The sequence below is a fragment of the Brassica napus genome, chromosome A3, assembly GCF_020379485.1.
Source record: "Brassica napus cultivar Da-Ae chromosome A3, Da-Ae, whole genome shotgun sequence".
Classification (NCBI taxonomy): Eukaryota; Viridiplantae; Streptophyta; class Magnoliopsida; order Brassicales; family Brassicaceae; genus Brassica; species Brassica napus.
In genome coordinates this window covers 37,688,822-37,760,910 of record NC_063436.1, presented here as the reverse complement: position 1 = coordinate 37,760,910, position 72,089 = coordinate 37,688,822, and the positions used below count along the sequence as shown (strand labels likewise).

Here is a 72,089-nt window from a genome sequence, read left to right as displayed (position 1 = left end):
GATAGGGATGGATGGTATTTCACTAATAATGGGAAATATACGGTCAAATCAGGGTATCAAGTGGAGCGGGTCTATCCTGATAAGGAAAAACCACCAGACTCTTATGGACCCACAGTGGATACGTTAAAAGTTTTCTGTTGGGAAGTACGGTGTCCGCCAAAGATAAGGCATTTTTTATGGCAACTTCTTTCAGGTTGTATAGCGGTTATGAAGAATCTTCGGGCGAGAGGTATACAAGGAAATATTTGTTGTGCTCGATGCAGAGATCCGGAGGAATCAATAAACCATGTGTTTTTTTGAATGCTCTCCAGCACGTCAAGTTTGGGCATTATCTAAAATACCACCGAACCCGACTATTTTCCCTACTTGCTCGTTTTTTGGTAACATGGATCATCTCTTTTGGAGAGTCAATCCAAAAATGGAGGACCACCAATTTGCATGGATATTATGCTATATATGGAAATATCAGAATAATAAAGTGTTTAGTAATCTGGATATTGATCCAAGGGAAACTCTTAAACTAGCAAAACTAGAATCAGCACTTTGGGCTGAAGCACAGGTACTCACTGAACAAAGGAGGGAGCGTCAAGTTCTGACTACACCTTCATTAGGAACTTCAGGACGATGGTGTTTTACAGATGGTTCGTGGAAAGAGAATGAACTATTTTTGGGAAAAATATGGTATAGTACCTTACCCCGCTTTGATGGTTTATTAGGCGAACGAAGAACCTATGGGCGGATAGCTTGGCACGTAGTGCCAAGAAACAACCGTCTCTCGTCGTTCACATGGATGCGGAGTTACCGTGTTGGTTTGCAGAGTCAATATGAGTCTGTGAATGTCTTGTTGTCAAAAAAAAAGTCTCATTCAGTATTTATGTCAAATTTAGATTAGCTTGATTTCGTTTTATCATGTGAGATTCAGTTCAGATTTGTGGATCAGTTTATTTGCCCATATTTAAATTTTCTCAGGTTAATTGATTAATGACAAACATCATTCCGCAATAATTAGTTAACTAGACCCTGATCCGCGCGGGTATGAATTTTCGGTTTTTGGTTATTTATTTAACTAAATGATGTATTTGTAATATTTGATGTATTATATTCACCAAGTAAATAATTTTTTGGCATCTTAAACCATCTATTTATGACGAATATTCGACATCATATAAAAAATAGAACAAACAGACGTAATTATAGAATTGTAGACGATATAAAAACAATGGTTATTAATGTAAAATATGAAGAAATATTATATTATGACTTAGTATGACATAAAAGATTATAAATTAGTTATACATGTTAAAAGAAAATAAAATGATTTTTAAACTTCTATGAAAAATTTAACATATAAAAAATGGCGATGAATTAGTCATCAAATTGTAAATAATTTCATAATTATATTAATAATAAATTATTTATAGTCTCTGTTTTTGTCAAAATAATTATTAAATTAATATGTTAAAACACCATATTATGAAAGCTCATGTTGTGACCGTTTTTTCCGGGAAGAATACCAAAAACAATTAAATTTAACTCTTCATTTTGTTTAAGTTCTGTGTCGGTAAAAGATTAAAAAAATCTCTCTATCTTTTTCAATGTTCAATTTGAAGCTTATTATGCAAAAATCATATGCAAATATAGGCAATTGGTTGGAATTTCTATATCTTTATATTCTTACAAATTTTAAATTTATTGTTTCGTCTTCTGCAAGCAGATCAATTACCGAAGTAATATATCAATTGGTTGTAATCAAATATATTCTTATAATTAGTGTAATTATGGTTACAATTTTTATATTTAATAGGTACATTAAAGATACGACATTGAAGATATTATGTTTTGATTTATAGAAGATATTGGATTTTGAGTTTGTATTTATTGATTTGTTTTTTTATAAAGCTTAGAAAATCAATAGGATGATTGATTGGTTGATACATCCTATAAGGAAAACGAAAACTATAGGTGGTTTGAATATTGTACATCGATCGATGCATGATGTAAGTTGACTATATAAAACTTGAGCATGATCATTTCAAACTAAAGTATATGGAGGTTATATGCATTTGTTATATTGTAGTTAATATAGTTTAAATATTACATATGTCAAGTGATTCACGTTTTCGTAAGAATAAAATTCAAGTTCATTATTGGATCATACTCGTCCGTAATAAGCTACGTTAAATATGATGCATTTTTAGGTTAATTTAATCACATTAAGTTTACATTTGATTAAGAAAAACTCATTAATATAACTGAAAAAGACAAGAATTAAAATATTTAGGTTCATTTAATGACATTAAGTTTAAATTTGATTATGGAAAACTCATTAATTTAACTAGAAAAGACAAACATTAAAATAGGTAATTCTGTTTAATTCTCAGTGGCATGGAAGTATAAATAAGTTAGAAAACTTAGGGATATTTTTTAATGGGTACTTCTCTTTTAATAATATAATGGAAAAAGACAAATTTTAAATTTATTGTTTCCTCTTCTGCAAGCAGATCAATTACCGAAGTAATATATCAATTGGTTGTAATCAAATCTATTCTTATAATTAGTGTAATTATGGTTACAGTTTCTATATTTAATAGGTACATTAAAGATACGACATTGAAGATATTATGTTTTGATTTGTAGAAGATATTAGATTTTGAGTTTGTATTTATTGATTTGTTTTTTACAAAGCTTAGAAAATCAATAGGATGATTGGTTGGTTGATACATCCTATAAAGAAAACGAAACCTATAGGTGGTTTGAATATTGTACATCGATCGATGCATGATGCAAGTTGACTATATTAAACTTGAGCATGATTATTTCAAACTAAAATATATGAAGGTTATATGCATTTGTTATATTGTAGTTAATATAGTTTAAATATTACATACGTCAAGTGATTCACGTTTTCATAAGAATAAAATTCAAGTTCATTATTGGGTCGTACTCGTCCGTAATAAGCTACATTAAATATGATGCATTTTTAGGTTCATTTAATCACATTAAGTTTAAATTTGATTAAGGAAAACTAATTAATTTAACTGAAAAAGACAAGCATTAAAATATGTAGGTTCATTTAGTGACATTAAGTTTAAATTTGATTATGGAAAACTTATTAATTTAAATAGAAAAGACAAACATTAAAATAGGTAATTCAGTTTAATTCTCAGTGGCATGGAAGTATAAATAAGTTAGAAAACTTAGGGATATTTTTTAATCGGTACTTCTCTTTTAATAATATAGATTCATGTTTAAACATAACAAAAATAAACACTTGTCAGAATCAAATTTTTTTTAATGTTATTAGTTAGTTATTATTATATTAGTTAGTTTGAAAATCGATTTAGTTATGTTTTATGGTTATTTTAATGCATAAACTTCGGAATATAAAAGCTGTTGAATTATTGAAGTAGTGATGATAAGTGAAAAAAGAAAGTAAATATTATAATAAAACACTTAAAAATAAGAAAATTTTGTTGTATACTTCTGTTTTAATAGAATACTAGATCTTGAAGGTTTAATTCTTTCTATCTTCAAATATTCTATTTTACATAATATTTTGTATTTTGTAGAAAAAATACTATTTTACATAATTTTATGTTTCATTTCTAAAATTTGCAATTTTTATGGAAATTAAATTGAACTGAATATAATAGAGGAGAAATTTTTTGGGATATTATTAAAAACAACAAAATTTATTTTAAAATAAAAAATAATATTTTGTACTTGCAGATAACCGTCTTATTTGAGAAATTGCTTGAAATACACTAACTTGGATAGCATTTAAAAAACTCAATAAAAGATATCCTAACATTTGAGCTTGGAGTTTAACGATTATTGTTTAGGATTTATTATTTAGGTGGTGAAATTGAGTTTATAAACTTCTATAAATATTCCTATATATTTATAAATATTTTGGGAGGGTTAATTTTGTCTTTTATTAAAAAAATTAAGATATTTATGAAAAATGATAATAATTTAAAGGTAAATTTGAAAAATAGTATCAAATATGAGGTAAAATAAAAATTTATTGGAATTATGTTATATACTGTACCATTAAACCAGTTTGATAAATGTGTGTTCTCTTCATATAGAGTAGTGTTGGAATATCAATTTTTTTTGACATATATAGGTCATTCATGCTATGACATTAGTATGCATATAAATGATAAAAGTGTGTTCATGTTTAATGTATCCGTTCATCTATATATTCTTTTCATATATATATTGTTTGTCCATTTATGGTTTGAGTAGGAGATGTACAACTTTATATATACTGATTAATAAACAAATTTGGTATAGTTTATAAATATTAAAATGAAATAGTTTTAACTCAATGGAGAATGTAATCCCTAATAATAGTTGACAAATGCTTTATATATACGATATATAGGTAAAGAGTTTAAATGTTTCATCTATGAAGGAGGGGTATATTAAAATTTAAAATTTAATAAGAATATTAGATTTTTGTTAAATATTATTGACAAAAATTGTAATGTTACATGATAGAAGTATTTGAAGTTGTGACCTCTAAGATATATTTTATATTAAAAAATCACACATGTAATAAGTCATGGTTTATGTGTTTAATAAATTAGATTTTTATTCTAAAGTTTAAATAAAAATGTAGATTTCTTTCTAACAAAATATTTTTAAATTTTTTTGTAAAATATGTTTTTGAAAAGTAATAATTTTATGTTGTTATTATCATTAAAATATTTTATATAATTTTTAACTTTCCTTTATAAATCAAAACTTATTTAAATTTAAATTTCGGATTACATTTTATGATAACTAAAATTTAAGTTAATCAATTTTGGAAATAAAATTTAAAGTGATTCTGAAAAGATTTTAAGATATTTTGTTAGAATTTTTTTAAATGAATATTTATCTTATTTTAAATAAAAAACAAAGATACTAAAAGATATTATAATTAAGACATGCACATTTGATAAACTTTTTAAATAATGCTCAAACTTAAAATATCACCAATGAAATTAAGTCGTGACTTCTATTTTAATAGAATAGATATAGATATATGCCTTTTTTTGTGACAAAGAATAATATTAATACAAAAAATATTAGCTACGCACCCATTATTTTCTCTTTATTAAACCATATAGTATAACTTAATCATAGGTCTTAATAAAATATAAAAATTATATGTTTTTGGGATACAAATGGGTAATCTCGAAATCAACATCCAAGAAAGATATATTTTGAGAAAAACGCTCGAGATAACTTAAAAATTTTCGTTCAGAAACATTCAAAACAGAAGTTTCGGTACTAGGAAAGTACACGAGACAATCTTTCTCTCCCGTCTCGCCGCCAACAAGGTGGCCACGCCTCGCCTCGCCGCCAAAAATGCGGCATGCCCTTCTCGCTGCTAACACGGTGGCCACACCTCGTCTCGCCGCCGAAAGGGCGGTCACGCCTCATCCTCGCCGCCAACGGGCGGTCATACAACTCAACTTCGCAATCTCTATCAAACTATCTCTTGTTTTGTCTCGATCAGAATTACCCTTAAAATTATATGATAAAAACGGGAGAGACTTGTTTTCTCGTGAAACTTCGAGTCAATTGTATAAAACGGTAACAATTAACTCGACACCAATGTTATCTCAACTATACAATTGGTTTTTATTGTCTCATGGAGCCAATGTTATGGGGCCAACGTCGCGAGGAAGATGATTTCTCTGAAAGAAATCGTAATAATGTTCAAAGTCGAAAAACGGTCCGAAAAGGTCCAAAAACGTGGCAAAAACTAATTTTGGTTCCACATATGTCATCGCATGTTTATATAATATAAACTGTTATTAGACTAATTACTAGTTTGCGGTAAGGTAATAATATCGTTCACAATTTTGTTGAATAGCAAAAAATGTCTTACTCTGTCCCTATCTTCTTGAAAACATTTTTTTTTTAAATATAATTCTTGAAAACGTTGATGAAAGTGAGAAGAGAGATTCCGGTAGCGGCTGCTATCTACTTTTCTCTTGGGCGATTCAAGACTCCATTCATGTGCGTGTTATATACATAAATACTATATCATAACTCGCGCACATGCACGGAATGAGTTTTTATAATAGTGTTTATTTATTAAATAGTTTTAACATTTTGCAACACTACAATTTTTATCGATTATAAAATGACGAATACAAATGTTGGTCTTTTAAATATATCATCGTTGTTGAATAATTAACATATTATATCTCAATTTAATTATTTTAAGACTTCATATGCACAAAAAGAAATTAAGTTTTGCGGCTAACACAAATCACCAAAACCAAATAGGCAACATCGATTATATTAATATATTAATAATAATCTAACGCGAATATATTAATATTTTTCTACAATAAATATATTGTAGTTTTAAAAAAGTTAAAACAAATACCCGCACATCTCTAGTTTTACTTACAAGGATTAATTCTAGTTGTTTAGTTGGTTTAGAAATTAGTGAATTAAAATAAAAAGGTGGAAATATGTAAAGCTTATTTTCTTCCTAGGAATGACTTGATCTTTTATTTGGTCTTGATCTGATTTTTTTTCAGGTAACAAATCCTCTCAGCTTTTAAAATTATAGCATTAAATATCAAATATTAAAAGTATATACGTAATAAGCAATCAATACCATTAAAAAGAGAACATTCCCATTTTATGTCCTTAATAAAATACTTCAGTTTCCAAAATTGTCCTTATATTTATGAACAAACTAAAATTTTTATTAATGGCGTTATTGTCTTTCGGTTTTTCGTTCTAACATTACATTTAAATGGACTTGATGTTGTACAACAAGAAATTTTTAACATCGTTAGCAACATGTTACTATTATATGCAGAGAATATGACTGACTACATGTAACAAAAAAACCAAGTCTGTAGCAATACTTTTACATAAATATGAGTGCACATAGATTTAAGGTTAGAAAACTTCGTATTTACATATACATTGGATTGCAGATTTTCTTATTTTAGCCTATGGTTGTGAAATAAATTAGATATGACCCAAATTTGTTAATTAATTAAATTTGTTATGTTTATATATAATCCATTTCATAGCCCATACACGTTTTTGATAATAACAAATAAATTAAAATCTGCAATAATTTTAAAAAGTAATATTTGATATTGAAACTTTCTAACTAAATGATTTTAAGACATTATCTCAAAATTTAAAAAAATTGGGCCACTTTATATGTTTAGAAATACAACCATTGTTTAACTTATTTACAAACATAAAACGGTTGTGTGAGACATTGTAAAATAAATATTTCTTTATACTGTACACTCTATAAAATTTCTTATCCTATATAATCAAATCATATGACTTATGTTTAATTTATAGAAATAATCAACAATTCATATACCCGCACTTTTTATATAATTAAGTAACAAAAAACAGACTCGCATAATTGAAACTTGATAATGTGACATTTTATATAATCAAAACAAAAGACTTATCAATCCATTCGTAGATAAAACAACAAAAATAGTATCCGTCAAAAATCTAGTTGCACATTTATATTTCAACTCCGATGAGAAGCGAATCATATATATAAATAGTTTATGTATCTAGAATTCAATAGTCTTGCATTATTTACATCAAGTTGGTCGGTGAAGGATAATAGCATATTTATATAATATCATATGATTAATTCTTTGAGCATGAAAGATAAAAGAAATTTATATCATAATCTCTGTGGAAGGAAAGAAATGAAAAGAGACATGGGGCAATACCTACTACAGCAGCAGGGCTTGCATAAATGGTGAATCGATTAATTCGGGATCGATGCTTAGCTTTTCGTCAACAATTAGGAGACTTCAAATTTGCAGCAGGGCTTTTTTGAGGCTTGCCAAAAGATAACACACTCTTTTTAACTAATAGTTTTTTCATAGTGTTGGATTTTCTTAAACTGATGCACTAGAAGTAAAAATGATATTTTTTGAATAAATTTAACATATATTCAAAAACATTTATATCAATAACTCAAAAATGCACTTTCTATATCATATCTGAATCTGGGGTAGTGATATGCAGAATATATTAAATTGTACTCGATCCTGAAAAAAAGTAAAATCGTTTTTACGACATAGGATGCAAGTTACATCAGGCGGCCATATTCGTTTATATTGGGTTAACAAAAATTCCATTTTTAATTGTTATCGAATCTTGTCACTCTAAAAATACTCCACAAGTTACGTTATTAAAGCAAACATGCACCTACCTATATTTTTTTGATAAGATTCGAAGATTTGGTTTTAGGAACCATCCAACTTCAAATCTGAGAGTATACGTGAAAAAAATCATAATTTTGGGCACAAGCTCTTTCTGCAAGGCGATCGATTAGGATATTCATAGAACGAGGAATAAAGGATATGAATCAATAAGTTAAAACCCAGTGAATGAGAGAAAATCATCAATTTCAGCCTTAGAAATGATCATTTTCTTTTTCTTTGAGTAGGTTGACTAGTTGGAGAGAGTAAAATTCAAAGGTCATTCAGAACTGGTAACCATATCACCTATTTTAAAATTTACCACCATCACCATGTTTTGTTAGGTTTTAAGCGAACTTATGTACCTGAATTTTCAACATTTTTTTTTATCAAAAAAACTCGAAAAGAAGACAAACATATATGTGTAAGTATGCAACGTCCTCTTGGATTTAAACAAACATTATAGTTTTATAATCTTTGAAAGTCTGCTAAATTTACGCTGAAGATTTATTTAATGCAACATGATCTTGACTGGTGAAAACCCACAAATTAAATAATGATCTACATGTGTAATACTCTCAAAAAAATTTACGCATGACTGCTGATAAATAATCTACACTATTGTCTTTATTCCAGTGGAGATCGAAGTTTTTGGTCAATTGGTTATGTCCTATGAGTGGTTGAAAACATGGCTTACGACAAATCAAATCATATAATTTAAATTATATCACAAGGGGCATATCTCAGGTTCATGAACTTCATGTATTACGTCACGAATAAGCATATTTATAAAAGTTAATATGTAATTCTATATGTATAAAGCACGACGGCTATATTGAATACTGGGAATTTCCTTTTCCGAAATATTCGGTTCGCTTGAAATAGATATGATGCAAAGGTGTAAATACGTCATTCTGAATTGGGTGAATAAAACAAAGTTTGGTTATATTGTATAGATGTTAAGAAACTTATTGGTGCCTTAGGATGCCATTACAATTATTAACTTTTTTTAATATATGAAAAACTCCGTACCAGTAATGTATATTCAGAAGAATATTCATTCGATCAACCATTTCAAATCTACCTCAAACACAGATTTACACATCTTATGGCTCAGCCCATTTGAAGGGGTCACTAGGAAATCCTACACCTCTTCTTTCAATAAATAAGGAATCAACCTCCTTTGAGAGAGGATTCTCTGACTTTCGGGAACTCTTTTTTGGTCTCTCATCCATCTCTCTCTACTTCTAAAGAGAGAAACACCTATCCACATGCTTTCACCTAAACACTTTTGATCTTTTGTTGTAGAACTACGATTGGCTTGATCCCCTTTCGGGATAAGTAGGCAACCCTTCACCGGGTCCAGCTATAATCATTAAACATCTTTTTTTATTCTCTTCGAGTCGTCTCCATCCGGTTCAAGCTCAGCATGAAGACTTCTCATAACCCCACCGACAAGTCCTCGTCTCGTTCATTCACTAGTTTGTTGACAGTTCTCGGTTCAAACAGTTGGCGCCCACCTGTTGGAGATAAACTTGAAGTTTGAAGATAACTTAGAGAATAAGTTATCATAATCCTATTCGAGTTATGTTTAGGATAAAATAGGTTTTTACTAATATATCTCTATATAAGAAGGTGGTGAGTTGTGCCATGAACTTGTGAGATTAGAGATTATTTGTGAGAGCTTAGGTTTTGAGTTATTTTCCTAAGTTAATAAAGAAGAGAGTTCTTATATAATCTCGAGTGTTCATAAGCTAAGCTAATATTTGGTATCAGAGCCATTACGACAATGGGAGATATCACGACAGTTTCTGGTTCGACGGTGAAAGCACGAGAGGGAGGAACTTCTTCGATCAACTGTCCAATGCTAAGCGCTACTAACTACACGGTGTGGGCTATCCAGATGAAAACCCTGTTGAAAGTACACAAAGCATGGGACGTGATTGATCAAGGAACAGAGGAAATCGAGAAGAATGATATGGCAATTGCATTGATTTTTCAGTCGATACCTGAAGCTCTGGTGTTACAAGTTGGAGACATAGACAATGCTAAGAAAGTGTGGGAGGCGATCAAAGCGAGACATATGGGAGCAGATAGGGTCAAAGAAGCTAGACTTCAAATCCTAATGGCCGAATTTGATCGCTTGAAGATGAAAGACAATGACACTATTGATAACTTTGCTGAGAAGCTATCAGAGATTGCATCAAAATCCAGTGCATTAGGAGAAATTATCGAAGAAACAAAACTGGTAAAGAAATTTCTTTCTTATCTCCCATGAAAGAAGTATATCCACATAGTTGCTTCACTTGAGCAAGTCTTGGACCTTAAAACAACAAGTTTCGAGGATATTATTGGTCGTCTGAAAGCATACGAGGAGCGGGTGTGTGCAGAAGAGGAAGAAGATACTCCCGATAGTCAAAACAAATTGATGTACACATCGAATGAGGCATCGCAATCACAATCTACGAGAGAATATCAAGATTACCAAGGAGATTATAGAAACAGAGGTCGAGGAGGAGGTTATTATAATAGAGGAGGACGAGGCCGTGGCAGATCGTACAGAGAGTTTGATATCTCAAAGATCACATGTTTTCGATGCGATAAAAAGGGCCACTTTGCATCAAGCTCTCCAGACAGATTGCTTAAACTACAAGAGGCCTATGAGACTAAAGAAGACGACACACATGAAGCAGACGCATTGATGATGCACGAAGTGGTATATCTGAACGAAAGAAACGTGAAGCCAAAGGAGTTTGAAACATGTACGAGTAGAGACAACGTTTGGTACTTGGACAATGGTGCGAGTAATCATATGACGGGTAATCGATATTACTTCAAAGCTCTCGTTGAAACCATTACATGGAAAGTTAGGTTCGGCGATGACTCAAGGATTGACATCAAAGGAAAGGGATCAATTCTATTTTGTACGAAAACCGGTGATCGAAAGACTTTGGCAGATGTATACTTCATTCCCGAACTTAAAAGTAACATTATCAGCCTAGGACAGGCTACTGAGTCAGGCTGCGATGTCCGTATGAAAGAGGACTATCTTACTCTACACGACAAGGATGGTAACTTGATCATTAAGGCAAGACGATCACAGAACCGTCTGTACAAAGTTGTGATGGAAATCGTCGAGAGTGAGAGCCTCCAAGCTATTGGACAAGATGATACTTCAACCTGGCACGCATGACTTGGTCACATCGGAGCAGAATCACTGAAAACTATGGTTAGAAAGGAACTGGTCGTCGGATTACCTAAGTTAACCGTGGAAAAGGAAACATGTAAATCATGCTTACTTGGCAAGCAGGCAAAACGCCTGTTTCCACATGCAACCTCATATCGAGCTAAAGGAATCTTGGAACTTATGCACGGCGACCTTTGTGGGACCAATCTCCCCGACAACAGCATCAAGAAACAGATACATCTTTGTGATTATAGATGATCACTCCAGATACATGTGGTCTATTCTCTTAAAGGAAAAAGGAGAAGCGTTTGAGAAATTTCGGAAATTCAAAGCGATTGTGGAACTTGAGACTAAGGCTAAGATTAAGTGTTTCAGAACTGATAGGAGTGGTGAGTTCACATCTACAGCGTTCAATGATTTCTGTGAGGAAGCAGGAATAGTGCGAGAATTAACTGCTCCGTACTCTCCGCAGCAGAATGGGGTCGTCGAGAGAAGAAACAGAACTCTTATGGAGATGACAAGAAGCCTGCTGAAGCATATGTCATTACCTAATCATCTGTGGGGCGAGGCTGTGCGTCATGCTACGTACCTTATCAACAGAGTTGGTACGAAGTCTCTGACTGATCAGACGCCATACGAGGCTCTACAGGGGAGAAAACCTAATATTGAGCACTTGCGAATCTTCGGATGCATAGGCTATGCGAAGGTCGACACTCCGTTCCCAAAGAAAATCGATGATAGATCAAGGAGTTTGATTCATCTAGGCACAGAGCCGGGCTCTAAAGCTTACAGATTATATGATCCAGCCCGTAAACGAGTAGTAGTAAGCCGCGATGTGTGCTTTGTTGAAAAGAAAACGTGGGAATGGACATCATCAAGTTCTGAAGAAGACAAACCAGGAACGTTAGTGATATCGTTTGGTCAATATGGAAACAGAGGAGTAAGAGAAGATGAAGATAAAGAAGAAACAGAGGAAGGCAATGATGAGACAATCGAAACAGAGCACATCCTACCTGAAAACAGTAGCGATGATGTAACTGAAACAAGTGAGTTGAGAAGATCTACAAGGATAAGTAAGAAACCAGGGTACCTTGACGATTACGTTTGTCTAGCAGAGGAGGAAGGAGAACGTCTGTTACTGTTAATAAACGAGGAGCCTTGGGAGTTTAGAACAGCCGTAGAAGAGAAAGTGTGGAGAGATGCATGTGAGGAAGAGATATCATCAATCATCAAGAACAAGACGTGGGATTTAGTCGAGTTACCACAAGGAGCTAAGGCCATTGGACTCAAATGGATATTCAAGATAAAACGGAACTCGGATGGGAGTATAAACAAATATAAGTCCAGGCTTGTTGCAAAGGGATACATCCAAAGACATGGGATTGATTTCGAAGAAGTATTTGCTCCAGTAGCTTGAATTGAAACCGTTCGCTTCCTCATTGCTCTAGCTGCATCTCACGGATGGCAGATACACCACTTAGATGTTAAAACTGCTTTTCTCAATGGAGACTTGAAAGAAGACGTTTATGTCACGCAACCTGAAGGATTTGTAGTTGAAGGCAGTGAACACAAGGTCTACAAGCTACACAAGGCACTCTATGGTTTAAAGCATGCTCCAAGAGCTTGGAATGAGAAGTTAAACAAGGTACTTGGTGAGATGAAGTTTATCAAGTGTTCAAAAGAACCATCACTATATCGAAAGCAGGAGAAAGAACACCTAGTACTTGTTGCTGTCTACGTAGATGATCTCTTGATCACAGGATCAAGTATTGACATGATAGAGGAGTTCAAAGCGGGAATGTCAGCTTGTTTTGAGATGAGTGATCTCGGGTTGTTAACCTATTACTTAGGCATTGAGTTCATTCAATATGATGGAGGGATTAAGATTGTACAAGAGAGATACACAAAGAAGATATTGGAGGAGTCAGGTATGAGTGATTGCAACACTGTACAAGCTCCAATGGACTCGGGACTGAAGCTCTCTATGGCCAAAGATGAGCAATCCGTAGACGAGAGAGAGTACAGAAGGCAGATAGGATGCTTGTGATACCTAATTCATACACGGCCAGACTTGTCTTATGCTGTGGGTGTTTTGAGCCGATACATGCATGAACCAAAAGTTTCTCATGCAGGAGCTCTCAAGCAGGTACTTAGGTATCTAAAGGGATCAACTTCGTTTGGTCTCTCATACAAGAAAGCGGGTAGGAGAGAACTGGAAGGTTATGTGGACAGTGGACACAATATCGACGAGGATGATGGAAGAAGTACCACATGTCACATTTTCTATCTCGATGATTGTCCAATTTCGTGGTACTCAACGAAGCAAGAGACCGTTGCACTCTCATCCTGCGAGGCTGAATTTATGGCCGCCACTGAAGCTGCCAAACAGGCGATTTGGTTGCAGGAGTTACTTGAAGAAGTCAGCAAGGAGATGTGCAAGAGAACCACCATCTACATTGACAACAAATCAGCGATAGCATTAACAAAGAATCCTCACTACAAGAAAAAGGAGCTATTGTTACGATTTTTTGAGACTAGATTTCTTAGTCACATATTTGTGACATAACAGACACTGATTTGTAACTGATCTTTTATGTCAAAAAAGAGTAGTTATTTGGTCACAATATTGTGACCGGTTTTGCTGTAACCAAATTATGTCACATTTAGTGACATAAATATGACAAAAATAAATGAGACAAAAAATGTGACATAATTGTAACTATGTTTATTGTTACCATGGCGACAACTATGCGAGTCTGTGACTAAAGGTTGTGACTCCGTTTATATACTAAATGTTTGTGATCAAAACATTATAAAGGATAACAAATAAAAAATGTTGTAACTTTTCAAGCACACAATTATTTGGGTGATCTTGTAAGTTTTATTTATGTAGCTCCAGTTTTAACCATAGTTTATCATTGGTTTCAAAAAATAAACCATGATTTATCATTTTTCTTTTGTGGTTGAATATGAAACCTTTTTATAGACTAATCCCTAAACTTAAACCCTAAACTTAATTTTACATACAAAATAATTAATTTGATCTTGTAAAATTTAGAAATTAATTCTTAAACTTTAACTTCAAATATATATTTTAAAAATTTAAACCTATATACTCCAAACACTTAATCCTGAATCAAATAAGTTAAGTCCAAATCTCAAGTCTAAACCCTAAACTACATCAAACCCTATATCATAAATCTGAACTTCAAATATAGTTTTTAAACTTTAATTGTTTTTAAACATAGCTTCAAGTTTGTTTTCTTAAAAATCTTTAATCCCAAGTTTTTTAACTTAAACTTTTAACCTTACATATACTTCAAACCATATACTCATACTTAACCTTATATCTTAAGACATTAAGTCATATACATACTTCAAACTATTTTTAAATATTTTCTAAATTTTAAACTTAAACCTCAAACTCCAAATCATATATCATAAATTTCATTTCTAAATCTATTTTTCATATCTAGAACTATATAACATGTACTCTAAAACTTATAATTTTAATAACACTTTTTTTTATCAACAATAAAACTTATAATAAACATAAAAACTAAAGAAAAATTAGAAACCAAAATTATATCGCTGTACGAAATGAGATTAGAAACAAAAACTCTAAAACAACTAACATTAAAGAATAAAACTTGTTGACAAAAAAAAAAAAGAATAAAACTTATTCTGTCAGTTGAGAAAATAAAGTATAACAGCCAAAAAGTTTCTATTGGCTGATTCACAAGCACAAGGATCAAGCTTTTCACCGTCGGATGAGATTGGATCCAATGGACCAAAGTTATTCCTTTTCTTCAGATCTCCATTCATATGCTTTCTTCACTGCTGGCCTCCGCATCTCCGCTCTTCTCATTCGTCAGAAGATCTCTGCTCCGTGTCTCTCCACCCTCGCAAGAGCTCTGCCTTCATCGCTCTCCATCTTCTACCGCCTCCGTTAATGGTCGTTTATTATAAGTTTTACTTCCATCATCTCTCTTCTGCATGGCTTTTATTTTGGTGCAGGTTGAATAATTGAATGAGTGATCTCTCTGTCTTCCATCATTTGATGTCACGCTCGCCGTCCACCACCACTCCACCACGGTTCGACATATCTCTCTCTGTCTCTGTCTTTGTCTCTCTCTCTTTGAATCTGATTTTTGTTTGTTTTTTGTAAAGGAAGGTGATGATGCAGAAGAAGCTTGATGGTGGATGAGACAAGACCAGCGGTGGTCGCAGTGGCTGTTGTGCGGCGGAGGCAAGGCCAGACATGGCGGCTGGAGGAGGCATGGCCGCTTATTTTTTTTAGGGTTGAATTTTTTTTTATGATTTGGCTTAGTTATCTAAACCGAATTTTATTTTAAACCAATTTCATTTTGTAAACCGAGTTATATTTATTTCGATTTATAGACAGTAACCAATTGAAACTGAGATGTTACTATTACTGTCATACTTTTAGACGTTTAATTATGACAAATTAATTGCATAATGAATGTTACAAAATACAAAAAATTGTTACGCAATTATAGTAACGGATAAATATTATTTATTTCGTCATTGATTATTATGTTTTGTGACTAATATTTTTATCATACGAAAGATAGATTAGTTATGAATAATGACGGTTTGAGACAATATATATTGTCAGTATCAATGACGGTAAAAAGACTACAATTTCATCAATATTAGTGACATTTTGTAACAAAAGACCCATCACAATGAGTGATATAGTTGTCACATTAAATAGTCACAAATTAAGACAGTTTGATACAATTTAATAAGTAAGAAATTGCTACACTCCTATTACTAGTATACAATGTAACTATGTGTGACGATTTGTTACAAAAAGTCTAGTCGCAAGAAATTGTGACATTTTTGTTACTCCAGAACATTTGTGACACACGTATTGTAACCATTAATAATTGGTAACAAAAACGTAACAATGATGATATTGTTACGAATTCTTTACTATTGTGACGGAAAATTTCGTCACAATATCCTTATTTTCTTGTAGTGCCTGTCTTCCACGGACGCAGCAAACACATACACAAGCGCTACCACTTCATAAGGGAATGCGTCGAGAACGAGCAGATAGAGGTCCTTCACATGCCTGGCAACAAACAGAAAGCGGACATACTGACCAAGGCACTTGGAAGGATTAAATTCAAAGAAATGCGAGACCTCACTGGAGTTGAAGAAGTGAATAAAGTAGACTTCAAGTTTAAGGGGGTGATTGTTGGAGATAAACTTGAAGTTTGAAGATAACTTAGAGAATAAGTTATCATAATCCTATTCGAGTTATGTTTAGGATAAAATAGGTTTTTACTAATATATCTCTATATAAGAAGATGGTGAGTTGTGCCATGAACTTGTGAGATTAGAGGTTATTTGTGAGAGCTTAGGTTTTGAGTTATTTTCCTAAGTTAATAAAGAAGAGAGTTCTTATATATTCTCGAGTGTTCATAAGCTAAGCTAATACCACCATGGGGCATGGAGAAGTATCTTCGAGGAAGGTTGAACTGGAGTCCATTCTGTCGTCACTCGACCCACGAGTCGTCACTCTACCGACGAGTCGTCACTCGACCGACGAGATGTCACTCGACCGTTCTATCATCACTCGACCGACAAGTCGTCACTCGACCGACGAGTCATCACTCGACCGACAAGTCCTCACTCGACCGACGAGTACTCACTCGACCGACGAGTCGTCACTCGACCGACGAGTCGTCACTCGACCGAGGAGTCATCACTCGACCGACAAGTCGTCACTCGACCGTTCTGTCGTCACTCGGCGCAGATCGTTCTCTCGCAGTCGCTCGACTCGATCTCTCGCGGTCACTCGGCGCAGATCGTTCTCGCGCAGTCGCTTGGCTCGATCTCTCGCGGTCACTCTCTCGCTCTCCTTACTCGGCGCAGATCGATCTCTCGCAGTCGCTCAGATCTCTCTCTCATCGCGGAGTTGACGTGTCGACTCAGCAACAAGGACTCGCTGAGGCGTATCCATATTTGTTGTATCCATCATGGCTTCACGATGAATCTTCTCGAAAACAGTTGACTCACTCTCTCGCAGTCACTCGACTCGCACTCTTGCGGTTACTTGACTCGCTCTCTTGCGGTCACTCGACTCGCTCTCTCGCAGTCACTTGGCTCGGATCGCTCTCTCGCAGTCACTCGGATTGCTCGCAAGTCTCAAACATGACGTGATACCGCGAAGACATGTCCACCCGATTTGATTGTGATGGTTTGCTCGTGGCGGTACGTTCATGATGATGTCTATGACGACTTGTCTTTGGCAGTTTGTCGATTAACACTTCATCCATGGCAACTTGCTCCGGTGGTTCAGAATACTGTCCTCACAGATCGTTCGCGCAACCATTCCGGAGTAAGAAGTCTGATTGGAATCAGAAGTATGTCGATGACAGCTCGCCTGAGACGGTCTGTCTATGACATTTCATCTATTGAAACCTAACCATGATGGCCCATTCATGATAATCGTCTGCGACATGGGTAAAGCGCTGAGTCCATTTTCTTACAAACCCTCTTCGTAAAATTCATTGAGATCAACTCCATCTCTCTCAACGAACTGGGGGGCTTACTGTTGGACATGGACTTTGTCCTCAACAAGGGTTATAAGATAATTGGCTCAGCCCATTTGAAAAGGGGTCACTAGGAAATCCTAGATCTTTTCTTTTTATAAATAAGGAGTCAACCTCCTTTGAGAGAGGACTCTCTGACTCTCGGGAACTCTCTTTTGGTCTCTCATCCATCACTCTCTACTTCTAGAGAGAGAAACACCTCTCCACATGCTTTCACCTAAGCACTTGTGATCCTTTGTTGTAGAACTACGATTGGCTTGATTCCCTTTCGGGGTACGTAGGCAACCCTTCACCGGGTCTAGCTATAATCATTAAACACCTTTTTTTATTCTCTTCGAGTCGTCTCCATATGGTTCAAGCTCAGCATGAAGACTTCTCCTAACCCCACCGACGATTCCTCGTCTCGTTCATTCACTAGTTTGTTGAGCTCATCTATTCACACAAGATGTAGATTTGATTTAGCTTTCCAATGCCACTGGTTTGAGGTCAATCAGCATCCTACAACATAAGTTATGCTCATTTTACTAACGAGTGATCTGTCTGTCTCGCGAGAGGAAGCTGTCGAAGAGATGAAAGACTGTCGATCGATGGTGCACCCTTGGTGTCGATCGACATTGACGCCAGAATACGAGCCGAGCACATTTTATGACCGACAGAAGCCCAGAAAAAACCACAAATTACCAGAATACCCTCGGACGACCTAAAACCCTATTTATGTATTTTCTAAGCCATTGTTGACGGCTAAGCTTTATTTTATTCACAGTTCTAGGTTAGGAGAGAAGAGAGGAACTCCTTCAGAGTCCTCTTGGAACTCCATTGGTTTTATAATTTATATCTATTGCAATTTCTCATCGATTCATTTATGATTTCTGTGACAACTATCATGTCTGATTAGATCCACATATTAGGTTTTGGGTTCTATATGGTTCTGATAAATTAGCCCCAAAATAGGATTCTTAGAGAATTTATACCCATTGATTAGAAGTATTCTTAATGCATGGTTCTAGAGTAATTAACTAGATCCTGAACTCAGGACATAGGATATTGCGAGAGTAGATTCTTTGCCTGATAATATTCTGATTGAGTTAGGTTTGATAGAAATACGTGAGAGCTAACCGACCATTCTTAGTGGTAATCAACTCGCCACAACCATCGATCGAAATCGACACTCGACCATCGATCGATAGTGTTATAAAGTGAGTTGTTGAGTCCTAGTGTATCAGCTCACCTAGAATCTTATCTATTATGATCATGTGCCTAAACTCTAGATCTAGCAATCATACTTCCATCAAACAACCTAAAAATTTACTGAACAACTACCTTGTTCACCTTGCTTAGCTATATTTACTGTTTTATTATTCATTTCTTAATACATTGTTTTACCTAGTATAGTCTAAAGCTAAAGTCTATTGTGTGAGATATTGAATCTCTGTGAATTTGATTCTCAAGTACTACATCAAATCTCTAATTTGAGAGAGTAGCTTGAAGGTAAATTTGAGCATATCAAATTCGGCACTGTTGCCAGGGACTGATCACCATTAGACTAGGTGTAGGATTTTGTCTAGGTTTTTATTTATAGTTTATTTACGTATATATTTTTCTTGTTTAAGGTATATACATATGAGTGCCAGAAGAAACGAGGGGATAGGGCTCTTACTACAAAGCCACTGCATTAAGACAGCTTGATCCATAAGTCTAAGAGGACAGTCGACACCCTCCAAGCAGCGATCAACAACGTAGAAATCCGATTGTCGAACGTACTGTTCATCCCGGTATTGTTCATCATGGTACTATTCATTATGTACTGTTCATCTCGGTACTGTTCATCCCGCTTCAATCGACATTGTTCATCCACCGTCGATTGATACTATTCATCCACCGTTGATCGATACTGTCCATCCACCGTCGATCAATACTGTTCATCCGCTGTCGATCGATACTGTTCATTCATCATCGATCGATACTGTTCATTCAAACATTGTTCATCCCGACACTATTCATCCGGAAAAAGGACACCACTTGCATGGAGACAAAAAAGGTCGAAGTGCTCATACTTAAGGTCGATGAGAATGAGATGTTAAGAGACGAAGAAGGTCGCACTAGCAACAGCGCAGGACAGTTGATTAATGCTCAGGGTGCTGTGATCCCTGATGTGATTGCTGTTGCTGAGATGAAGGATTTTGATCTGAGCCGAGAATGGTATGATTGGGTAGGTCAAGACCCCTTCCAGGGTCTTCTTCGTGAAGATACCAGAAACCACATCGAAGAGCTTGAGGATCTAGTTTCAAAGGAGTGAGCAGGACGAAATATCTGTATATCACAGACTCTGTAAGATATTCCTTATTCTTTTTCTAGAGATGCATTCTGCTGGTTCGGACAGCTGCAGCACGGTTCTCTAACCTGCTGGGAGGACATTACAAGCGCTTTCTTCAACAAATTTATCTATGAAGAAGCAGCAAATTTAGAGAATGAGATGAGTTCTATGCTGGAATATATGGTAGAAGATAATGAAAAACATGGATCTGGAGAGCCAAGCACGTCAGAATAAACTGATATTAGTCATTCGACCTCATCATCGATTAACATCATGACCTCACCATTGATCAACACCAACACCTCAACATCAATCGACACAATATCCTGTTGTCGATCGACACCTCTTGAAATCCATGACAGATCGAGTTGTTTTCGGGACACTGCAGACTCGACACAGAAGAACACTGATGTATCAAGTTGTGATCTTGTCCCAGATGTGGACAAAGATACCACTATGGGAAATTTCTTAGAGCTAGAGGATGAAGCACAACCTAAGAATATAGATCAGAACTTGGAGAAGAAGCTTGATGACGATCAGCACAACTTCAGGAAAGGATTTGGAAACTTCACCAAAGGTTAGCATCGATCGACACCAACCTGATGAGATCGATCAACACTCACCCTGCATCATCGATCACCACCCACCAGATAGCATCGGGGGACACCCACCCGAGATCGTCAATCGACACCAATCGTTGAACGAGCTGCGAAGATGCATAGTTGAGCTGGAACCAGTTGAGGAAAGAGAGTACAAGTCTGAGGCATCACACATTGCTGTGACAAAACATCTGAAACCACCTATCGCGCATAAGAAGCTGATGGGTTTCACAAAATAGTAAAGAGGATACATGACCCTATGAAGTTTGTGGTTCCCTGCACTGTATTTGAAGCTGACTTTCCTATCCCACCAGATAAAAGTGTGCATCTTGGTTCCTACATTGGAGTATTTGATGATCATATGTATGCAGTAGCTTCTCAGAGAGGGTTGAGATTTAGAGGTGACTTCGACAAAGGCCCCACAGAAGCAGTATCGAATGACATCAACAAACCGGAATCAATCGACTACTTCTTCATCATTGATCGAGAGCCATCGCGTATCAGAGCAGATTGAATTTAAAGTGCATCAAAATCTTTTCGATGGAGGCACCACCACGCGATCAGACAAGTCTGGGGGAAAGATGAGGAAGAATTGGGATAAGAGAAAAAGGACTAAGGGCAGTCCTCAGTTATCATTGATTCCTTCTTTCTCTGGTATTAAGAAAACCAGAGTGCGCAGCAGATGCTTCTCACAGTCATTTGCAAACCTTCGAGTATTATTTATCGCTGAGATGATAAACAAAGGAGAAGAGTCTATGGAGGAGGGTTTTACAAAAGAATGATAAAGCTTCTGAGAGTAGACACTGAGACTTGTTTTGGAGCGAGTTCTCATTCTCATCTGAAATGAATCAGATCTCCAGAAGTCAAGCTCAATGACTATAACAAAGCACTGAATGGGAGGCAACCCACTTTAGGTGAAAAAAGAGGATTCGAGGCATACGAGTTTTCCCAAGAATCGACGATGACTGCGCAGCATCGATCGACAGAGCATCAAGAGTATCGATCGCCACTTAACTGTGTTGGTCGACACTCACACCCAAGTCAGATATATTGTTCTTCCTTGTTAAATTTAGTACTTATGGTTTATTTCTCCACCAATCTTAGATTGTATAACATTGGAGACAGTGTTGTTTAAGTCTAGGGGAGGTTCTACTAATATTGTGTTTTAGTTAGCTATTTAAAAAAAAAAATCTGAGTAGAAGATTGCCCAGCATACCGACCGATGAGAGCATGTCGATATCGATCAACAGTACATTACTTGCAGCGACCGATGGTAACTCCTTTACATTGATCGACACTTAATCTGGTCAGGTATATCGTTCTAACTTGTTAAATTGAGTACTTATGATTTATTTATCACCATAACTCCGACTAGATATACACATGGGACAATGTAATTTAAGTCTTGGGAAGGTTTACCGATATCTAATTTATTGTGAGTCTTATCAAATGTTAAAAAAAAAGTTTTTATCGAGTCAAGAAGGGGATTATGATCAAATACAATTTGAGGCCCTGTTCGTTTGTACATCTGGAAGGTGCATCCAGATGGATCAGTCAGATGGCTTATCCAGATGGATCAGTCAGATGTTGTTCGTTTGTACATTTGGAAAGTGCATCCAGATGGATCAGTCAGATGCAGCTGCGTTCGTTTGTTCTTTTTTTTTGAACTTACATTTGCATCCAAATGCAGTTGATGACAAAATGACTAAAATGGACATGTATTTAATTTATATATAGATTACTCTTAAATCATGATTATTATTTATATTAATCTTGTTAATTTTAATATCTTATCTAAATTACAATTACAACAAAATAATTTTAAAATTCTTGTTTTAAAATTCATAGATTTATTTTTATGAAAATAAGACAATGAAATTATAAATAATGACTATAATTTTGCAAATTTGATTAAAATATTTAAATAAAAGTCTAACAATTGTTTGATATATGATAAATTTTAACATACACTAAAATCCAACAATAATTTTGATATATTGATAACTCAAAACCAATTCCAAAAATAAATAAAGATAAGATAGTCTCAAAAACTTTAAATAGATCATGGTAAATAAAAACTTAAACATAAAAGGATAATGAGTTTGCATTATCAATTGGTCCAAAGGAAACAAAACTACAAACCCATACTAGAAGTGAACAAAAAGAAGAGGGAAACAAAACTACAAACCCACACGTGAGTTCCATAACAGCCCATCTTGATTCCAACCCCTTGTGGTCTCTAACTTTCTCAGCAAACAACTGAAACAAAGCCTTCTTCACAGCTTGCTTCTAATCACAAAGAAAAAGTAAAGAAACGAGAATAAGCATTTGCCACAAAGGGATAATCAATTCACATTACAAAGCCCAAAGAACAAGATGCATAAGAGTACTTGTTTCACACAGAGAGAGCTTCAAAAGACTTACATCTAGTATGGAAGTCGACGTCCTCTTGCCATCTCTTCAGTAATGGAATCTCGCATAGCTTCCATGACTCTATCTCCAGCTGGTACGTATGCAACATGATCATCTTCATCCCCATGATGTTCATATTCTTCCACTCTTTCCCAATGTGCAAAATCACAATCCTCATGGTTTGAATCTCTTATAAAATTGTGGAGAGCCATTGTTGCTGTCACAATCTTCACCCATTTATTCAGCTCATACTTAGGGTGCTTCCTGTCAAGAATCCTCCACTTAGCCTTCCATATTCCAAATGTTCTCTCAATTACCGAACGCAAGCCAGAATGTTTTCGGTTGAATAACTCTCTGCTGTTTGTCGGTGGTCCTCCTCTAACAAACTGATCCAGGTGATATCTAGTTCTACAGTGAGGTCCTAAATAACCAGTTCTAGTTGGGTATCCAGATTCTACTAGATAATACTTTCCAACTGGAGGATGAGGAAACGAAGCTTCTTCCTTAGCACAATATGTCAACACTTTTGTATCATGTGCTCTCCCAGGAACCCCAACATAAGCATATATGAATTTCATGCTGAAATTACATATAGCTAAGACATTCATAGTTGGTTCTCCTTTTCTACCTCTGAATGGATCGGCATTCCCAGAAGGAGGACGAACCGGCACATGAGTTCCATCAAAAGCACCTATGCAATCCTTAAAAAAAGGGTAATATCGCGGATCATCTACTAGAATAGGACTAGCACTTGCAAACTCATCCCTTTCAGGTTTCACAATGTCTGCTGCAAGTTTCAACAAAGAACTTAAAACCTCATCTATCTTCCTATTCACTGTGTCAGATGAATGTTGGTATCTCTCAGCTAAAGCCCGTACGGATAAATCTTGTCCAGCCATCTCTAAAAACATTGCTACACTCTCCTCTAAGTAAACATTACTACACTCTCCTCTAGTATCAAATCCATGTCGTCATCTTCAACTAAGAACCTAAACGTGTCCTGAAACCACATAAAACATACAACCATCAGTAAAGTTTATCAAGATAAAAAATAAATAAAACACGGTTAGAGATACTGAACCATTCATATGTTCCTTCATAACAAACCAAAAGTTCTCTAACTGAATATAACCAATTAAAAACCGATAATTATTAGCTGCACCAAACCGGTTTCCTTTAATTTGATAAATCAGTTAGCACTCTGGCAGGTATTTACCAATCCCACATTTGATCTTAACAAAACCAGAAATCTCAGTTCTATACCCTACTTTTTGTGAAAATAACCAAACCTAAACCAGATAAGAAGCTATCTTACAAAACTCCACAAGTTTACTCACGGACCAAAACTTAAGAAGCTTAAGACAGTGACAAAAACTCGCTATATAACTCATACCTTACTATTCATCATTGTATCTTGGAGACTTTAAGCTAGAAGTGTAAGAGCTGCTTGAAGGAACTGCTTATCCACTAGAGTTTCTGTCACTTCAAAATAAATATAAACACACATTTCAGCAAAAAGAAACTCACAAATATTGTCTTAAACATAGTCATTACAACAAGATTCATTCTAGAGTTCATACTATACTAAAACAAATACATAAACATAAACAGCTCCTCCTCATGCATCTCTGCTTTCTCCGGTTGCATATTCCAAGTAGAGAACCCTGTTCTTGTCATCTCCATAGAACAAGAAGGTCTGACGATTTGCAGCATCTTGTTTGAGGTGGTTAATGGAGGCCTTGTATAGAGGAGACCACATCCTTATAGCAGGCAGAGAGTGAAGAACCTCCATAGCTCGCAGTTGACTGCAACTAAACTCAGGATGGTTCTCTATCAGATGATTCTTGTGGGAAAGAATCTTGTCTCTAGACTCAACACTCTCCTTAATCACATCAGCCACAGCTTGTCCTGCTTGTACAGCCCTTGATCTTTTCTTATTAACCTTTGACCTAGAAGAAGAGGGGCCAACATTCTTTGATCCAAAATTTCTTGATTCAGCTCCAACAGCTTCTTCAGTAGGAATATCACGCCTTGACTCAGCATCATCTTCACCATCAATCTCATCATCATGATCTGAGTGCTTTGTGTCTAAAACATCTTCACCTTGCTGAGCAGACCAACCTTCACCTCCACTAATATAAACTGTCCCAAATACCTTCTCCATTAAATCCATATTTGCTACCGCCTTGTCTTTAAATTTTCTAGCACCTGGCCACTCCTGAAACAAGAACAAAATTCAAAGTGAGAAAACTGTATTTTCATAGAGATACAAGATACAACAATACAAGTTATTTGAATTTTAAAATGACAAGATACAATATTCCCTGTGTTCCAGTCTTGCTCTAGAATAGAAAATCGATCTCTCCTATAAATCTAAAGAGTTCTAACATTTGATATCTAGTTTTACCAGGCAAGTTACAATAGGGTTTGAGACTTTCAATAGAAAAATCAGAACTTAGAATAAAAGGCTGGCGTGCACTTCTGTTAACAGCAATCCAACAATACAATCAAAACTGAACCAGTAATATTAAGAGGATCATAGAACTTGTACCTTGCATCGCTCATTCCACCAGTCCTCACTCATGTTGATGAATCCGGTTGAATCAAAACCAAGCCCCGTTCTGTTCCGAGTCACTTAAAAGACTCATACTGCTTCTTGCAAGTATTGTACTTTATCCCAAATTTTCTCCATGGAATTTTTACACCAAATGCCTCATAGAACTTATCTATTATCGCCTGTCTCCCAGCCTCATTAACCATCTGTTTTCTTATGTTTCCTTTCAGATTCTCATCAAGTCTTAGTTGAAGAAAGAAGCTTGTTTGTTCGTCACTCCATGTAAGATTCTTATTTGAAGATTCAAGACAATAAGAAAAGCATTTGACAAAACCGAGATCAAATAAGAGATTAGAGGGGAAGATACTCACATCAGTTCCAGGGATGGATGTCATTGTTTCTCTTCAAAGTTTCTGCAGCTATCTTCAAAGTAAACTGTAAACAAAAGTAAGCAATTGAGAACAAACACAAAGAATACTCAGACTATAAACATAAACTCCTTTACCAGAATACACATTGCAAGAATATGACATGAACAAAGCTAACAACATGACATTTACAGATGCAACCAAAGAAGAACAATCTACAGATGCAAACAAAACCCACAACATAACTTATAGGATATAGATTACAGAGATCCTAGAAACTCTTACCTGAGAGAGAGAGGTCGCCAGAGAGAGAGAAAGAGAGAGCCAGATAGAGAGGTTGGCGGAGAGAGAGAGAGTTCACCGGAGAGAGAGTGCCTGAGAGAGAGGTCGCCGGAGTGAGAGAGACAGCCTGAGAGAGAGGTTGCAATTCAATATGTAATGTAGAAAAAAAAACATAAAACCCACAACATTTAGAACCAAGACTCTTACTTGAGAGAGAGAGAGTTCACCGGAGAGAGACGTCGCCGGAGAGAGGTCGCCGGAGTGAGAGAGAGGTCACAATTCAATTATGTAATCTAGAAAACAAAACACAAAACCCACAACATTTAGATCCAAGAGACTCTTACTTGAGAGAGAGAGAGAGAGAGGTCGCCGGAGAGAGGTCGCCGGAGAGAGAGACAGAGGGAGAGAGGCCGCTAGAGAGAGAGCCTGAGAGAGAGGAGACTGAGAGAGAGAGCCTGAGAGAGAGAGCCTTAGAGAGAGAGCCCGAGAGAGAGCCTTAGAGAGAGAGCCTGAGAGAGAGAGAGAGAGAGAGAGATAGAGAGAGAGAAGTCACAGGAGGAGAAGAGAACGGCCAAGTACATGAGAGATGAGGGAGAGACAGCCAATTTTAGGGTTAATTGTAGCAGGGTTATTTTGGTCATTGACAGTTTTTGACTGAATCAGCTGCAGCTGGATGCATAGTGAAGACTCAGCCAGTTTTTTTTTAAAAATTCAGCTGAGTTTTCAAAACTCACCCAGCTGATCCATCTGGATGTACCAATTAAGTCACCTAAACGAACATCAAAATACACCTTCACCCAGATGGATCAGTTGACTGAGCAAAGGAACAGGGCCTGATTGCTACTTTAATCACTCTCTAGCACCATCTAGATTTACTAATTGCAGGATGTATTAGATAAAAACACTGCAGTGTATCACGTAATGCTAACATCCACACCTGATGAGAATGTCTGGAGAGACCAAAGCTGACTTCCAACCTTAATCTACTCTACTTGCTTGTTTTAGGGCTTGGTATACATTGGATAGGAGTCCTCCTGCAAGTTTGGAAGATAAAAGTCTGTGTGCTTTTGATTCCCTTCTCTCTATCTCTCTTCGGCATCTTAATATATAAAAGACTGAAATGATTTCCTGGAAGAAGCAGAGGGGTAGGAGTATCTCCTGTGACCCCAATATTCTAAGTTTGAAGGGAATGATCACACATTGTGGAAATGAGGCATATGAGTGTCTCCTGTGACCCCGGTATTCGCTACACTTTTTCAAATAGAGCTACAAAAGTAGACAAGTCAATAAGATGAACAAGATGGACTGTATCAGCATCAACATTAACTGAAATTGAAACTATAGAGATTCAGAGAAAAGACAAAAGAGGGAAGAAAGGGATCAGAGAAGACTACATGTGTGTTCAGAAACTTGCTTGAGTAAGATTCCATATCCCTTGATCGATAGTCCCAAGATGTAGCCTACACATCGACTTTAATGCAGAAATGAGGTCATCAGAGGGGATTAGTGTTGTGTGATTGTATGGTATGGTGACTAAGCTAGTGTGTAGTATATTCAAAGCATCCAAGATTAGTAATGATTCACTTCCACCTATCATATTTGCAGAAGTGAGAGTAGTGATTTTAAATTATGTGAGTCCCTGCTGTTTTCAAACCTCTTTCATAAGACTGCCCTGTGTGTTTTACTTGAGGACAAGCAAAAGGGTAAGTCTGGGGGAGTTGATATACCATGGATTTTAGTCATTATTAGCCATGGTATATAGGTGTTTTAAGATATATTTACTACGATAAAGAGTCTATTTAGAGTGTTTACAAGTTCATGGACGATTTTGAGGAAAGTGGTGATTTTGGTGTCTTTTGGATCCTTTTGAGTGCATAACTGCTTAGACGCGTCTGATGTCTAGATATGTATGAAGACCTTAAAACCTTTATATTGAGCCCATATTTTGACATAAGATAGAGCTTTGAGTTAGAATTCCAATGCCACGGTTTGAGGTCAATCAGCATCCGATAGTAGAAGTTATGCATGTTTTACTCAAGAGTGGTCAGTTTGCCTCGCGAGAGGAAGCTGTCGAGGAGATGAAGGACTGTCAATCGACGGTGCACCCTTGCTGTCGATCGACAGAGATGCCAGAATACGGGCCGAACATATTTTATGACCGACTGAAGCCAATAAGCAATCACAAATTACCAGAATACCCTCGGACGACGTAAAATCCTATTTATGTATTTTCTAATCCATTGTTGAAGGCTAAGCTTTATTTTATTTATAGTTCTAGGTTAGGAGAGAAGAGAGGAACTCCTTCAGAGTCCTCTTGGAACTCCATTGGTTTTATAATTTATATCTATTGTAATTTCTTATCTATTCATCTATGATTTTTGTGATAACTATCATGTCTGAGTAAATCCACCTGTTAAGTTTAGGATTCTATATGGTTCTGATGAATTAGCCCCAAAATAGGATTGTTAGAGAATTGATACCCATTGATTACAAATATTCTCAATGCATGGTTCTAGAGTAATTAACTAGATCCTGAACTTAGGACATAGGATACTGCGAGAGTAGATTATGTGCCTGATAATAGTCTGGTTAAGTTAGGTTTGTTAGAAATACCCGAGAGCTGATCAACCATTCTTAGTGGTAATCAACTCGCCACAACCATCGATCGACATCGACACTCGACCGTCGATCGATAGTATTATAAAGTGAGCGGTTGAGTCCTAGCATAGCAGCTCGCCTAGCATCTTATCTATTATAATTCATGTGCCTAAACCCTAGATCTAGCAATCATCCTTCCATCAAACAACTCATAAATTTACTGAACAACTACTTTGTTCACTTTGCTTAACTATATTTACTGCTTTATTATTCATTGCTTAATACATTGTTTGGCCTAGCATAGTCTAAAGCTAAATTCTATTCTGTGAGATATTGAGTCTCTGTGGATTTGATCCTCAAGTACTACATCGAACCTCTTATTTGAGAGAGTAGCTTGAAGGTTAATTTGAGCATATCAATTGCGAACGAATAACACAACGGAACTAATCTATGCACTTAATAGCCATTAGTAATTAAGCGCATAGGAAATGGGTTATTGTAAGAGGTGTGTGGCATATAGATGATTGACTATTATTTTGTAGCACCTTGGACCCCTGCTACAAACCTCAAAAGCCAAGAGATTTTGACCTCGCCTGTTTGGGTTAACCTCAAAAATATTCTGATAGATGTTACTCTTGCCTTGGTATCAGTCACAGTGCTTCTTGAATTAGGGAACCAATTTTAAGCCTCGTCTTGATCCAACTCAAATGGGTGAAGCAAAAAATTTGGTTGAGATGGAACTAGATAAATCCTTTCCTAATCTGATTTCGTGTGACGACAAGCAAGGAAACATATACTTGGTTGATGTAGAATACACATGGATTTCTTCTACTTGTGTGTGATGCGAAAATTTGGGTCATAAAGAGAAAATGTTTCTTCTCCAACCTAGCCTCTCTAACACTATCAAGAGTATACCTTTGGAAACTCGAGAAGATAGTTTGAACATGATAGTGGTTAATATTGATCATCACCTAAAAATAAATCTGATCCCTAAAAAGATCTTCTTAGTAACCAGACGGGAACAAGCAATCTCCAAAAGAAAATGGAGTCAACTACAAAGGAAACAACTATTCTACAAGAAAATGATTCTCCACGTATTAAAGAGGTACATTTTTAACATTCTAAGCATACTCTTTCACCATTAATAAGGAAATCCCTTGCTCCAACTTTCGGAAACAATATGGAGGAAGCTCCATCACCAATATTAATAACTCGAATGATGATGCCTCAATTGATCCACATCTAGTTGGAAGCACCACTGACCATTCACAAGATTGTGAGCCACATGCTCAAATTACCACAACTAGAGGAAGGAGATCAGTTAAGCCAACTCTAAAATTTCAGGAAATGGAGTAGACCATAGTGGACTCTAGAGGAAGAAGAAATCTTGTCCCACGAGGTCGGGGTAACCGTAACTCCTAAAACTAGTCAGTTTTTTACTCTCTAGATTAATGTGTAATTAAGTTCTTTGTACTGCACAAGTTGTAATATTATATGTATTCCATCAAACTTGTAACAAACTATATATTTTAAAACCCATATCAGTCGCATTTATTTTAATGCATCAAATTAGTTCAAAAATAAAAATAACCATTAGTTTATGTTATTCGTTTGTATCTTGAGTTTTTCAAGCGGTATTAGTTCTTTGAAAACCAAATTCAGAGATTCATACGTCGATGATATATGTAAGACATTCGATTCTACTAAGCAAAATTAAGTGAACCATATATGAATGTAATTAAATGGTATGACCAACAGGTTTTGGCAATGGATGAGCAATGTTTGGTTTTAAGCGGGGATTGGGTTTGTGTTGAAGGAGGGAAGTGGGATTTTGTCATTGAGAAGCATCATATGGGTCGTATGGTTCAGATCTACGAGGGTATTGGTTGCTCAAAACTTGAAGGAAATGTTCTCCAGTAGTTTAAAGTTGATGGGGTGCATTTCCGTGTTTCATTGAGCTACTGACCACCAACAAGTTTCGAGCTTGCAACTGGGATTAGGACGCCGCCGGTATTGATAACTAGTGACGGGGCTATAAGATATTTTTGTCAACATCTGAAAGTGAAAGGATGGATGAATTTGTTTGCTAAGTTTGAACCAAACCGATGGTTGTGGACATTGATGTTGTGGATGATTCTGGGATGGGATTTGTATCACCGGATGCTGCGAAGTTTTCCTCTGAGTCTTCAAAGAAGGTTACTCGTCATCTGCTGCGTCGAATAGAAAAGTGATTAGTCTTAGCGATGATAATGATTTTGTACGTGAAGTTGAGAAAGTTGAAGATATCATAAAGGGGAATACCAGTAAGGGAGAAAGTAGCAATGATGGAGTTAAAATTGGTTGTAGTGTTGAAATATACGATGGAGGTATTGTAGCTGCGGATTTGAACGAGATTGGACTAAGCCCTAAAGGTTATTGTAAAAACTTTTGGGACCCGTTAATAGCCGGTGATTTTGGGGGTTCTAATGTTGTGAACGTTGTTTTTAACGAGGATAAGATTGTTGAAGGGCTTTCGAAGAAAAAAGGGCCACCCACTTATTTTTGTAATACTGGCAGTTATTTCAACTATTTTGTGGAGGAGAAGAGACACAAAAAGTTGAGAAGCCAGAGGATTATAATCCTTGGATGAGAGGTGGTAGTGAGGATCGAAGAGAAGGTAACATGAGCACCATACCAAAACGAGCTTGAAGATGTTGATGACGAAGAATTTGATATCTTGCAACTATTTGATGATACATATTATGATGTTGTTAAAATCCCTGATATGGATGTGAATAAAAGTGACAGACAAATAGCAGTGGTTAAGGTGTTTTGCAGTAAAGAGGATTGTCAGATTGCTTTATCCATATACGCAATAAAGAAGCATTTCAAGTTCACACAGACAAGGACAAAGATTGATTCATTTGTTGTAGAGTATCCTGATAGTGGGTGTGTTATTGGCGTGTAACAACACATGAAAATAGGGGGTGTGGTTACTATGAGATAAGGAAGGCGCAGCTTGATCATAGTTGTCCTTTAGATTTTAGGATGGGCTACAAAAGTAGAGCAACATCTTGTGTGATAGCTGTAGTTTACAAAGCGAAGTTTGGAGACCCGGGCAATGCCCCGATAGCCAGGGATTTGCAGAGACTTGTTTTGGAAGACCTTCGCGTAAACGCCTCGTACATGAAGTGCTATAGGGCGAAGGAAAAAGCGATATTGGGGTTGCAAGGATCAGATGAGGACTCCTACTTGAAGCTGGCTGAGTATTTGTATATGTTGAAGCTTGTAAAGCTGGTACAATTGCATATTTGGAAATTGATCTAGATGAAGACGAGGATGAACGTTTTCTCTACCTATTTCTAGCGTTTGGTGTTTCGCCGAGTGGATTTAGGAAGTTAAGGCATGTATTGGTGATATATGGTACACATCTAAGTGGCAAGTACAAGGGGGTGTTGTTGACTGCTAACGGGCATGATGCAAACTTCCAAATATTCATGATTGCATTTGTGGTTGTGGACAGCGAAAATGAGGATGCGTGGACATGGTTTTTACAGAAAGTTGAGAGGATCCTTTGTGATTCGCTTAGTCTTGCAATAATATCTGATAGGGCGGTATGTATTGCCAATGCGGTGAGTAAGATTTATCCTCAAGCTAAGCATGAAACTTGTATAGGTTCATTTGGCAAGGAATGTTAACTCAAGGTTTTCAAGTAAAAACTAGGAAAATATAGTAACGGCCGCAGCAGTAGCCTATATGCCCCGAGGGTACAAGGAACTTTATAGCAAGATAAGGGTGACTAATAGTGCGTGTGGTATATATTTGGGAAAGATCAGTGTAGCTCGTTGGTCAAGATCTAATTTTTCTGGTGATAGATATAACATCATGACTAGCAGTATTTCTGAGCAACTTAACAAGGCGTTGTTGGAAGGCAGGGGTGCCCCAATTGTTGAGGTTGTAACATTCATCCAAAAGATGATACCTAGATGGTTATGTGCTAGAAGGGAAAAGGCAAAAAAACATAGAGAGGTGGTGAGCGTGGAAGTGGACAAAGAGATGACAAAGAACATGGCAACTGTGAAAGGGAGCAAGATAAATGCGGTTTCTACCTGGAACAGTGAAATTGTTGGGAAGTTTGGCAGGAAAGACAAGGTTATGCTATCTAAGAAAAAGTGTAGTTGTAAGTATTTTGATTATATCGAAATACCTTGCGGCCATGCTATGATAGCAGTAGACGGGCTTGGTGTGCCTTACGACACACTGTGTGGGGATTGGTACAAAACATCAGTATGGAAGGAGACATATGCAGGCTTTATCAGTCCAAAGAGTGATCTTAGGGATGTTAACATACTAGAAAAAGTTAGCAGTATGATCATGTACCCTCCTAATACAAAAAGGCAAGTCATCCGCGATCACAAAACACGCATACCGTTCACAGGCGAGATATGGGTGATGGTTAAAAATGTTTGGTAATTACACATATGTGTTATTGAATGTTGGGTGGTAATTTATGTTTATTTTGATTGTTGCAGGCTCCAAAGAAGAAAGTAGTCGCTAACAGATGTGGGAGGTATAGAGGGTAATGACACAATCGCACTAACTGCACCAGTCCCATATAGGAATGTTGTAGAAACATGTGTTTTGTTTTGAATGTTTGAGCTGAAATTGAGGGTGGTAGTTTGTGATGTTTTTTTTATCCTACATTGGTTGATTATAGAGGTTATTTTGAAGGAAACTCTTTTGGAAATCTTGGTTGTTGGGAGTTTGTTCCCATTAATGTTTTATGTTGTGGTTATTGTTCTTTTGGAAACAGAGTTTTACTACAAACATAATTGAATTCCAAGGTATTTAAAGTTGAAGTATTTAGTATCGATTTGGTTTACAAACTCATGATTAAGAACAAAAAAATGTAGTAATCATTGAACTGTATTTTTATTGTGGATGTGGACAATGCATGTATTGCTTAGTATGTTTCAAGGAACAGCTATTTGCACGGTTGTTGCATTTTTATAAATTGAAAGGAAAACACCGTTTAAAATATAATAAAGAGAGTTGTTGATCTTAACACAACAGACATAAAGTAATGATAATAGAAGTTCTACAAGCCTGAACATGAAAGCAACCAAAGGTTCGGAAGTTAATCATAAACATCAGCAAAAGGTTACATAATAATAAATGATTTTGAGCATAGGGATTTAGGAGAGCTTCACATGAAGCCAATTCCAAGTGAAATGGCAGCAACATCGATGTTCAAAAGTGGGGACTGAGTCTTGGTAACAAATGAGGCATGGTTTTGTGACGCTAAACTATCTTCAATGGTCATAGTTAGTGAGTAGTTTGTTGAAGATCGAATTTGGTCAGATAGAAGCTTAGTTTTCTCTTCTAAAAGCTATTTCAACTCAAGAACAGATTCTTCGATGTATTTGGCATGTTTAGAAAAATGATTAGTGGTGTTCTGCTGGAAACAATCGAGATCGGCCTATAGCTGACATCGTTCAGCATCGACCATATTAATATCATCAATAATGGCCTCGTCGATCCATTTGAACAAGTGGTATTTTGTTTACCTCTGTTGGGGAAAATCATAGTGTGCAATTGAGGTTTAAGAGATGAGAGATTTTATGAGTTTAAGATAATAGTAGTAAGATTAGATGTTTACCTGGAGTGCGATTTCTCATCTATAAATTTGACGATAGAGATTTTCTTGTGTTTGGGCACCGAAGGTCATGAGCTTTGCCGCACAGCAATATTGAGAAGGTATGCCAACTGTTTATTTGTGTGAGAAGGAACGAGATGAAAAAGTAGAAGAGGTCATGGCAAAGTGGTTTGGGTGGAGGAGATATAGTCGTCGTATTAGACCTAATTAGAGAAAGAAGAAAGCGAAGGTGGTTTGTGGACTTTTATTGGGAGAAGCAAAATAAATGAAACCGAAGTTCTGTTTGATGTCCGACATATTCCATAATACGTTAATTCATTAAAAATTGAGGAATAAAAATATTATATTATATTTTAATGTTTGTTTAGGTTGTAATGAAAATTGTGGATGTGGACAAGTAACATGTGTGGTTAGTAAAATTGTACATGGATGTGGACGTCAACTCTATCATGTTGCTAAGTTTATAAATAAATGTTTGTTATGAGTTTTGTTTGTTGTTGATTAGAGATCGTTGGGTTTTTTCACCTAGGAAGAGGCAGTGTTGTAGGTAAGAATTGATGTTAGCGGTTAGAATGTGCATAATATAGTGATGATAGTAAAGACCAAATAAGAAGCATAGCGTTAAGTGCATAACAAAAGAGTGCAAACATAGCGATACGTTTTTGCCAATAGCATAAATGGTAAAGATCGCATCAAAATGAATTAAACAACAAGCAGTCCAAAAAAAACATAAGGTGAGATGGGATAGTTGCTAGGGTCTAAGATAAATGAGAGGGTTGTGCATAGTAAGCAGGGAGGACTAAAGTCTTGTAGATGTCCATAGCGTACTACTTACATAAGTCGGTGACTGTTCGGTATGTGAGGGTGATGCTGACTGGGTTACCATGGGTGTGCATCTCTAGAAACTTCATGCTGACTAGTCCGCAATCATCTAATCAACTGTTGTTGTAAAGATGTGGGATGCGTCTCCAAACAAACGGCTTAAGTCCGATGAATTGAGTTAGCTCACACATTGCAATTTTTTTGACAGGGTAAGAGAGTGTATTAACCAATGATTTTATGAACTCCTCGACACGCCTATCTCCATACAAATCGGGCATGGGATCAAGGATCTCAACATACCTCATGTCAAGGTTGATAGCTAATCCCACCCAGTGAGAGTTGTTCCAAATCATAGAAGTGTAGACAGTTTGGATGTCGTCCATACATTTCTTTCCAGGAAGGAGGACAATATCGATTAAATTCTCGTCTCAAGCAAAGATAGCCTTTTTAAAAGACTTACCGAATTTCCCCCAAGTCTCTTGGCTATATGACGGTAGGAAGGGTGGGGCGAATGCTGCGTATTCGCTTGCAAGTTGAGTGGAGTATCTTGCAGCAAGCATGTGGACAAGGATTTACATAGGCTGCATCTAGTGTTGCATATATTTCATTTTTAGGAGAAAAAAAACGCAAATGGAACTTACGTAGGTTGTTGTCTATTGCTTTGGTGTCACTAGTTCAAGAAGGAAATTGTTGGAGAATTCAAAGTTGGAGGGTGTTATGTGGCAGCTGTGACAAAAACAATTCAAGAAGCATCTATGTAATCAACTAAAAATATGAGTCAAGACGTTGTGTGTTAGTATTGCTTACACGTTTTTGTTGGCTGATAATAATTTTTTTTAAAAAGGCCCCATTGCATCTGTGGGAGTGGCGAGACGATGAGCTGTTGCAGGGATTGTAGAACATCTTAACAATTCCTCAGAAAGATGGTTCTCTTCCATCAATGGAACGTGCTTTTGTAGGTCATTTATCTTGGTTAGGTCGACAACTCCATCATCAGCTTGTTGTTCCTGAAATTTTAAAAATATTGTACTTAAGATGGAGTTTGCACCGCAGAGGGGTTCACTCAAGTTTGGGGTGCAGAGTACCTTGTCAGCAACAATAGGACTTGGTCGGCCATGTGGGGAGTTGGGCGAAGCGGTAGCTGTGAGAGCATTGACTGTGGCTGCGTGAACACCAAAACCGGAAAAGTATCATTACTCTTAGTGGGTGAGGTAAGGGGTGTGAAAGGTTGTGGTGAGAAGAGTAAATGTCTGCTTGAAGGAGAGGCATGAGCAATTGAGGAATCAAATGTTAGTGGATGGGAGGGAGAAGGGTCAGGGCTGATGGGGTCGTAGGTCCTGACACTGTGGAAGAGTAAGTGATGAAATGGTTGGCTGTTGAGGTGCTCACTTGAATCATAAATAGCTGAGTGTGACTCTTTATGAGGGGGTTTGGAGGAGACTGGTGTTGGGGTTGGCCGGTGAGTGGTGTTGGAGTTTTGGTTAGTATTGATCATCTTAGTGTTTTCAGCAGGATGATATAGGTTGTAATATAAACCGGAGAGACAACCCCATTATCTGAACTGTGTTCAGAAGAAGTGTGGACAAAAGGGAAGTTGTGGTCAGGAGAGTCGTGGAAATTAGAGGTGTGGATGGTGGGTTGGATAACATGGGATCTATTTGGAGGGGGGGATGGTGAGAAGTCGTTGGCAGGAGGACCGAGAGATGTAGAAAGGATTTATGTAGCCAGACGGTGAAGTTGAGCTGCATATTGACTGATGATGGGGTACTGACATTCTGGTAAATCATCTGTCTCCATTGTGTGGTCATCCTAAATGGTGAAAAACAGAGTTTGTAATGATTGAGATATCAGATGTAATAGAGACATTTGTTGAAAAAACCGGTCATATAAAACTAGTTTAGTTAACTCGACCTGATCAATTGGAGCATCGTGGAGTTCTGGTCCAGGCTGGTCAGTTTGCTGAGGTGTGGCGGTCTTCTTGCGACGGGAAAGCCTTTCGTGAAAAGGTGTTTGTCTACCATGCGATTTTTTCTTGATTCGTTTGATGAGTTGTTTCAGGTTCTTCATATTGGATTGCAGTTTGATAACAATCTCGGTAAGCTGTTCATTTGTGAAGGTGGTTTTAGTAGCATGTGTAAAGTATGAACTTATACGCCTTTGTTTCCTTATAGAGGGATGTTTCTTCTTGACCTGTCTGGGTTTGAGAGATTGCTTAATACTAGCAGACACCTTTTTCTTGACCCTCTGTTTAGGCTTGACAATGAGAGGCTCAGAAGTAACTCCACCTGGCCAGACTTCTTTGTTGAAACTGTGATGATCAGCTATCAATTGTTCCATGTAAATGACGCTGTCTACCTTGGGATCATTAGGCCACACTCCCCAACCTAGCTGTGTTTGACTTTCAATGGGTATAATCGGTGTAACAACATGCTAACACATGAAAATCGAAAGACAATAAGTCAGTGTTTTTTAATAGAAAATAGGGAACACAAACCATACTTATGACACAAATTGACTTACATCAGGGTCGAATTCCACACGGCGTATGTCTCTGGAACTGATGGAGGGGTGTTGTGGTAGATAATCATCTTCTAGGTCCATGATTGTCTTCTGGTCAATTGGAGCAGGGATGTAAGATAGAATCTGCGGGATGGCATGAAATGCCACCAATTGAAGAGACAAAGGGAATCCTTGCAGCCTGAAAGTGTGCTGCTTGAGCCTACGAACCAGTGTACCAACAGGATCATCACTAGGCCTGGGACTTCATATATTCGGGTCGGATTCGGTTAAAACCCGATCGGGTCCGGGTCTTTCGGATAAATAATTTATATATCCAATGGGTACTTAGAAGATTTCGGTTCGGGTAGCACCAGTTTCGGGTCGGTTCCGAGTACTTTGTGTAAAACCCGAATTGTAAATATATTTATATACTTTGACTGAATTTTACAATTGGTTAAGGTTTCCCAGCGGCCGAGTAAGTTTGAAACGTAGTTGTCCACCCGAGTTTGAACACTATAGGTTTCTTTTTTTCTTTTTTCTTTAATGAATGGCAATTTTGTAAATTTCTTCATCTTCTTCTTCGTGTCTCCCTTTTCTAAGCTCTAATCTGCAGCCTCTTTTCATGTTTCAGACTTATAAACATCATTTTGATACATGTTTTTTTGCCATTTACACATAAAACATCAAGATTTGACATATAATCACAGGATATAAACTTGGAAAGCGAAAAAATTATCTATGATTCATGTTCTTGCACAGAGAATTCGGATTAATCGGTTATCCGAGCCGTTCCGGGTATTAACCGAACCCGACCCGATACCCATGGATATTCATATCTTTACCGATTGGTTAAATTCCTTAGATCTGACACCAAACCGAACCGGTCCACTTCGGGTCAGATCCGGTTTGGATATTCGGTTTTGGGTTAAAGTCGCTGCCTAATCATCACACTTCTTAAGAACATACTTTGGTGGTTACATGCAAGCTATGGTTTTAAGGAATGGCTCTCTCCCCCAAGGAGAAGCAAAGAAGCACCTGAGATCTTCAACCATCTTAACATATCGAGGAGTGGGATGTGGTTCTTGTTTGTGACCAATAAGCACGCCGTCCACTTTGATAACTAAAGCAATGCATATCTTCCTCCACCCAGACATGTTCTTCTCTGTCTCGCGCATACGACATAGTTCCGCAAACGTGTTAGGGTCAAAAAGGTTATCTCGAAATCAACATCTAAAAATTACATATGTGTGCGGAAGCTTTCTCAACACTCTCGATAAAAGTTCCTAAACAAAAGACTCAAGAGAAATGGATCACAGAATTAGACGAGCATTCCAACTCGCTGAACGGGCGAGTTGGATCGAACTCCCCATCCAACTCGCCCGTTCGGCGAGTTGGAACGAACGCACCGTCCAACTCGCCCGTTCTGCGAGTTGCACCGACCATGTCATCCAACTCGCTCGTTCCGCGAGTTGGATCGATCACACCGTCCAACTCGCCCGTTTTGCGAGTTGGACTGAGCATGCCGTCCAACTTGCCCGTTCGGCGAGTTGGACGGTGCATTCGGTCGAACTCGCCTGGACCAACTCCTCTAGGCGTGGACCGGACCTCATGCCTTTCACCGAGCCTCGGCGGATCAATCCCTCGTTTCGTATCGATCGGAGTTACCATTGGAGCTTTACAATAAGAACCGCGAAGACTCGTTTTCCTGAATAAAGTTCATAGTTATAGTATAAACAACGACGGTTAACTTAACACCACGCTTGTCCAACTATACAAAAAGTGTAAACCTCCTCGGCAAATCGACGTCGCATCAATAAACGTTCTTTCGAAGAAATCGTAAAAACGCTTAAGTCGAAAAAACGCCCAAAGAGGCCTAGAACACGGTTAAGGGGCCACTTACGATTTCGTAACGAAATCGAGCCCATCGATGCTATGACGGTCTATCTTTGCTTGCGGAAGAAGATAATTCTCACGAAATTGGAAGATAAATGTCAAGTTTCCAAGATAATGATGAATATCGAGAAGAAAGAGAATATTTCCGTGAAGCGATAAACTCAACCTAGGGGAAAGAAAGGAAGAGGGAACCGACTTAGAAGGCATATATAAGGAGAGCTAAAGCCAAGGGCGCAAAAGAGACTTTAGACTTAGAAAAACTCTGCTAGCTTAGGAAAATTTAAAATTTAGGCGGCTCGATTTTACTTAGACTCTTTTCACTCTTGTTATGAGTTCAACTTGGCTAGCAAAACTTTGTATGTCTTGTCTTTCGGAAATCATGTAACCTTGTTCTTTTATCAATCAGTAATACGCCACTGTGCAATTTACTTTCGATATTATGTTATCTCTGTCTCTTTTATTTTTTGTGTGTTTACGCAGATAATTCGGGACCTCTGTTAAAGTTAGGGTTTCCTATCTTTCCTTATTTTATGGAAAATTGACCGTGCGAATGTCGGTTTCCACAAAACGTAGCGGAAAACATCCCAAAATATGTACATCATCTGACCATTCCTTCACTCGAAATACGACGAAAAATTCAACCTTCGACAAAGCGAAACGTCGCGGACGCTCGAAGGACCCTTTCTTCGCCAAAAACATTCTGAAAGGAGACATTCACTTAAAAAACATTCCCTCCACGACTATAAAACACACACTCCTTCTTAACACGTATCCTTCGCGAAAAGTTAAAAACGGTAATATCTACCGATAAGTTTGTTGCTGATCACAACAAACTCTCAACATCCTAAACAGACTAAGCCATCTCATAGAGATAGCTCTCGTACACCCGACACAAGGGTAATAGTGCTATATAAAAAATCCAAAATTTCTGGTCAGCACTTTCGGGAGACTTAAATATTGTCCTTGAACAGATGCTTGATTCATACCATACAAGTCATGTAAGCCGAGAACATATCGCGGACTTTAAAGCGGAACGGAATCAGGTCGAAATTGATATGAGAAACGTAAGTCGAAGTAGTCATTGCAACCCTTAAAGCCGTGATTACGCCTAGGTCTTACCGTAAACCCATCACACTGGTCTTTAACATCTCTATGCATAGTTTCAAACACCTTGATACGAGATCCCAATACTTGTCTCTTGGCTTATATTCGAGCATCTTCAGAAATCCAGCAAGTTTACTACGGAAAACTCTCGAAACAGATCACAGATACAGCAGTTCATCCAAAGTTAGGTTACGAGATGACAACTCGTAGTCTTCCCTCTACACCAATATAAACGATTCGATAAGCTCTTAAAAACGCAAAAACAAAGTTTTTTTAAAAGTCGCAAAAGCGACGGGGATTCAAAGCCACAAGTGACCAGTCCCAAGATAAAAACACAGCCACACTTGGCCGGAACAAAACAAGAAACATCAAAACAAAAGTCTCACACGAGACTGCAAACTCAATCATCCTCCGTACGCGGAGCCTCACCCTCGCCAGTCGCCCCTTCTGGGTTAAGAGCAGCGCTTCCTCCACCATCCTCAGCTACGAGATCCTGACCCTCGGGTTCACCCAAACAGGTCGGAAGGATGCACTCAGACCTTAGGCCCGCGAGGATCAGGTCAAAGTCTCTTTCCGCATCTGCCAACTCTGCCCTATGGTCGGGAAGCGTGGCCTCTTTGGCTCGCGGAGACAGAGGCGCCTAACTAACCTCATTCGTCCCTCCCTCGACACCTGCCAAGGCCAAATCCCTAACGTGGATGGCCGCCAAGGAGTCAAGGGAACTGGTGATCCTCGCCAAATAGGTCTGAAACTCAGCGCGCATGGCTTCCTTGGCCTCTCCGATCGCGCAAACCAACGATTCTGCCCCACTCTTGACCTTACGCTTTAGCCGACACAACTCCGAGGACTTAGCTGTTTTAGCCTCTTTTGCCTTAAGAAAAGAGCTCGCAGTCTTCCCAAGATCCCGCTCAAGCTCGCCAATCCGAGACTCAAACCGAGCTGCTTCAAGGGGATGCGCATCCTCGATGACCTTCAGCTTCCTTTCGAGCTGAGTCGACTTCTCTCGCGACTCCTCTAACTCCTTAGCAAGGCGCTCGACCTCTGATCCGCATTCACTGATCATCCCCTATACTTATAGAAGAAAGAAAATTTGAAGTAATTTTTTGCATTAAAATAACCGGAAAAACTTCTCGAGAAAAATCAATTTTAGCCGCGGATTCCGATTAACGCCATCTCTCGCCCGCAAGAATCATGCTCGAAACTTGCGAGCGGGGGGGGGGGGGGGGAGGGTTAACTGTTGGGGTCAAAAACGGTTATCTCAAAATCAACGTCTAAAAGTTACATCTCTGTGCGAAAGCTTTCTCAACACACTCTCGACAAAAGTTCTCGGAGCAAAAGACTCAAGAGAATTGGATCACGGAATCAGACGAGCAGTCCAACTCCTCTCGCCGTGGACTGGACCTCATGCCTTTCACCGAGCCACGACGGATCAATCCCTCGTTTCGTATCGATCGAAGTTACCATTGGAGCTTTACAATAAGAACCGCAAAGACTCGTTTTCCTGAATAAAGTTCATAATTATCGTATAAACGACGACGGTTAACTTAACACCACGCTTGTCTAACTATACGAGAAGTGTGAACCTCCTCGGCAAACCGACATCGCATCAATAAACGTTCTTTCGAGGAATTGTAAAAGCGCTTAAGTCGGAAAAATGGCCCAAAGAGGCCTAGGAACACGGCTAAGGGCCCACTTACGATTTTATAACGAAATTGAGCCCATCGGGGTATCTCTGCTTGCGGAAGAAGATAAATCTCACGAAATTAGAAGATAAATGCCAAGTTTCCAAGATAATGATGAAGATCGAGAAGAAAAGGAATATTTCCGCGAAGCGATAAACTCGACCTAGGTGCAAGAAAGGAAGCGGGAACCGACTTAGAAGGCATATATAAGGAGAGATAAAGCCAAGGGCGCAAGAGAGACTTTAGACGTAGAAAAACTCTGCTAGCTTAGGAAATCTTATAATTTAGGCGGCTCGATTTTACTTAGACTCTTTTCACTCTTGTTCCGAGTTCAACTTGGCTAGCGAAACTCAGTCCGTCTTGTCTTTCGGAAATCATGTAACCTTGTTCTTTTATCAATCAATAATACGCCACTGTGCAATTTACTTTCGATATTCTGTTATATCTGTCTCTTTCGTTTTTCGTGTGTTTACGCAGATAATCAAGGACCTTTGGAAAATTTAGGGTTTCTTCTCTTTCATGGAAAATTGAATGTGCGAATTTTGGTTTCCACAAAACGTTATGATTTTCTTTTTGCAAAAGAGCCTCTTCCATACTTTGTCTTTGCCCGGCGCAATTGCTTTAGCGGTGTCGGGATGATACCCTTAGAGAAAAGAGCCACGATGAAGACCGGAAACGGGACCAAATTCATCAAGCCCGAAACGGAGAGGATTGCCACCAAAGACATACCGCAATGTGTTTTGGTAGACATAAAAGCTGACGAGTGAGGAATGAGTGAATGAGTTTACACGATATTTTTCTTTGATGGGCATGTAAATCAAAAATCTTCCCGAAACATGACTGACGAATGGTTTCGAACTTGGGAGAATCTCTGAGAACATGTCGAATGAAGGCTAGAATCTCCGGTGATGAGTAGATGTTGAGGCTTCTGGTCAAGAACCTATCATTTGCAAATAATCTCGGCGAGAGACGAAGGTCCGGCTGATGTGTACTTATATTTAGAAGATGAAGGTAGGGTGATTAAACATTAATCAGAAAATCTTTTTTAGATCTTAAAACCCTAATTCGGAAAAAAATTAACAAGACGCAATCTAATGAAGCAAAACCTCCGATATCGTTTGCCGGTGTGGTTGGTTGCTCAGTTATCTTCGCTTTCTTCTTTGATTTTGGTTTCGTCATGATTAGATAGAATAATGAAATCGGGCGACGGGGAATGAAGGAGAAAGGTGATGAGATATGAAGAGATGGATACGAGATTACACAGTCAAAATCGCGGCGAAACCTCTGGATTAATGGTGTTTACAAGGAATATGAAGAAGAAGAGATTTCACAGAATTAGGGTAAACGAAAGGACTGTGAAATGGAGAAAAGTAGATCTGAATTTCAAAAAAGTAAAGTTGGAGAGAGAATAAAGGATGGTTTCCGAAAACTTAAAAAATAAAGTAAATGATTTATCGAATTGTTTTTTAAAAATGGAAAGTGACAGGTTAGTTAGTTAGCGGTGTTCTAGTTAGGAGAGAGTTTAGTTAATTTGAAGACATGCAGGAGCAGATCTAGAAGAGGCATTAGTCGAGGGCTTCAAGCTAAGATTTGAGTTAGTAAGGGGCACCTTTATAGACATTGAGCTTGCTTTAATACAATTGCTTAAAAAAAATCAAGATGTAGTAAGGGGCACGTGATCCCGTTGGTCGTAATGTACGTCCGTCCTTGAAGACATATAGAATATTGCACAACGAAGAAGTGTGACTCTAACAACAAGTGTCTCTTTGTGCAAATTAAAAGACAAAAAGTGTCTTAAAGAGTAAAAAATGCATATTGGTTCAGGCCTAATAATTGAAAACATGTATAAAAGGCATATTCTGTACTTTCTATAACCATATACTTTGCACTAGAGTGAATTGAACTATTATTCTTCACAACGTAACTTAAATAATTCAATTCGTCCAACACAAATTATTTTCTTACCACAATGTTTATGACCCACCAATACATCATCCTTTTTTCTTGAAACTACAATCAAAATATGCACAAAGAACCTGAACTTTATCGTCAATCGGATCATAAACAATACATCAATGTATTTTTTTCAGTAAAGATCAAGAACGTCAAATATGGAACGGTTACAAAGAGGACACGATCCACGGTTCATCCAAATCTCTCTTGAACACATTCTACAATACGTATGCCCACATGGGATAAACGCCGCGCCTTTCTCCCTTCCCATACACACGCAACACAAAGGATCAGCACCCGTCCACGTGGTCGCATCGCAACCCTCCGTTTCCGCAAGCAATTTCATCAACGGTACCTTAGCAACCGAAGCCTCCGTCACGTTCTCGCCCCGCGCTAGTCTCTCCTCCGCAAGAGCCTCCGCGAGATTCCTTGTGCCTCGTGTTAAACACTCCGTCTCCGCAACCAAACCCGGATCCGGAACCGAATTCGACAAGTCAATGACCCGGTTTTGACCCGAGTGTTCCTCCTCCTCCTCATCATCTTCGTCTTCCTCGGCGACTGGTGCTTCTGATCCTCTGAGACGCAGCAAGGTGGGTCCACCGCAACAGCCAATCCAATCAAATCTCAGCCGTTGTTTGAGCGTACTCCACTTGCTCGTCGCTCGATCTTCACCGTCGATTCGATCTTCCTCGAGTAAACCCAGCATCATCGTCCTTCCACTTCCGGTTTCATCCGCCGATTCTCTAAGTAGGTCGCCAAGCTGACTCATCCTGACTCGGACAAGAACCTTTTTTTTTTGACTCGGAGAAGAACAAAATCAAGAAACAGAGATGTAACCGTTTCGGAATTTTATGTCCGCTCAAGCTCACGAGAATTATAAAGATTTAATGGCTCCAATCAATAAATGCTAATGCAAGACTCTGGTTTTTCTGAGTTCTTTGAGTTTAAATTGATCATAAATTTGTCTATAAATATAAATTGTTTTAAGTTATCTACTATAAATTATTTTAATTTTCTACTAATATTACATTGTTGAAATGGAGAAAATGACAAAGCTAAGAGAAGAAAAAAAAGAGAAAATTAAGAATTAGTGGGAACCACTCAGTAACGTATTGACTTACATTTGTAATATTAGGGAGTTGCACGTATATCTCATTTTTTATGATCTTATTATATTATTTGTTACCTAATTATTGTCATTGGTTGGGCTATGTTTTCGTTTTAAATAAAATTATCTGTCTGTTAGGGAAGCATCAATTGTCAATTGTGTTGCTTCTTCGAACCAAATTCCTTATATTAATCAATGGTTGAAGGCAACTTTTTATACTATATTTTAAAATTTCGAGCATTAATTATTTTAAAATTATAATTTTGCACAAATCAAAGAAAAATATTTGGGAGCTAGAGACCTAGCCCACAAACCCACCGGTCAACTTTTCTTTGCATTTTAAATATAACCCTTTGGATGTAGTACGATATTATTGTATTGTATTGACAATGTGCTCTACTCACACGGTATATATCACACAGTCGTTGAGTTTGTATTTTTCACTCTTTTGGACCGATTCTATTGGACTGTTCACTATCCAAGATTGGTTATAGTTCTGATGGGTTTCAGAAGTTACTGGACCGAAAAACGTGATGACATTAGGCCATTGTCTTCGATGTATCTACAACAAGACAAAGCCAAGTTAGTTACATTTACAACAGAAAATAGAGCAGCAAGAGAGTAAAAAGAGATTAATGAAGGAGAAAAGCTTGTTCCCTCGTCGTGTGAAGTCGGAGATCACCGGAGAGCTCTTAGGTCATCTTATCTCTTGTATTCACTTGTATATATTCTTTGTAACCTGTAAACACAAAGAAGATAGAAGCTTAGTGAATTGTAACCACTGCGGAGGCTTATTCTCAGTGATTGATAGTGGATTGGGACACGAGCCTCCCCAGATGTAACAAAAGGATCTGTGAACTGGGCCATTTTCTTTCTAGAAACGAATCAAACAAATCAATAAGATACAATGATCAAACGCAAAAAGAGATATTAGAGCGCTGGTTATTGTATCAACTCATCATCTCAAGTTCTCATTCAGATCACTTCGAGAAGCAAGATCGATATTTTGAAGGTCGAAGCAAGCAAGAAGAGAGATCAGGTCAAGGTTCAAAACTTATCTGGTTAATCCGTGTGTGTTGTTCGCTTTGAACGTTCCGCAAGATCGATTGGTTACTTTTCACATGGTTCATGGTTCTGGATCTGCTAAGGGTTCTTCAGCTTTCAGAATGTATCCTACAAGTTGAATATCAAGATACAGAAGGTTAGTGATGGAGCCAACACAAAAAGGATTTGAAGTGTAAAAGTTTGATGGACAAGAAGACTTCGGTATTTGGACGCATAAGATCTTATGCGCATTGGATATTCTCGGTTTGGACTCAGTTCTTGAGAAAGAAATGATCAAGACAGATGATCCTAGCAAGGAGGAAGATGGTACAAAGTCTGAAGTTAATCCTAAGAAAGTTGTCAAAGATAAGCGGTTTAGAAGTCTTATCAAGATGAGCTTGAATGATCAAATCATTAGAAATGTTCTGAAAGATGATACCACTCTTGGTATAAGGAAGGCCTTGGAGAAGGATTATCAGACCAAGTCTCTTCCCAATATGATATACCTCAAACAAAGGTTTCCGAGTTATAAGATGGACGAGCATAAGACAATAGAGCAAAATCTAGATGCATTTCTCAATATCATCATCTTAGATGAAGATCAAGCAATTCAAATTCTCACAGGTCTGCCACCAAAGTTCCAGCCATTGGTTCATACATTGAAGTTTGGAAGTGGCAAAGATACGCTCATGGTTAATGAGGTAATAACCTCAGCTTATGCCAAGGAAACAGAGCTAAGGGAGAAGGTTTTGTTGCATAAACATAAAGTGAAGCAGAGAGCCTATATGTTAGCAACAAAGGAAGGACATATAATTGATTCACAAGGAACATATCGAAAAGCAGAGGTAAAAGCTTCCAAAATTCAAGCAACAACAAGACGGAGAAAGGCTGTTTCATATGTGGCAAGGAAGGTCACTGGAAGAGAGAGTGACCTGACAAAGGAAAGAACACGAATCCTAGTTCAGCTAACATTCATTTAGTCAACAAAGAGCCTTTTTATTATGACTGTGAGTGCTCTAGACACTAGAGGAAAATGCTTATGGATTCAGGAGCAAGTTTTCACATCATATCGTACAAATGATCTCTATTTAACTTACAGGAAGGTGGAGGTAGAAAGTTCCTGATGGGAAATGATACCTATAGTGAAATCAAAGGACTTGGAAAAATAAGGATAAGAAAACCTGATGGATCTATTGTTGTACTCACCAAAGTGAAGTATATGCCAACCATGGAGAGAAATTTGATTTCATACAGGTGTTTGGAAAATGTAGGATGTAGTTATGATGGTGACAATTTTACAATGAAGTTCTACAATGCTGGAGAGGAAGTCATTGCATGAGTCTACACTGAAGGTTTGTATTATCTTCAAGGCACAATGTTAGAAGGGGAAGCTCATAGAGCAGCGCCTAGAGTTGATCCTACGAGGAAGTGACATTGTGGATTGTGTCATTTGAGCATGAAAAATATGGAAGCACTTGTGAAGCAACGGTACTTGGAAAGAAAAGATATTAGGTCACTCGAGTTTTGCAAGGAATGTGTGTTAGGGAAAGCACACAAGCAAAGCTTTAATATGGGAAAACATACGTCTAAAGAGGTTCTAGAGTATGTACATTCTGGTGTATGGGGAGCACCATAAGTTGTTCCTAGTTTAGCCGAGAAATATAGATGTCAAACGGGCCGGCCAGCGTCCAAATGGCACATCGCGCTGCGGTCGTCGTATTCAATTAGACATTGCAGGCTGGCCCGTTGCGGCTGGCTCGCTGTGGGCTGCTATCACAAAACCATTGTCCATAACCCGCCCCGCATGTGCTTAGAGATTTGGCGGGCAGCCTGCGGGAAAATGACAAAGATCATCTGCCTATATACTTTATCTTCATAGCCTCTTAGACAACTGATTTTCTTGAACTCCTTTTGAATTGACTCCCTTTGGAATCGTTTTTTTTTATGAAACATATAAAAGGAAGACTGCAACTTCATAGACAATGAGACGTGGCTACAATATTGCTCTCAGCATATATACTCATATACTTCTAGTTAGTTTCTAATATCAGCAAACTATGCAGCTTGTTTATTAAAGTTGGAGTTCAATGACCCTTTCCTTATCTGCACCAATGGAGCGTTCTCTCTTCTCAATGTACAAATAATTATAATCATAATTTGCAATATTTCAATAGATTAAATAATCATCTGAATCAAGTTTGTTTCTCATCCATGCAGTACATAGTTCTATTAGTTCAGATAAAATCATGCAGCTAATGAGAGAGTGAAGAAAAATTAATCAAAGTTCATGACATTAGTGTTTATGCATACTTTCCTAATAAACAATGTATGCTAACTAAATACATTTAAACAGTGTAATTCTGAAAACATGCCTATAAGAACATGGCAACAATCAAAAAAAGAGGATAGTAAATATCAGCCTAGGATAATGTATCTTAAACAGCACCCAAAAGATATTGTATACAACCGGTCCTACCTTAACATGTTTGAGTAACCATTCAATATCGTCTGGGAGTCACCCAATGACTGCTATCTTGTGCCATGCCTCAAATCTCGTTAACCATCAACCATTTTACTTGAAGCCAGGTTAGGATGAAATTTTGTTTTAATACATGAGCGCTTTTTCTTCATCTTTGACTTTTCCCAACCATCAATACGAACTGAATTTCGATCTTCACCCTGAATTGCATTATGATTTGCCAGCCGCATTATTTCTTTATCATTGTTTATAACATATGATCTTATCTGATCTATCAATGGTCAGTGTGAACGCTAAAGGGGATTCAAAGAGCACAGCGCAAACCTTATTGAGCTTCTTGAGGATTCCAGCCATTGAACTTTGCAGAGAATCCGCATCATCCCGGAGGCGCAGGATGTCGTCAGCTACTCACCAACTGGTTTACAGAATGCATACACGTTAAAAGAATGGTACAAGAGATAAATGAATGAGTGATATGACAAGATTGAGTTTGAGCCTTGTTGGGTCTAGCCACTAATGGAGATTGAAGCCGAACTAGTTTTATCTTTAGCTTATATACATTTCATGCCCTTGTCTTATGCCTTTGCTTCAAGTTTAAGTCATTGTGGAAACTTATCGAATAACGATCAATAAAACATCTGGTTCTAAACCCTAAAACTCTACTTCTCTACTTCTCTTCTATCTTCTTCTTTGCTCTTCCTCTATCCTTCTCTCATTTATGTTCAAATCAGGATAAGCTCCAACCATAGGCTTATCATGAGATTCTTAAACTATTTGTTAACAAGTGAAACACTTGAGAATTAATAACTAAATAAAAGGATGTTCAAGCTCAAAGGTGTTTCTAATATAGATATACATAACTAGATACACACATACCTCAACAACAATTAAATATGAGAGAAATTGATTTTTCGAATGATTGGAGATCATAAAGAGACCCACACAGGAACAACAAAGAAGAGAATAATCATTTTAGAAGAAGAATATTTCAAATATAATAAAAAAAATTGATAGTCACAGATGGAGAAGAAGCAAAGATTTGAAGCTAGCTTATATTTTCTTTTTCTCGAAACGAAGAAAAAGACGAGAACAAAAAATATTAAACATCAGAGACGGGTCGCCCGCCTGACCCGCATGCCTGACACGGTGCACCAGCTTTGAACCCGACCGACATAGGTCTGCCCATGAGACCCGCATAAATGTGGACATCTCATATGCTGTTCAGACCCGTCTTGTATGGGCCATAAACCGGTCGGCCCGTGGTCTATTGGAAAAATTGACATCTCTACCGAGAAAAAAAAATCATAACCTTCATCGACGATTATTCAAGAAATGTATGGATCTATTTTTGAGAACTAAGGACGAGGCGTTCTCAAAGTTCAAAGAATGGAAGTTGGAAGTTGAAAATCATACTACCAAGAAGGGAAAATGTCTACAAATAAACAATGGATTGGAATATTGTAACATCAGGTTCGATGATTTTTGCAAAGAATTTGGTATTAAGAGGCACATGATGTGTGTTTATACACAACAGCAAAACGGGGTTTCGGAAATAGTGAACATAACCATTATGGAAATGGTTAGATGCATGCTTGCAGAGAGTGAATGGAAGAAATATTTAGGGCTGAAGCGACTTCTACAACAGTTTATCTCATTAATAGGTCTCCTACTTCAACTATTGAATTCAGAATTCTAGAAGAGTTATGGAGTGGATTCAAACCAAGCTTATTGCATCTAAGAAGATTCAGGTGGTCTGCCAATGTTCATACGGGTATGTCTAAGACCAGTACTAGAGCTACGAAAGGTTACTTCGTCGGTTATCATCAAGGAACTACATGACTCAGGGTTTGGCTACCAGAGGAAGGTAAATGTGTGATAAGTAAAAACATTATATTTCACATGGAAGAAGTATTCAAAGACTCATTAAATAAAAAGAATCCGAGACTGAAAGTGTTGAATCATAACATATTAGGAATAAAAAGGCCGAGAAAGGTAAATGAAAGAGAGTGTCTTTCAATCCGGTTCTTATTAAGGGTCCTCCAGGTTGTCAGAATGATTCAGAGGCTTCTACAATTTGATATTGCATCAGAGTCTTCGGTTTTAAGTGGAGTTACTTTTGGTTCAAGTAATGAAGGTTTACCACTGTTGGAGTCTTCGGTTTACCACTGTTGTTGGGCTTGTGTTTTTCACTCTCATGGGCCGTCTCTATCAGGCTGTCCACTATCCAAGATTGGTTATAGCTCTGATGGGTCTCAGAAGTTGTTGGGCCAAAGATGTGTTGAGATTGGGCCATCATCTTCAATATAAACCTGCAACAAGAAACACCCGAGTTAGTTACATTTTGTTACAACAGAAAACAGAGAAGCAAGAGAGAAGAAACAGATTACCGAAGAAGAAGAGATCATTCCCTTGTCGCGTGGAATTGGAGATCACCGGAGAGCTCTTAGGGAATCATATATCTTGTATTCACTTGTATATCTTCTTTATAGTCTCTAAACACAAAGAATAATCTTAGTGAAGTGTAACCACGCTGAAGGCTTATTCTTGATGATTGATAGTGGATTGGGAGCAAGAGGCTCCCCCTAGACATAACAAAAAGATCTGTGAATGGGGCAAACAAATAGTCATTGTCTTTCTAGTGTAGAAAACAAATCAAACAAATCAACAAGGTACAATGATCAAACAAGGTACAATGATCAAACGAAACACCCACCAACCAATTCATTTGAAATTTTGGACAGCCTCACCTAACATTGATTCCGGAGCTCAATAATATGTATATGTAATATGTGGATATCATCACAAACTTTAAACTATCTGTAATAATTTAAATTTAGTTGTTAATATAATGGAATATAAGGAATCTTTGTAAATGAAGCTGAAAGGTTTATATTCTAGATATGATTAAATCTATAATATAATAGTTCAGTTTCTTTCCCCCTAAGCGTGCCACGTCGACAGTATTTTTTTGTGGGTCCCATATTCAAATCCGCGATTGGTTTGATTGCATTTCGGTACAAGATTTTGGTACGAATCTCATAAACAAGTCCAAATTAGTTATAAGCCCATTGGCAAAGTTTTTAAATTAAAGAAAGTTTTGGTTATATGGCCCAGTAAAAACTAAACTTTGCCATTTTATGTTTTACTCAAACCAAACTCTTCTTCAACCTCACCGTCTCAGCTGTTTTTTTCCGAAGTCTGATAAAACACGAGTCCTTTTTCTCAACTCTTTACCTCAATTACTTGCTCAACCAAAACTGCAAATTTACATTTTAAAATCTCAAAAACTTCCTACTTAACAAATCATATTAGATCCATTACTATCCCTAGCTTCTTCTGAATTCGATCCCTAAGTACTACAACTCGACCTCTTATTTGAGAGAGTATAAATCACTCTTTATGGTAATTTGAGTGATATCAATTGGCAAGACATTTTGTAAACTTTTAATGTTAATAGAACTTGAGAATTCGCCGATGTTTGTACTAGAAGAGAAAGAACAAAGTATGATTGTGTTTTATGGTATGGATCTGCTGCTGGTCCTAGATGTAATCAAATACGTCAATGGGCAGCTAGACCTGATGGGATTTGGTTCGGAAGAGATCATGACAAACCGTTGGGCTTTGTCCTCGCCTGGAAGAAGAGATAGATATAACTTCTTTTTTTCCATTTCCTAATATTGAAATAATCAGTAAAGATCTACAAATAGTGTGTTAGATATAATATATAGAAAAAAATAATCAGTAAAGATCTACATCCCGAAGCTCTCCCTCTTCTCCTCCAATGGGTTCCTCTGCAACTGTCCCGTTTGGTTCTCCTCCCCTGCCGCCTGAACCACCAGATCCGGATCTTGTCGTGGTGTTTCCGATAAATCCTCCAGACCCTCCACCGGTCCTGCTGGTTTGTCCCTTTCTCCGCCAGTTCTCGCCGTCTTACACCGCTCCTCTCAATCAAAAGGAAATCGAATCTCTTATGCCATGGGATCTCTGCTTTTCAACCGGTTGCTTGCTCAAGCCTCTCTGCCCAGACGTCGATGTGCTATCCACGCAGCCTGCTCTGCTGCATCTTTCGTTGGCTGGAATTTCTCCCTCCGGAGCTCTCAACTCTGGCCTGAGTTACTCCTCCTTTCGACATTATCCCGTTTCAAAGCCGATAATTATTACCTCTTGTGTGGAACATGTTTTGTTAAAGTCAGCCTTAAGGGCATCAACGATTTATCATCAAGAGTCGTGTGTGGTTTCCTTATCTGTTGCAAGATTATTGGTATCAATAGCTGAGTGCAAGCTGACTTCCCTTCATTACTCATCTCTTCAAAGTCTTGAGGACTGGGCTTGGAAGGTTGAAATATTGGTGGTGATTTTCTCTCTGTTGGCAGCTCTTAATACCGCAATGCAGCATTTTGAAGTGGAGCTCTCTACTGCTTTATGCAGTTCTCAGTCAAGGCCTATCTTCTCTTGCTTCAAGCTCTCGCAAGGTATGGTGTTTTTAATTTGCTGGAGTGAGTCACGATTGTTCGATCCTTGCCTCCTAGTAGATCTTAGTTATCTCAATACGAACCCCATTTTAATTCGGAATGAAGAGGTAATGCTATCCTGGATTAGCTCTGTACCTCTTTTTGAGGATGTTACACTCCCTTTGAGTTTCAGGTTGAAGCTCTCTTTACCTCAGTATGAGGAAGTTACTCGTTGTGATACTACTTTGTTACCTCAGTGTGAGGATTTTATTTGGACTGCTGTCTCTGTGGACATGGTTTCACTTATCTCAGGCGTGTTTAGGCTATGGTGGTTCTCCTCACAGCTCTCAGTCTCTTCAAAGAGGTGTTTGGTCGCCTTTGAGCTTGTAGCTGGGTCTTTCCCAATTGGTTACTTTCAGATTTGCCCGGCAAAGGGAATGTGGATGCAAGGCCGTGTCCTCCATCGCTTATTGAGTAGAGTGGGCTCTGGACACGTCGTCAAAGCGGTGATGATTCACAAAGCCTCTCAACCAGCAATATCAACTGGACTCTCAAGACTTCAGATTCTTCCGGACTCAATCGTCCCCTTCTGTTCCCTGCGCTTAGGGATGGACTTGAATGAGATTACAGGTTTCTTGAGCTTCAAAAACCTTGTTCCTCTCTTCACTCCGTTATCATGTGTTTATAATCTACGCACAGCATTATGTTTAGCTGTTGCTTTTGCAAAGGGTGTTGTACCCAGACTTTGTATTTCAAGTACTCTGCTTTGAGTTGGATATGAAATAAAATTGTTGACAAAAAAAAAAAGAAAAAAAAATAATAATAGTGTATGAGTTTAAATAATATTTATGCATTTCGTCGTTTCAAGGATGTAAACAATAACATAATATACATATTTTATAATAATTCTTGCTTTGTAACAGAAATGACTACATCTTTATGCTTTTCTTTTTAGTATGCAAAATAAAACATGTTTAGAATATGAGAGATAAAGTATGGCTAATGGTATTATTTTACTAATATTGTGTTTTAGCAAACATTGAGAATATTGAGATAGTTGGGTACTGGCATGACTCCATTCCAGCACAGACACATGGAAACATTCTTCTAAGAATCTCGAGAAGCATGCCCGGTTTGTTCACAAGGGAACTTCTACATTACTAACAAAGGAGAAAGGGGTAGAGTCTTTCTCAAGAAGCTTATGCTGGTTATAGTTTGATAAAAATATGCCAATTATTATTGTTCCAAGAGAGATTTGTTGCACACTGTAGACAGAGAGAAGTAAGTGTAATGAAATGCAGTCTTCAAGTGTTACCCATTGATTCTATTCCAACAAATAAGAGAAACATCTTTTACAGTCCATTATCTTCTCATATGAAGACAATAAGAGTACTACTATTCGAAGATAACACCATAGAGAACCATGGTAGGTTGTCTAATTTTACATGTTATGTTAACTGTTTGCACCTTTTCTTAAACATCACATTACATGTCAATAACGTACTCGGGTCCGCGCTTGCGCGGAGTCTATGCCCCTAGTATATTTAAGAATATGACTAAATTATTTTCTTCTCATCAACGCATGCATCTATTTGATTTTCAGTTATGGAATGACAACCATTTATCACAATATATATATATATATATATATATATATATATATATATATATATACTAGTATTATTCCCGTGCATAGCACGCGCCTTATAATTTTTTTAATATTTTTAATATTTTTAGTTATATATATATATATAATTTACAATGAAGATAAATTTTATTTTAAAGTTATTAGTAAACTATTTTAAAAAAAAATTGATATTCATATCCTATAACTGCCCAATGGACCCAAAATACATGTCAATACTGATCGTTTAATCCAAAATTATTAAATATGAAATTTGAGGGAAAGCATATATCTAGCACATATAACTGTCTAATACGGATCCAAAATACATGTCAAGACTGATCGCTTAATCCAAAATCATTAAATATAAGCATAAACCGAATACAATGCATAAATCGATTAATGTTAGAGATACTGGAGTTCTAATACAAATCTCTGAAGTAGTCTTGGATCTTCTCTCCAAATCTACTAAAAACTCCAAGTGTTGTTTGCTGTGAAAAGTAGAAAATAAGAAAGCTTGTGTTGCCTAAAACAATGGCATAGCACATACATATTAGGTTAAAAATCAGCCAGGGGTATTTTTGTAAATATGTCGCGACTTGGGATTTAAGTCAGCTGGAAACCTAGCTGGGTTTTGCGCGCTTTGCTATCGATTGACGGCATAGGGTGTGCATCGATCGATGTTTGTCTCTAATCGTCAACCTTTAGACAGGTTCGATAGTGAGCTACGAGTTTCCTCTTATTTTATCTTTAAAATGCACACAAGTCATCACTTTTCTCCAAAACACTCATGAACCTGTAAATGTGCTAAAAACCTTCAAAACATAATAAATAGTTCCTAAAACACCTACAAGAGAACCTCTATAAATTAATAATGTTGGGACTTTGAAATTATAGTAAAATTTTATTAATTTATAGAGATATTAATTTATAGATATATAGTAAAGTTTAACAAATTTCCAAATATTCCTTTTATTTGAATAAGAAGTTTTATGTAAATGTATATTCTTCTATGTTTTCCTTTTATTTAAAATTGTCTTTTTTACATTTACATATTTTCATGTTTTACATAATGTTCATTTTTTCTCATTTAAATTTATTTTTTGTTGCTTTAAGAGAATTATTATATATACCATTCTATATGTCACGTAAATTGACAAGCATCAAACAAAAAATCACTTTTATTCTTCTTTGGTAAGCTTTCAACAAAGTCTTCTCATCTTAAAAATATTCCAAAATCAACGATGACAGCTAAAATACGCAGAGAATTATGAGAGTATAAGAGATCATACTTCATGTACTCAAAAAGATCTCCAACTGTGGCTTGAAGAGAAGTTTCTTCTAAAAATTAGTCAAGGTACAATTTCAAATACACTCAAGTTATCATCTGAGTATCTTTCAACCATCCTAGAAGGAGGAAGAGATATCAAGCGGCACAAACCAGCAAAATTTCCGGATATGGAAAAAGTTGTTTTTGAGTGGTTTCTTCAATATCAAGATCGTGTGAATATGACTGGCGAGCTAATTTTAGAAAAGGCAAGAGAGACACTGAAACTTGTATACCCTCTACCAGAATCTGAGCATCATCTTTCTCTGGGTTGGCTTGAAAAGTTAAAGTTACGACATGGTATCAAATCGTTTCATCGTTTTGGAGAAAGTGGTTCAGTTAATATAGAAGACATGGAGAAGACATTGGAGGTTATTAGGGAAAAAATAGATAAGTTATCCAAAAGGGATGTTCATAATATGGATGAAACTGGTTTGTTTTACAGGTTACAAGCTGATCATTCTCTTGCTACAAAACAACTTGAAGGAAAAAAGCAAGACAAAGAAAGACTAACAGTTGTTATATACTGTAATGAGGATGGTTCTGAAAAAATTCCTCTATGGATTATTGGAAAATATGCAAAACCACGTTGTTTCAAGAATATCAATATGAACAACATGAATTGTCACTACCGTGCGAACAAAAGATATTAGATAACAAGTGTTATTTTTGAAGAGTACATCCGCTGGTTTGAAAAGAAAATGCACAGTAGAAGAGTTTTGTTTGTGGTTGATAACTGTCCAGCACATCCAAAAAATATTGAAGGACTACAAAATGTTGAGTTGTTCTTCTAGCCACCCAATATGACATCAAAAATTCAACCTTGCGATGCTTGAATAATAAGACCTTTTAAGATGCATTACCATAGAAAACACTTTACCATGAAATTTTAGAAGGTTATGAGTTGGGACAGTCAGATCCAGCTAAGATTAATGTTTTGGATGCTATAAATATTTCTGTGGCAGCTTGGACGGTCAATGTTCATCAAGAGACAATAGCGAATTGCTTTTGACACTACAAATTCTGTTCAGAAGATGACATACCAATAATTTTAGAAGAGCAGTTCACTAGTGAAAACGACATTCATGAACTTCAGGTTGTGATTCATAATCTTGGCTATCTCAATAGAATGGATGTTAAGAGTCTACTCGATTATCCCGGTGAAAATGATACATGCTTAGAAGCTCAAAGTTTAGAAGAAATTGTGGGTAGTGTTCTTAATGTTGATGATGATGAACCAGAAGATGATGCTGCAATACCTTTGGAAACAGTTACACGTAAGGAAGCAATTGTCGCGTCTAAAACTCGTCACAACTTTTGGATGCAGTTCGAGAAGACAACACCAGGAGTTCTTGATGCAATAAGAAAAATCAGAGATTAGCTCAAAAAGGATTTTAATTTTAAGAAGAAACAGACAACAATAGACTCATATTTTAGTAGACTATCTTAGATATATGCATAAGTTCTTATATAGTATTTATCAATTTATGATATTTTTGGGACCATATATTTACATGGGAATTTTAAAAGTATTATTATCTTATTATTTTATCGATTTTTGACAAATTTTACACTGGTCCAAGTTGAGACCGACAAAGTTTATTAATTTATAGAGATTATTAATTTATCGAGTATTAATTTATAGAGATTTTACTGTATATACCATAGCTAAAAATGGATAAAATCCATGGTATATTGATATACCTTGGATTTGACCCATTTTTATTCATGGTATATTAGTATTTTACTATATATATATCTATGTTTTCTACTCTTCTAGGTATGTTTTCAGGTTCAGGTGCATTTCGGAGTAAAGCTATGACTTTGGAGCATTTTGGAGATTAAAGGACATTTCACCCGAGCTGACCACTTAGAGGTCGACGAGAGGAAGAATAATCGATCGATGCGCATCAGTGCTGACGATCGATATCAGGAAATGCCTCGACAGATGAAGATTAATATCGATCGATGTACACAAGTACCATCGATCGATGTCGAGACACCAGACGCGACATTTTGGATTCAGCAGACTTAAAAACCAAGGCCAAACCAAATTACCAAAATGCCCTGACGAGTTTTTAACCTAGTAGAATATATACTGCAAGTGTTTTGACGGCAGAGAGAGCTTTTCTTTTCTAGACCTAGTTTTGTTACAAGTTTCATTTGGAGAGAAGATCACTTGTGATTGGAACTCCTTGTTTCATTTTCTTATCATCTATTCTATGAGTTTCTATTTATCTATTGATATGAATTGCTTTTCTATGTCTGAGTAGTTCAACTGTTAGATCCAGGGTTCAGATAGGTTTGGGGGATTAGCCCCAAACTATAGATCTGCCTTGTTGTGATATTTATGATAGATTTGTATTCATTGCTTGTTTTAGCCTAGCTAACTAGAACTTGATCATAGGATTGCATATTCAAGCACCCTTGTTATCCCATCCTGACATCTATCTATCATATTAGGATTGCTAGAGAGGGCTAACCGCTAATTTAGAATCTTAGTAGAGCATTTTCATAGTCGCGCATAGGCCTGGCTAGAACCCGTCGATCGATGTCCTCAACTGACAATCGATCGATGTTGGCAAAGGTGTATCGCTCGACGTCTTAATAGACTATCGATCGACACTCTCTTGTGTCTGCATCTAACCGGTGAGACACAAGATCTAGTTTGTTAACCAGTGGTACATGCGACAGCTGATCACTGAGTTAAGCGAATGAGCTCTAATATATCATGCATGCAACAGTTAGGCATCTATAGGAATTATAATCTCCAACACCTGAATAGTGGCCCTGCATCTAATATCATTTCCAACCTAAGTTACATTTATCATTTACTCGCTTGTTACTATTGCTACTTCATTAAAACATTACAACCTTTAGAATTAATAAACACTAGATTTAATTGTTCCCTACCTCCTTGTGGATTCGATCCCTAAGTACTACATCTGAACCTCTTTTGATGAGAGTAACACTCCTTAGGGTAATTTGAGTGGTATCATATATCATACTCACCAATAGAGCGGCAAAATAACATCTATTAGATTATGATTTTCAATTACGTGGTGGTCATAACCCAACTAGGTTCATAAACCACATTATCTTTCAACTTAAAACCACTTCCATATCACATACTATACTATTAACGTAAAAATTACTATATTATGCGGACATACATGTGTACTACTCTATTTATATATAACACCGTCATCCAACACTATAATGTTTATATATTATGTCGACAGACATTTGTACTACTCCATTTGCATATATAGGTAGTATATTCTATCTGTAAATTTATTCAAACAAAGCAACATAGATTCACAATGTTATCTTCATCGAGTCTATTCCGCTTATATAGTCAATCCATGTTATTACTATTATGATTCTTAGAATCTTTAGAAAAATAAATTAGTGCATATAAATATATATTATATTTTTTATTAAACTAATTATAAAATTGATTAGTAGTGTACAAAAGAATATTCTTTATTTCCTTAACTAAAATCTATGGATAATACATATTTGATAACAATTTTTGTATCCTCTCTCCTTTTGTTTAATTTTATATTATTAAAAGAAATTAACCAATCACATTAAGCATATAATAAAAATCTTATATGTTATATTTTGAATTTTTTTTAAACGACTCTAAATTACTAAATATGGTAAAAGTCCCACATTGAAAATTTTGTGATCAATGGTTGAACTTTTTTTTGTTCAATCAAGATACAAATGATCATAAATTGTATGAATATGAAGTCTCATTAATAGAGACCAACAGGAATTACGAGATGTTTTAGGGATTCAGAATTTAGGTGGAATGGGATCATACTTGGGAATTCCTGAGAACTTGGGAAGTTCAAAACACACAAGTTTTTGGATTTGTCCAAGATCGTCTCAATAATAGAGTAAATGGTTAGACTTTTAAGTTCTTCGCCAAGGGAGGAAAGGAAGTGATTATTACCAAACCATGTAATGTGCTGTTTTCGTATACCAAAAATAGTAATTAAGAAGCTGAGGGGTGCAGTGGCACAATTTTGGTGGAGTCCATTCGGGAAATACTAGAGGAATGCATTGGAAATCTTGGGATAAACTCTGCAGTCCTAAGATTGAAGGAAGTTTGAGGTTTAAAGACCTCACAAATTTTAATACAGCTATGTTGGGGAAACAACTTCGAAGACTGATAGAGAAACCGAACACAATATTTTCTCGTGTGTTCAAAGGACGGTATTTCAGGAATGCTTCATCCCGGGAACCAATTAGATCGTACTCGTCGTCTTACGGCTTGTAATAACCCTATTTAAAGAGTAAAACGCAGACAAGGAAAAATCTTGTAACAGCCGAGAAAATTACTCAAGTAAGTGGAAGTCGGATTGATCTTTTCCCGTGGATGTTGTGGATCCCAAGGTACATAAGAAAAATTTAGAAAGTCTTAGAATAGTTTTCCATCTGAAGAAATAAATTCTTCAGGAAGTTTAGTGGATTGAAAATGCTCGCGGTTCGGCCTAGAACGTCCTAGTCGGACGAGAAAATTAATCGAAAATTTATTATAAGGTCTTAAGATAGGAATGACCTTAGAGTTATTTTAGAAATGTTTAGGTCTAAGAAATTTAGGTTTTTGTCAAGGAAAAACATTTTCGCCAGCTCGGATAAGCTTATAACACGTTTGGGATTTAAATACGGCCCATTTGGGCCCATCTACGATGTGTTAAGCATATCCGGAAGCTTCTGGAGGATGCAGCTGCTTGTCTACCTCCTTAAGCAGCTAGACATGTGTTACTCCTTTACTGGAGAATCCTCCAAGCAGCTCTTGCTTATGTCCTATTGGTTGAATTGGTGGCTGGCCACAAAACTTGTTTTAATTGGACAGATTTGTGGCTGCACACCAATCTCTCTCCAATTGGTTGCATGGGGCACCCATGACACCTCCTTCTTGCTATGCACGACCAAAACCCTCCCATGAGCTCATTCTCCAGCCTATAAATAGCAGGCCACCCCCCTTAGTTATTTCTCATGCTTAGAATCCTAACCATAGCAGCTCGAAAAAAAAAATCAAAACCCTAAGGTATATTGTTTTTGAAGGTATATTGTTTTTGTCTTTAGCTTTCTTTTTATTTAAATTTTGTTTTTATATTTTTTATTTTCTTAGTTAGAACTTGGATAGCCTTTCTTAACCTACCCCTTCCTGTATTTAGATTTCTAAAGCTCTAGAGTTTTCCGATAAAAGTTTAAAGTGAAGCCGACCGCGAGATAGAAGTGTTTCCAGTCCAAAACTTTCATCTAAGTGTTGAGGTGAGTCTCGGTTATAGGTTATGATTGTTGTGTGTGCGACTAGTGCCTGCAAAACAAGAGTAATGGTTGATGCATTGCTAGGTTGCGCGTTTAGATAAATAATGATATGATAATGATTGATGTTTGTGAAAGATATTGAGTTATATCGTCGGGCTTCGGCTCGAGGGGTATAACATGATTGTGATACATTGATGTTGTGTTGCATATACTTATGTCATTGCATTATATTGTTTGGGCCTCGGCTCAGATAATATAACATGTTTGATCATATCTTAACGAGGAAACCCGTAAATCCACGGACTTGATCCGTGAGAGTCCGACACTCGGGTGGAGTGTCGTGAGAGTCATTGGTGTCCACTCGAGGCCCGTGCCTTGTCCGGGGCCTTACCAAAATTAGTTCCGGGCAGGACGCGAAGACACGTGTGATAGGGCTAGCTACCCTCGACCGTGTAGCTGCATGACGATGCGGCAAGTATGTTATCCGGGCCATCAGCTTTTTAGACTTTGTGTTTAGAGTCAATGGGCGCAAGAAGGGATGTGTTATGGACTTCGTATCGAGATAGGAACCAATGGCGAGAGGCAGTCCTCGATGATCAATAATGATCTAACCACTCGTGAAAAGTGGATGCTTGTTTACATGATTGCTTTATTTTTGCATTGCATATTTCTTAATATAATAGATCCTTGTTGCTTAATGTTTGATGCATAATGGGGGGATAAATAATTGTTAGGAAACCCGACTCACTGAGCAAAATAGTTGCTCATTAGACTCTTTGTTTTGCAGGTAACCCGTAGTAGTAGGTTCCATTTGGGATCGGAGGAGCACAAAGCTGTTGGTGTAGATTTGCTACCTTTTTGCAAACATGTACGTTTTGTAATATGTAAGATATGGTTTTGAACATCGGCCGAGCATGTATAAATTTTGATGTGGTTGAACTTAAAGTATATATGAATAAAAAAAGGGGTTTGTGAAATGCTTGGATTCCATATGATACTAGTCCTAGTCCAGGACGAACTAACTAACGGTTTCAAACTCGGGTTGCAAAGCCTTAACTTGGAAACGCTAGGAAAACTGTTCTTGGACATATGATCTTAGGATTTCGGATCTGATCTGGGAACCTCGGATCAAATGTTCGGGCACGTGGTAGTAGTATCTTCGATCTGGTTAGAGTTCTTTAGTTCGTCGTGCATGTTCTTGTTTGATTGGTGCATGGCAAACTAACTAACTTTTATTTTTTCCGGATCGGGGGTGTTACAACGAAGGTGGTATCAGAGCATGGTTCACTTTGCTCACTTGGGAACCTGTTTTCAATAATTTATCGAGTCAAAGGTGTCGCAAAAGGTAGAATAGGAAACCAACATGCTACTTTGTTAGATATGTTGGGATTAGTACTTACCCTGGGTTGTACTGCAGTATGTTTCCAAGACGTACAAGGAGTGAGGAGCCAATGATGACACCACCAAGATATGGACAACGTAATTCTGAAAATCGCAGAGTCTATTCAAACCTTGAGGTAACAGATGATTCTGCGATAGCACAAGGAAATAACCATTGATATGAACACGAACATGAGTCGACCGGGAGAAATCCAACGGATTCACATATGGGCTGTGAGCAAGAAGAACGATATGAGGATCTGAGGGAGAGGAATCAAACACCTGATATGTATGGATCAAGGCGGAATTTTGCAACAACACATAATCCAAGGCGGAATGAATCTGAGTTCATGCACCGGGAAAGGACGCCCGAGCCACGTTGTAGGCAAGAACAAAGGACAGTTGGGAGTTCTGATCCTCTTATAGTATTGGTACAAGGCTTGCTAGATAGACTTGATCATAGAACCGGTGAATCATCAGAGCGAAGACCATCCTCCCCTCCTGATTACCTGAAGATGGTCACGTTAATGAAGAAATTTGGAACCGTTAGATATCCTGGAGGAACAAATCCCTTCGAAGCGTCAACATGGCTGAGGAATTTGGAGGAAAACTTTCGGGCCATCCACTGCCCTGATAATTTCAAGAAGGATGTGGCAATATACTACTTGACCAAAGATGCTTCTGATTGGTGGGATAACGTGGAAGAATACTATATGGGAAGAGAGATCGACTGGGAAGATTTTAAAACGGAATTTGAACGAAAATACTTCCCACCTGAAGCAAAAGACCGGCTGGAGATTCAATTTTTGGAGTTAACTCAAGGCAACCGGAAAGTCAGGGAGTATGAGGCAGAGTTTACAAAGCTAAGGAAATATTCTCCTTATGGAGCAAGGAATGAAGGTGCACTAATTCGAAGGTTTATAAGAGGATTGCGAGCGGATTTGGCTAGCTGACTGCAAGTAGTGAAGTTTCATAGCCTTTATGAATTGGCGGAGATAGCGGTAAATGTTGAAGAAGGTATGGAAAAGGAGCAAGCCATGATGAAGCATGCAGAGCCATCTCGCAGAACTGAAGGGCTAGGAGTACGAAGAATGAATAATAAAGGACAATTTAATCGAGGGAGAGGCCGAGGAAGAAGGAATGACAGACGGTTTACGAATGGCCCAGATGTGTGTTACACTTGTGGTGGTACATGACATTTTTCTAGCAGTTGTCCTTATAGTCAGGGAAGAAAAGCCCCTGATTATATTACTTGCTTCTCGTGTGGTGAAAAAGGGCATTATGCCAACAGTTGTCCCCATAAGAGACAAGTTACGCTTCCAGCACCACCCACTAGACTAGCGATTGAACCAGCCCCGAAGCGCCAGGCAGTTGGAAAGCAAGTGAATGCTTTAGAGTTAGGAAAACACGAACCACAACAGCCCCATCGGGGACCGATCACAGGTAAGTAGGGTTTTAACTCATTGCTTGTTTGTGTTAATTTGATGCATAAAATATAAAATGTGAAATAAATATTGTTTAGGAACATTGTGTGTTGGTGGAGTTTATGTGCATGTTCTCTTCGACTCAGGTGCCACACATAGTTTTGTGATACCCGAGGTAGTGTCGAGTTTTAAGGGAACCTTTACTAGAGTAAAGGTAGGTGTTTCAGTTAGAACCCCTGGGAACCATAACTTTCGTGCCGATAGTTGTGTACTTGGGATTCCAATCTATGTGGGATCAACGGTATATCCGGCAGACCTGCTAGTTGTTCCTTTAGGACAACACGAAGTAATTTTGGGCATGGACTGGCTGTCGAGATACTACGCACAGTTGGATTGTGGTCGAGGAAGAATTACACTTGAAGAAAGCGGACAACCATCAACGACATACTATGGAATATGTCCAAGTGCTGGAGTGTCACTTGTATCTGCCTTAAGAGTTGAGAAAGATTTGATCGAGGGCGAGGTATATCTTGTAACTCTAACTACCCTTGGAGGAGAATTGAATTAAAGGACAAAGTTAGAAGAGATAGCAGTAGTAAAAGAATACCAGGATGTATTCCAGCCATTGGAAGGATTGCCTCCACCACGAAGTGATCCTTTCACCATTACATTAGAGCCGGGAGCAGCCCCAATAGCTAAGGCACCTTATCGAATGGCTCCAGCTGAGCTTGCTGAATTAAAGAAGCAGTTGGAAGATTTGATAGAAAAAGGATTTACCAGACCGAGTTCTTCACCATGGGGAGCACCAGTCTTATTTGTAAAAAAGAAAGACGGTACCATCAGGTTATGCATCGATTATAGAGGGATTAACAATGTTACAATAAAGGACAAGTATCCCTTGCCAAGGATCGATGAATTGTTGGATCAGCTTCAGGGGGCAAGCTGGTTCTCAAAGATAGATTTGGCATCGGGATACCATCAAATCCAATATCAGAGTTCGATATCATGAAGACGGCTTTTAGGACCCGGTATGGCCACTATGAATTTGTGGTAATGCCTTTTGGTCTTACTAATGCGCCGGCTGCTTTCATGCGCTTGATGAATGATATATTTCGTGATTACTTGGATAAATTTGTAATCATCTTTATTGATGATATTTATTCCAAGAGTAAAGAGGAAAATGCAGAGCACCTCCAAAAGGTGTTGGAACGATTAAGAAGCCATAAGTTGTTCGCCAAGTTTAGTAAATGTAGTTTCTGGAAAAGGGAGATTGGATTCCTTGGTCATCGAGTGTCAGAGAAGAGAGTTGCAGTAGATCCTGAAAAGGTTAAAGTAGTTAAGGACTGGCCACGCCCTACCAGTGCTACCGAGGTTCAAAGCTTTCTAGGATGGGTATTATCGAAAGTTTGTGAGGAACTTTTCCATCATGGCCAAACCCTTGACGAGGCTGACTGGGAAAGAGATATCATTTGAATGGGATAAGAAAGAGGAAAAGGCTTTTACACAATTAAAGAAAGCTTTAATGACAGCACCTATTCTCGCATTACCTACTCCAGGAAGACCTTACACAGTATACACTGATGCTTCTCGAGTAGGACTGGGTTGTGTACTGATGCAGGATGAAAAGGTCATCGCCTATGGTTTAAGACAGTTAAGGAAGCACGAGGAGAATTACCCCACCCACGATCTAGAGATGGCCGCAGTGGTATTTGCTTTAAAAATATGGAGATCCTATCTTTATGGCGAGACGATTCAAATCTTTACTGATCACAAGAGTCTCAAGTATCTCTTTACTCAGTCAGATTTGAATTTGAGACAAAGGAGGTGGATGGAGTTTATCACGGATTATGACTTACAAATCTAATATCACCCAGGAAAGGCGAATGTGGTAGCCTTAAACGCAGAATTCAAGATGATTAGTCTTTCAGCCATAGAAGGCGAGGGCAGCGAGCCATTGGGATTGCGAGCAGTGAATCAAGCAAACCTCCTGCAAAGAATTCGAGAAGAGCAGAAGGAAGATGTAAAGCTAAAGAAGATTATAAAAGAACTTGAAGAATCAGGCGGAAGAAATGATAGTGGTTATCATTTGGCTGATGACAGAACCCTCCTACTGAACGGAAGGATAACCGTACCTGTAGGAAAGGAGTTACGAGAAGAGATCTTGAGAATCGCACACCACTCAATATTAAGTATTCATCCTGGAAGCACCAAGATGTATCAGGATATACGTCGATACTATCACTGGCCAGGAATCAAACGATCAGTTGCTAAGTGGGTAGCCCAGTGCCAGACCTGCCAACAAATTATGGCTGACCATCAAGTGCCGGGAGGATTATTGCAAAGCCTACCAATCCCAGAATGGAAGTGGGAGTCAGTGGCTATGGATTTTGTAACGGGACTATCTCGAGCACCAGGAAGAGGGAATGATACTATATGGGTGGTGGTAGACCGACTAACTAAGACTGTTCATTTTCTACCCATTAGAATTGTTGACAAGGTAGAAGTACTGGCAGAAGTTTACTTAAAGGAGATAGTACGATTACACGGAGTTCCTGCAAACATAGTATCTGATCGTGATCCAAGATTTACGGCTCAATTCTGGAGAGCTTTCCAGCAAGTATTGGGGACTAATCGTCATATGAGTACGGCGTTTCACCCTGAAACTGACGGGCAGACGGAGCGAACAATCAGAACCTTGGAAGATTTGCTAAGGATGTGTGTTTTAGACTGGTCAGGTACATGGGAACAATACTTACCTTTGGTAGAGTTCTCTTATAACAACAGTTACCATGCAAGTATTGGAATGTCCCCATATGAGGAACAGTTCCAATACTTGCATGGTAACTGTCCCGAATTCTCTTAGTGGTTTGATGCTCCACCCATCTGCTCTTCATCATCTTCCAAAAACAGTTCAGAATCGAGAGGTGTAGAGCAACTCATCCTGAACTGTTTTTGGAAGATGATGAAGATCAGATGGGTGGAGCATCAAACCACTAAGAATTCGGGACGAACTCTTAAGAGGGGGAGAATGTAGTAATAACCCTCTTTAAAGAGTAAAACACAGACAAGGAAAAATCTTGTAACAGCCGAAAAAATTACTCAAGTAAGTGGAAGTCGGATTGATCTTTTCCCGTGGATGTTGTGGATCCCAAGGTACATAAGAAAAATTTAGAAAGTCTTAGAATAGTTTTCCATCTGAAGAAATAAATTCTTCAGGAAGTTTAGTGGATTGAAAATGCTCGCGGTTCGGCCTAGAACGTCCTAGTCGGACGAGAAAATTAATCGAAAATTTATTATAATGCTTTAAGATAGGAATGACCTTAGAGTTATTTTAGAAATGTTTAGGTCTAAGAAATTTAGGTTTTTGTCAAGGAAAAACATTTCCGCCAGCTCGGATAAGCTTATAACACGTTCGGGATTTAAATACGGCCCATTCGGGCCCATCTACGATGTGTTAAGCATATCCGGAAGCTTCTGGAGGATGCAGCTGCTTGTCTACCTCCTTAAGCAGCTAGACATGTGTTACTCCTTTAGTGGAGAATCCTCCAAGCAGCTCTTGCTTATGTCCTATTGGTTGAATTGGTGGCTGGCCACAAAACTTGGTTTAATTGGACAGATTTGTGGCTGCACACCAATCTCTCTCCAATTGGTTGCATGGGGCACCCAGGACACCTCCTGCTTGCTATGCACGACCAAAACCCTCCCATGAGCTCATTCTCCAGCCTATAAATAGCAGACCACCCCTCCCCCCTTGGTTATTTCTCATGCTTAGAACCCTAACCATAGCAGCTCGAAAAAAAAATCAAAACCCTAAGGTATATTGTTTTTGTCTTTAGCTTTCTTTTTATTTAAATTTTGGTTTTTATTTTTTTTATTTTCTTAGTTAGAACTTGGATAGCCTTTCTTAACCTACCCCTTCCTGTATTTAGATTTCTAAAGCTCTAGAGTTTTCCGATAAAAGTTTAAAGTGAAGCCGACCGCGAGATAGAAGCGTTTCCAGTCCAAAACTTTCATCTAAGTGTTGAGGTGAGTCTTGGTTATGGGTTATGATTGTTGTGTGTGCGACTAGCGCCTGCAAAACAAGAGTAATGGTTGATGCATTGCTAGGTTGCGCGTTTAGATATATAATGATATGATAATGATTGATGTTTGTGAAAGATATTGAGTTATATCGTCGGGCTTCGGCTCGAGGGGTATAACATGATTGTGATACATTGATATTGTGTTGCATATACTTATGTCATTGCATTATATTGTTTGGGCCTCGGCTCAGATAATATAACATGTCTGATCATATCTTAACGGAGAAACCCGTAAATCCACGGACTTGATCCGTGAGAGTCCGACACTCGGGTGGAGTGTCGTGAGAGTCATTGGTGTCCACTCGAGGCCCGTGTCTTGTCCGGGGCCTTACCAAAATTAGTTCCGGACAGGACGCGAAGACACGTGTGATAGGGCTAGCTACCCTCGACCGTGTAGCTGCATGACGATGCGGCAAGTGTGTTATCCGGGCCATCGGCTTTTTAGACTTTGTGTTTAGAGTTAATGGGCGCAAGAAGGGATGTGTTATGGACTTCGTATCGAGATAGGAACCAATGGCGAGAGGCAGTCCTCGATGATCAATAATGATCTAACCACTCATGAAGAGTGGATGCTTGTTTACATGATTGCTTTATTTTTGCATTGCATATTTCTCAATATAATTGATCCTTGTTGCTTAATGTTTGATGCATAATGGGGGGATAAATAATTGTTAGGAAACCCGAGTCACTGAGCAAAATAGTTGCTCATTAGACTCTTTGTTTTGCAGATAACCCATAGTAGTAGGTTCCATTTGGGATCGGAGGAGCACAAAGCTGTTGGTGTAGATTTGCTACCTTTTGCAAACATGTACGTTTTGTAATATGTAAGATATGGTTTTGAACATCGGCCGAGCATGTATAAATTTTGATGTGGTTGAACTTAAAGTATATATGTATAAAAAAAGGGGTTTGTGAAATGCTTGGATTAATCCATATGATACTAGTCCTAGTCCGGGACGAACTAACTAACGGTTTCAAACTCGGGTTGCAAAGCCTTAACTTGGAATCGCTAGGAAAACCGTTCTTGGACATATGATCTTAGGATTTCGGATCTGATCTGGAAACCTCGGATCAAATGTTCGGGCACGTGGTAGTAGTATCTTCGATCTGGTTAGAGTTCTTTAGTTCGTCGTGCATGTTCTTGTTTGATTGGTGCATGGCAAACTAACTAACTTTTATTTATTCCGGATCGGGGGTGTTACACGGCTGGCGTAGTATTGTCTATGCTAGATCTCTGGTTAGCAAAAGACTAATCAAAAGGGTGGGAACAGGTTCATCTATCTCAGTATGGAATGATCCTTGGCTTCCATCCACTCGTCCGAGACCAGCAAATAAAAATCAACACAATTTATACTCAGATCTTACGGTGGATTCCCTGATCAATGAAACATAGAGAACATGGAACTTATAGGTTATTCGTACTCTGGTGGATCCTCAGGACGTGAAAACTATCGAAAGTTTACCTCTGAGTCGTTTACCGACAAATGATCGGGATGGATGGCATTTTTCAATCAATGGAAGATACAAGGTCAAATCAGGATATCAAGTAGAATGAGTTTACCCAGATAGAGAATGAATGTTACCGGAATATGGTCCATCAGTCTCTCTATTAAAAGCTTTCTGCTGGAAGGTATGTTGCCCACCTAAGATGAAACATTTTCTATGGCAACTATTATAAGGATGTATAGCGGTAAAGAAAAATATAAAAGCACGAGGTATGCAAGGGGATACAATTTGTGCAAGATGTGGAGCATCTGAGAAGTCCATCAACCATGTATTTTTTAGTGTCCACCGGCAGTACAAGTTTGGGCATTGTCAAGAATCCCCTCAAACCCACAACTATTCCCCTCCCAATCACTATTTACAAATATGTATTATTTATTTTGGAGGATTTATCCAGTGATGGAAGATCATTATTTTGCATGTATACTATGGTATATATGAAAGGAAGAGATAATAAAAATTTTAGTAATCTCGATAATGATTCCGAGAGACACCCTCAAATTGGCAGAAACAGAGTCATTACTTTGGGCTGAGGCACGTGATTCTCTTCGTCAGGGATTCGACCAAACTTGCTCGTCAGTGGCAACGACAACACCGACAAATCCAAGTAGATGGTGCTTTACAGACGGATCATGGAAAAATCAGGATAATTTTTCAGGACAAGGGCGGTATAGCACATTGGAAGGAATACACGTGCGAGTTATTCACCACTTCATTCGGAGATGGAAGCACTCATTTGGGCAATGGAATGCATGAAGAACCTAAGACAGTTTACTATTTACATTTGCAACGGATTGTTCTCAGTTGGTGAAGATAGTTTCAGAACCAGAAGAATGGCCGGCATTTGCAAGTTATTTGCAAAATATCAAGATCTTGAAGAGCAGTTTCCATAGCTCATAGCTCATTCATATACCACGAATGCAGAACAGAAGGGCGGACAGCCTTGCACGCAGTACACGAAAGCAACGTCGTTTGTTGTCCATATGGATGCGGAGCTACCAGTTTAGTTTGCAGATTCTACATGAGTCTCTATTTGTTGCTGACAAAAAAAAATATATATATATATATATACATATACTATCTAAATATATATATATATATATAAAAGTTAATTTCAAAATTTACAGTGAAAAGTTATTGAGATCTTAATGTTTCAATTTTAAAATTTCTATTGAAAAATCTCACATTAAAAGTTTTGTGATTAACGGTTTAAATTATGTTACAGCAAATGTACAAATGTTAATAAAATCATATGAGTAGAAAATATCAATAATAAGTATTTATATTAAAATATTTGTTATTGATATTGTTGGGGGCGAGGAATTTTATGGCTTGTCTTTCGCCTCTTCATGCGGAGATGGAAACGCTACTCTGGGAAATGGAATGCATGAGGAATTTATGTCAATTTCAGGTTACATTTGCAACAGATCGTTCTCAATTGGTGAAAGATGGTTTCGGAACAAGAGGAGTGACAAGCTTTTGCAAATTATTTAGAAGATATCAAGATCCTGAAGGAGAGGTTCATACGAGCAGAGATTATCTATGTAATACGGACGCAAAATTCAAAGGCGGATAGTTTAGCACGCACTGTTAGAAAGCAATTTTCCTTTGTCGTTCATATGGATGCAGCTCACCCGGTTTGGTTTGCAGAGTCAGTATGAGTCTGTAATATCGAT

General features: G+C 37.7%; 6 protein-coding genes, 1 long non-coding RNA gene and 1 pseudogene across 8 annotated transcripts; 5 read left to right on the top strand and 3 right to left on the bottom strand.

Annotated features, from left to right (window-relative positions):
- The first annotated feature begins 13,504 nt into the window (after nt 1–13,504).
- LOC125607276 (secreted RxLR effector protein 161-like) lies at nt 13,505–13,966 on the top strand. Its single transcript, XM_048777180.1, has one exon. It carries the CDS (start codon nt 13,505–13,507, stop codon nt 13,964–13,966), a length of 462 nt encoding a protein of 153 aa, XP_048633137.1.
- Nucleotides 13,967–14,284: 318 nt separating this feature from the next.
- On the top strand, nt 14,285–15,835 carry LOC106407584. The gene is made up of 2 exons (XR_001281825.3): nt 14,285–15,495; nt 15,571–15,835. It is a non-coding gene; the product is annotated as an uncharacterized LOC106407584 (long non-coding RNA).
- A 7,112-nt stretch (nt 15,836–22,947) lies between these two features.
- Nucleotides 22,948–26,291, bottom strand: LOC106407959 (putative nuclease HARBI1). Of its 2 annotated transcripts, XM_048777200.1 has the most exons (3): nt 26,238–26,291; nt 25,864–26,156; nt 22,948–25,530 (listed from the first exon to the last, which is right to left on the bottom strand). In XM_048777200.1, exon 3 carries the CDS (start codon nt 24,221–24,223, stop codon nt 23,327–23,329), a length of 897 nt encoding a protein of 298 aa, XP_048633157.1. In that variant the 5' UTR covers nt 24,224–25,530; nt 25,864–26,156; nt 26,238–26,291; the 3' UTR covers nt 22,948–23,326. The 2 variants fall into 2 exon arrangements, with proteins under 2 accessions (XP_048633157.1, XP_048633158.1); XM_048777201.1 differs by lacking the exon at nt 26,238–26,291 and having other exon boundaries at nt 25,864–26,149.
- A 5,587-nt stretch (nt 26,292–31,878) lies between these two features.
- Nucleotides 31,879–33,676, top strand: LOC106407958. Its single transcript, XM_013848797.1, has 4 exons — nt 31,879–32,038; nt 32,379–32,707; nt 32,817–33,548; nt 33,626–33,676. The coding sequence occupies exons 1-4, from the start codon at nt 31,879–31,881 to the stop codon at nt 33,674–33,676; spliced, it is 1,272 nt and encodes a 423-aa protein (XP_013704251.1).
- Nucleotides 33,677–36,407: 2,731 nt separating this feature from the next.
- On the bottom strand, nt 36,408–39,245 carry LOC106407957. The gene is made up of 6 exons (XM_013848796.1): nt 39,106–39,245; nt 38,092–38,290; nt 37,483–38,001; nt 37,344–37,380; nt 36,657–36,733; nt 36,408–36,578 (listed from the first exon to the last, which is right to left on the bottom strand). Exons 1-6 carry the CDS (start codon nt 39,243–39,245, stop codon nt 36,408–36,410), a joined length of 1,143 nt encoding a protein of 380 aa, XP_013704250.1.
- Nucleotides 39,246–44,687: 5,442 nt separating this feature from the next.
- Nucleotides 44,688–45,743, bottom strand: LOC106409152 (death-associated inhibitor of apoptosis 1-like). The gene has a single exon (XM_013849828.3). It carries the CDS (start codon nt 45,469–45,471, stop codon nt 44,836–44,838), a length of 636 nt encoding a protein of 211 aa, XP_013705282.1. The 5' UTR covers nt 45,472–45,743; the 3' UTR covers nt 44,688–44,835.
- Nucleotides 45,744–53,074: 7,331 nt separating this feature from the next.
- LOC125607319 lies at nt 53,075–54,584 on the top strand. The gene is made up of 2 exons (XM_048777259.1): nt 53,075–53,805; nt 54,107–54,584. Exons 1-2 carry the CDS (start codon nt 53,115–53,117, stop codon nt 54,172–54,174), a joined length of 759 nt encoding a protein of 252 aa, XP_048633216.1. The 5' UTR covers nt 53,075–53,114; the 3' UTR covers nt 54,175–54,584.
- A 2,169-nt stretch (nt 54,585–56,753) lies between these two features.
- LOC125607313 lies at nt 56,754–58,444 on the top strand (annotated as a pseudogene).
- Nucleotides 58,445–72,089: the final 13,645 nt, after the last annotated feature.

Bases quoted from the DNA above. Each gene is read 5' to 3' on its own strand.
- LOC106407958 (XM_013848797.1), top strand. From the start codon at position 31,879: ATGGATGTGAATAAAAGTGACAGACAAATAGCAGTGGTTAAGGTGTTT. The intron at 32,708-32,816 runs GTATGTATTGCC...AGTAAAAACTAG, and splicing joins CAATAATATCTGATAGGGCG to GAAAATATAGTAACGGCCGC. The intron at 33,549-33,625 runs GTTAAAAATGTT...TGATTGTTGCAG, and splicing joins CAGGCGAGATATGGGTGATG to GCTCCAAAGAAGAAAGTAGT.
- LOC106409152 (XM_013849828.3), bottom strand. From the start codon at position 45,471: ATGAGTCAGCTTGGCGACCTACTTAGAGAATCGGCGGATGAAACCGGA.
- LOC125607276 (XM_048777180.1), top strand. From the start codon at position 13,505: ATGCATGAACCAAAAGTTTCTCATGCAGGAGCTCTCAAGCAGGTACTT.
- LOC106407957 (XM_013848796.1), bottom strand. From the start codon at position 39,245: ATGCGCGAGACAGAGAAGAACATGTCTGGGTGGAGGAAGATATGCATT. The intron at 38,291-39,105 runs GTGCTTCTTTGC...ACTGGTTCGTAG, and splicing joins AAGATGGTTGAAGATCTCAG to GCTCAAGCAGCACACTTTCA. The intron at 36,579-36,656 runs GTACTCTGCACC...TTAAAATTTCAG, and splicing joins GTCCTATTGTTGCTGACAAG to GAACAACAAGCTGATGATGG.
- LOC125607319 (XM_048777259.1), top strand. From the start codon at position 53,115: ATGGGTTCCTCTGCAACTGTCCCGTTTGGTTCTCCTCCCCTGCCGCCT. The intron at 53,806-54,106 runs GTATGGTGTTTT...AGGCGTGTTTAG, and splicing joins TTGCTTCAAGCTCTCGCAAG to GCTATGGTGGTTCTCCTCAC.
- LOC106407959 (XM_048777200.1), bottom strand. From the start codon at position 24,223: ATGTTTTTAGAGATGGCTGGACAAGATTTATCCGTACGGGCTTTAGCT.